This window comes from Solanum dulcamara, chromosome 10 (genome assembly GCF_947179165.1).
Source record: "Solanum dulcamara chromosome 10, daSolDulc1.2, whole genome shotgun sequence".
Lineage (NCBI taxonomy): Eukaryota > Viridiplantae > Streptophyta > Magnoliopsida > Solanales > Solanaceae > Solanum > Solanum dulcamara.
The window spans coordinates 60,352,955-60,419,503 of NC_077246.1; the positions used below are offsets into that span (position 1 = coordinate 60,352,955).

At 33.3% G+C, this 66,549-nt stretch overlaps 2 protein-coding genes and 2 pseudogenes across 2 annotated transcripts; 1 reads left to right on the forward strand and 3 right to left on the reverse strand.

The window, feature by feature from the left end:
* Positions 1-5,901: 5,901 nt before the first annotated feature.
* LOC129871459 (transmembrane emp24 domain-containing protein p24delta9) lies at positions 5,902-10,195 on the reverse strand. Its single transcript, XM_055946369.1, has 4 exons — positions 9,855-10,195; positions 7,507-7,716; positions 6,308-6,384; positions 5,902-6,219 (listed from the first exon to the last, which is right to left on the reverse strand). Exons 1-4 carry the CDS (start codon positions 10,065-10,067, stop codon positions 6,075-6,077), a joined length of 645 nt encoding a protein of 214 aa, XP_055802344.1. The 5' UTR covers positions 10,068-10,195; the 3' UTR covers positions 5,902-6,074.
* A 13,097-nt stretch (positions 10,196-23,292) lies between these two features.
* On the forward strand, positions 23,293-26,238 carry LOC129869839 (uncharacterized; annotated as a pseudogene).
* A 361-nt stretch (positions 26,239-26,599) lies between these two features.
* Positions 26,600-27,756, reverse strand: LOC129869840 (uncharacterized; annotated as a pseudogene).
* A 1,857-nt stretch (positions 27,757-29,613) lies between these two features.
* Positions 29,614-33,988, reverse strand: LOC129871618 (uncharacterized). Its single transcript, XM_055946576.1, has 3 exons — positions 33,650-33,988; positions 31,555-31,628; positions 29,614-29,907 (listed from the first exon to the last, which is right to left on the reverse strand). Exons 1-3 carry the CDS (start codon positions 33,884-33,886, stop codon positions 29,820-29,822), a joined length of 399 nt encoding a protein of 132 aa, XP_055802551.1. The 5' UTR covers positions 33,887-33,988; the 3' UTR covers positions 29,614-29,819.
* Positions 33,989-66,549: the final 32,561 nt, after the last annotated feature.

Consider the following 66,549-nt stretch of genomic DNA (forward strand, 5'->3'; position numbering starts at 1 on the left):
TTGACCACAGGTGAGTATGTTTCTATGTAATCCACTCCAGCTTATTGAGTGTATCCCTTCACTATCAATCTGTCTTTGAATCTCTCTATGCTTCCATTTGCTTTGTGTTTAACTTTATACACCCATCTACAACCAATGGCTTGTTTACCTATTGGCAATTCTACAAGATCCTAGGTGTTGTTAGAATATAGTGCATCAAATTCTTGTATCATTGCCTTCTGCCAAGCAAGATTCAAGGCTGCCTCTTCATAAGATGATGGCTCACTATCATGGCGAATGTTTTCAACAACAGCCTGACTATTAGATGCAATGACATCAGGAGACATGTGATGTTGTTTAGTGAACAAGGCACTTAAGGAAAGGTTCTCATTGGGGTTCAAATGTGTGGTGGTAGCAAGGGTTTTTAGAGTAGGTATGGAGAAATGATAATCCTTCAAGTGTTGAGGAATTCTATTCTCCCTAAGGGATCTTCTCTGTACAGGAGGAATGGGATGAAGTGAGGTGGTAGATGATGAAGATGGTGGATGAAGTATGGTGGGAGGTATTGGTGGATAATTAAAGTTAGGTGACAAATGTGTGTCAGTATCAGCCACATCTACATGATCATTCATCAAATTGTTATAAGGTCTTGGTTCAGTATAATCATCAAAATCAGCAGTAGGAAGTGACTTAAGAACAGAAGGAAAAGTACATTTTTCTGAGGATAGAGTAAAAGGAAATGCATCCTCATGAAAGACTACATCTCTAGACACGTGTATTATTTTTTGTGGCAAGACTAATTACCTTGTAAGTTCCAAATGGATATCCCACAAACACATGTGGAGTGGTTCTAGGTTCAAACTTGTCTCTGTGTGCTTTAGGTACAGTTGGATAACAAAGACATCCAAAGAATTTGAGCTACCTATAGTTTGGTTTTCTTTTGTACAGGATTTCATAGGGACATTTGTTTTTGAGGTAACTTGAAGGGAGTCTATTTATGAGGTGTGTGTCTGTAAGAATGCATTCACCCCAATATTTCATAGGGAGTTTTGATTGAAACAGTAGATCTCTTGCTGTTTCCAGCAGGTATTTATGTTTTCTCTCCACTATACTGTTCTGTTGGGGTGTATAGGGACAACTCTTCTAATGTATAATTCTTTTTGTTTGGAAAAATTTGTTTGTTTAAGAGTTGTTGAACTCTAGACCATTATCTGATCTAATACTTTTAACAATATTTTGGAATTGATTTTCCACCATGGTTATGAAAGTTTTGAGGACTTGTAGAGCATTACTCTTGGTACTGAAGAGGTGTGTCCAGGTAGATTTGCTATAGTCATCTACCAAGGTGATGAAACATTTATAATTATCATATGTGTGCATATGATAAGGAACCAATAGATCAACATGAAGGCGATCAAATTTGTTTTTGGTTTGACTGGTACTTTGGCTAAATGGTAGCCTAGCTTGTCTTGCCATAGGACAAATGGTACAGAGGAAAGGTTGTTTTTGGGAAAAAATGGTTGGAAGTGTGGTGATGTTTCTCATTTTTGTAAAAAGGAACATGGCCAAGTCTATTATGCCATAACAAGTCTGCATTGTGTATAAGAGTCACAGAACAATCAATATTAGACAAGACTTGCTTATTGGAGGTAGAAGTACACACAAGAATACTAGAAGAATTATCAGAATGAAGCTTTTCCTTGCTCTCAGTGATCAAATTACATTTATCTTTAAAATAAGTGTTATTGATGATAGAAGTAGATTCAACATTGACATCTTTGCTACTAACTGAAGTAGGAAAAGAAGGATTGTTAGGACAAGAACACATGAAAGCCATAGTGGTACCAGCAGTGTTCCTCAGACATCTTGAACATAGAAAATAAATCTCATCCTTGCTATTACCAATCACCTGAGACCTTTTCACTGAAGGGGCCTGCAACAGACACAATGCATCAGTGAACAATACTACGCATTTCAAGAAAAAGGACAATGAATGAATTGAAATGAGATTATACTTGAAAGAAGGCTGCCTTCTTGTGCCACAGCTCTAATCCTAATGGATTGTTCTTCCACTATTCACACTATGCATTTCAAGGAAAAGGACAATGAATGAACTGAAATGAGATTATACTTGAAAGAAGGCACATATAACACATTGTGCCGGATAATGTTAGATGTGATTACTGCATCACCAAACTGAGTAACTTTAACTTTGTATCCATTGGGGAGTGAAACTGGTATAGGATATGGTAATGTTTTAATATTGGTTAGGAAAGTTTTATTGAAGGTCATGTGGTTTGATTCCCCCGAATCAATGATCCATAGATCAGCATGTGATTCAAAACACTTACATGAAGATTTGTCAAAATCAATAGAGGAAGAGCAGATTACAATATCTGCAAAGTTTATAGAATCAGGATTGACGTTTGAGTTTGAAGCTTCTTCTATGTTGTCAATCTGGAAATGTTGCAGCAAACTCGTGATCTGGCCATATTGTTCCTTTGTGATGCTGGTATCTAGATAGTTTTGCTTTGGGAATTCTCTTCTATAGATGGCATGTCATTTGTGACTCCATGTACATTAACCACAACTCTTTTTCCTTTGAAGTTTTGATTATTGTTCTGTCTAAATTGATGTCCATTGTTGTAGGTATTTGACCTATGATTTTTGTTTCCTTGTGGATATCCATGTAACTTGTAACATTTTTCTTTGATGTGACCTGGCATTTTATAAAAATCACAAACCACTATATTCTTGTTACTACTGCTTCCTAAGTAATAGTTGTTTCCTGCATAGTTGATATTTGGGAAGTTTCTTTTGTAGATCCTTCCCATTGGACCCTTGCCATTATTGTTGATGGTATTCACATTTAAGGAGGTTGATTCCATTGGCATGCGACTAGTAGGTCTAAATTCTGTTTGCTTTTCTTCCTGAATCAGTAAAGAGAAAGCTTGTGCCATGGAAGGGAGTGGATTCATCATGAGGATATTGCCTCTTACCACACACTTCATTCAATCCCATGAGGAATTGGATTAAACGTCTGTCTTGTTTTTCTTTGTGCATGCCATCTTTGGCACCACAAGTGCACACACAATTACACTGATTTCTTAGATTCAAGGTGCTTAATTCTTCCCATAATTTCTTCATCTTTGTGTAATATACAGTGATATCTAGGATTCCTTGTGTGAGATCGTTGATTTCCTTCTGTATTTGGTACAATTTTGCTCCATTGGTTTGATCATACCTATCCTCCAATTCTTTCCAAAGTTCCACTGAATCACTAACATACTCCACACTGTCTGAGATCTCTTTAGTCAGAGAATTTAGTATCCATGATGTTACCATATCATCACACCTCCGCCATTGCCAAAACTGAGGTGAATATGCAGCTGGTTTTCCACAACTCCCGTCATTGAAGCCTAATTTGTTTTTCACTGACAAAGCTCGCATAACACCTCTCCTTCATGATCGATATTCTGCTCCATCGAACTGAGCTGGAACCAGCATCATCCCAGGACTATCCGAAGGATGTACATAGAGAGCACTACTTGTGTCGATACCAGTATTATTTCCTCCAGTAGGAAGAACATTGTCATCACCCGTCATGGACACAGAATTAAAACTTGAACAAAAGATCTGTCAAATGGAAGAAACAGAAACTGAACTGAAGAAGTAACTGATTGAGCTAATTGAACTAAATTCAGGGGGAATCCGCACTAGATCTTACTTGCTCTGATATCATATTGGAGATTCATTTTAATGGTGAATATTGAACTAAAGAGAAGAAGACATAGCTGGTAGCTTGAAGAAATGAGATTTTTGTTTTGAGAAAATGTGAACTCTCACCTGCTCCTTTGATTATCACGGATATTTATATACAGAGCTGTAATCCACTAATAACAAACTAACTACTCATCCTAACTAACTTGACAAGAAGTGCTAACAAACTAACGACTAACTAACTAACCAAACTAACAACTAACTAATTAATCAGCTGATTACAGAACTATTACATAATAATTAGATACAATTTTGTTTATTTGTCAATAAAGGAGATGGGATCATGCTTAAATTTTTCATGTCCCAATTATTTTTTTTGCTTTTTCAGTTTGATTAGCTTAAATATTTTAGGAAAATATCTTTCTGACATTCTAATTTTTGAAAAATAACTAACCTACTAAGGGAAGGAAAATCATTTTCGAGGATTCTCCCAATGCCATTTCCAACTATGGTTTCCACACTCCCACTCCTAATTCTCCCTGCCACCCCCAAAAGTTAGTTAATTTGTTATGTTATACTTTATGAAAAATATTTTTGCTTACTTAACAAACAATAAAAAATATAAAAAAATTACTTATATTCTCGTAGAAAACATTTTCACATTTTTTTTTATAGCAAACACACCCTAAATGTTGATCAAGCTCTCTATGATTTGTTGTCTAGAGTGGTGGATGGACATGCAATATATATGGTAAAAGTCACTCTTCTCAACATTCTAATTTTTCAACTCCAGGAGTGAAGACTTATTGCTTCTGTCCAGAGCCGTCAATACAGGCTAACCCTATTAGACATGCCCAACCTAATTCGTGATTTGTTAGAATTAGACTATGACTTTTGAGCTCATTTAAGAACGAGACTTTTTAATCTGATCCGAGTAAGCCCGTTGGCCCGTGAGACTTGAGCGAAGTGGATCGTCCCGTTCCATGAACCAAATAAATTATTAGTTGAAAAGAATAGAGTACTAAAAGTAACAAAAAGAATCCAAACTCAAAGTTTACTTAAACCACTATTTTGATTTTTGATGAATAGAAAATTTTATTTTTTTGTATTTTATTGTGATCTATTGGAACAAAACTAGGTTAATATTTCTATTTAATTAGTTGTATTATTACTCACTAACTGTGTATACTGTGCAGTTTGATTATTAATATCTCTATTTGGTTTGATGGTATCATGTCAAAAGTTATTCAGTTTCACAGAAGTTTTATGTTTAACAAGATTGTTTGCTTGTATGACTCTACCTAAGATATTTGCATAGAATGACACTGATTTCAAATTGAAGTCATAAAACAAAATCTTTACTTGAAGTCAAACTTAATAAGTGCTATTAGAATTATTTTGTTTGTGGATTTGAGACTTGATTATCAAGTAGTAATACCATGTAATATTATGTTGTAAATATTTATGTTAACATTTTTAAATTTTAAAAAATCATATATATATATATATATATATTTAAAAGTGGACTGCCCAGGAGGGCCCGTAAACCACATAGTGATGGATTGAGCTGACTATTTTAAGGCCCACCAAAATGATGGGTAAACCTGACTTGGCAAATTCCAAAAACCGCCAATATTAACAACTCTACATTTGTCTGCTCCTAGCTTCGTCCCACAACTAACTTAATTTTAGAAATATCATTTTTGTTCAATATTTTTTCCTTTGGGTTGAGCTAACTATTTTAAGGCCTGCCAAATTCCAAAGCCCGTTTGAACTGAACCAGCCATTATTGACAACTCTCCTGGCTCCATCCCACAATCGACTTAATTTTAGAAATATTATTTTCTCTAGAAGTAAGGAAGGTATGAGGAGCCAATGAAGATTCCACGAGTGGTAAGGAGATCAATGTGATTTTGATCTTCCTCTTAACACATCAAGCCCCTTCAACTTCAAAGCAACTTCTTTTGTATATCCTTTCATTGGGCATATAGGAAAAAGAAAGAGATTAGATAATTATAGAGCATATAGTCTTCTACTTCTCTTTGTATATAAGAAATCCAAACACAGACTTCCTTCTATTCGTCCAGGATTTAAGTTACATACATTGATTGATATGTAAAATATTTTTACGTTATCAGTACAATTTAACCAGCTTTAATAGGTTATTTAGTGTACTTTATATTCTACGGTACCATATAAGGCTTGCTATGGAAAGTAACCTGTCAACTAGAACTGACGGTGGAGGGGTTAAGAGTTTTCAAAATACAATTTTCGATCACATTGTACATGAAACACAACTTTCCTTCTAACTATTGTGTTGGTCTATAAAAAATTCTACCGCGAACATAAGAGCAGTGAAAAATTTGAGAATAACATTAGATTAGCTTCTTCTTTTCGAAAAAGGTTTTCAAATGCCACAACTGCAATCCTGCTACAGATAAGCATACAAAGATTGACAGTCCAGTCATCCAAGCCATTTTGGAGTTTGTTGATCTGTTAAGTTCTTGCATTTCTTCCTCCCTGTAATATGTCGAAAAATTTCAACCTCTATTTCATTAGCTTAGATTCATGAGGATGAGATTGATAACAAGAATTAACGTTAACTTACCTTTCACGTAGATAAAACATCTCATCATGGATGTTTTTAACATGTTCATACATCTTTTTCAGTTCTAATTCCATAAGCTGACAAGAGGACAGATGAAAAAGCAATTACAAATCTAGCAGTCGGTGAAATCTGAGGCAATCGAAAGAATACCTCTCTTAACATTCTTTTTTTTCAGGCACAAGGGGGAAGGTCATTAAAATATTGAATGAGCTATGTGCACATATAGGAATAAGAAAATGGAAAAAAGCATGGAGAGACTACTTGATATGAGTTCAAGGTCAAAAATCACACCGCAAATCAAACGTAACTTCCAAGTTAAGAACTTGGTTATTTCAAACAGGAATAGAATAAAGTGCAGTATATTCTGCTTTAATTGAATTATTCAACTAAAATTCATATGATTGTATAGCTCACCTCCTGTACCTCTTCGCATTGAAAGCAGTTATATCAAGAATAAAGCATATCAATTTACAAGAGGCCCCCCAAATTCTGATACCTTGCCAATTAAAAAAACAAAAAACGAAAGGCCCCAAACTGCTCAATCCAATCATTTCTTTGTTGTTTCTTCTTCTAAGAAGTCAAGTTCATGAAAAGTATTTGTATATAACAGCCAAATGGTCAACCTGAGCCAAAAAGCTGCAGTCTTTGAGGCTGCTTAAGTGCAATTAGATGCTTCTTTAAGCTAGAGAACAGATCAGACGTTCATGAACATTTAAAAGTTATTCAATGAATGTTTCTTTTGTATTGTTAAAGTGAAATGCTCCAAGAGCTATGCACTCTCATCTGAACATTAGTAGTTTTGATGAAACAAAAGAAAGTCATGGAGGCACAAATAGGAAGTTAAATGTCCCTCTGTCCCAATTTATGAGCCACGCTTTCCTTTTTAGTTGTTACAAAAAGAATGTCACCTTTTAATAATTGGAAACTACTTAACTTTATAATTCTCATTTTAACTTAATGAAATGATTTATAGCCCCACAAATAGTCAACGAGTGTTTTAGACCATAATTTCAAGTCTTTTTTTCTTTCATCAACTTTGTGCCAAGTCAAACAGTGTCACATAAATTGGAACCGAGGGAGTACAAAAATACATGAGTCAATATCTGTGAAACTGCCAGTGTGGCTCAAGACGAATAGATAGGGACACCCATATACATGTGAATTGACATAAGCAAGAATGAAGAAGAAAGAAGGCTTACGTCAACAGAGCCTTTCTTGGCAACATTGGTCCAGTCCTTAGCAGCTACACCACTCTTCCAGTCAAAATCGATAGTCATACTAATGGGAGGCTTGTGATCAGCAGCATAGAAGCAAGCCATATAATCCCCAGCTTCTGCTGTCTCAAATGCAAAATGCCCCTCAGGAACATTATCCGCATAATGAAAGGTATTCCCATGCGTAGATGTCACCTAAATCACACAATCCATATAAAACTTCATCTTTTGACCAGAGGAAACTGATTAGTCTGATCAAAGTAACACATGATCCACAAAAAAGCTCCCGTTTTCTGCACGAGAGAGAAGCATAACTCTTCGTTTATGAACCTAAGGGAATCACTCTCTTTTAAGGAAACCTATGAAAATCCTTAGATCACACGTATCCTTATTACTCATGTGTCCAAATAGCTTAAGAGAAAAGAAAACTCCTATTAAAAATCAGAATTTTGTGGTTCATCCGGACAAAATGCAAAAGAATCAAACAGGTTTTCTCTAGTCAAAATATCCGATCTCAAGTTTTAGAAGCTAACTCCGCCCGATTGAGTTTCATATCATGTGTAAGCTCACATTGCCAATCCCAATACCAAATAAATAAACAGGGTAAGGTTGATACATAGTATTTCGGAAACAGCTTTTCTACCTACACGAGATAGTGGCAAGGTCTGCGTACACTCTACCCTCCCCAGACCCCACTTAGTGTGATTTCACTAAGTATGTTGTTGTTGTTGTAAGGTTGATACATAATTTTGAGGTTGATACAGACAAAACGTAAATCAATCAAGCAGATATTGACTAACCAAAAGTTCCAACTGAAGGGTTTAGAAGCTAACCCTGTCTGCTCACATTTTTTGCCACAATATCGATAAAGGGAAGGGAGAAAGCTGACTTCCAGTGTAAAACTAGCAAACACACTCAGATACACGCTACATCAGTACTATTAGAATGAAACAAGTCCATATGGAGCAAACAAAATACGCCCCCCCGTCCCATATTATTTGTCCACTTTCCCCTTTACATGCCCCTTATAAAAATCATAAATAAGAAAGTATTTTTACTAATTCACCCTTTAACTCTTTTTAATACACTCTATTTATATCCTTATCTATCAATACCCCAAGTATGACTCAAACTTACAAACTCGAGTTAATGAAGTATCAAGATCATTTATGGAAAAGTCGGTTCAAGATAATATTTTGAATTTTTCATTGCACTGTTCAAAAACATTTCATGGTGAAAAATTTTTGGAGCCAAAAATTTCTACATGAAATTTGCTTGAATCCTATATGAAAATGAAACATTTCCCATCTAAAATTTCCTATAACAAGAAAGATTGACCTGCTAAAAGATGCAAATGGGTGGGAGTTAAGAATTTAGGCAATTAATGCACTCTTTTGAGTAAAGTGTACATGAAAAAGATTTAACAATGGAAGAACTATACAATATTTATGTAGGCAATCAATACTGTTTACACTTTCAAAAACAATTAATTTTAAGGGCAAAATGGAAAGTAACTAATTCTATCCTGGTTTTGTAGATTGACAAGTAAATTGGGAGAAATATGTTTAGTAATGTGACATGTGATATGGGACAGAAGGAGTACAACATATTCACATAGCCTATCCCAACTAATTTGGAATTAAGGCATATTAATATAGTTGTTGTAGAAAGTTTCGCCAGAAAGGCCCACATTGGGGGTAAAATGCTCCCTAACAAAGGCTATTCCGTATCCAATAAGAGTCTAAAGTGCTCCCAAACAAAAGCAATTCCATATACAATAAGAGTCTAAAGTGCTCACAAACAAAGGCAATTCCATATACAATAAGAGTCTAATGTGCTCCCAAACAAAGGCAATTCCGTATCCAATAAGAGTCTACAGTTCTCCAAAACAAAGGCCATTCTATATACAATAAGAGTCTAATGTGCTCCAGAACAAAGGCAATTCCATATCCAATAAGAGTCTGTTTGGATGGACTTATAGTTTGTAACTTATATGCCAAAAGTCATGAGCTAGGATTTCTACCTTATGCCTTTTAAAGCATATTTTTGTTATTTTGACTTTAAAAAAAGTGCTTTAAAAGCAATTTTCAATCTTACCCAAAACACTACAAAAGTATTTAAAAGATATTTTGGCTTAAAAACACCTAAATCAATCCCGAACTTCACCACATCATTGAAATGCGTAATGGGTAAAGCTTATGCAGGCTTAACCAGAAATTCAAAAACTCATAAATTTTAACAATAAATAGATCAAATTGAACAGATCCAATTGCTTCAAAGCCCAAAAAAATCAATCAAAATCAGACGAAAATCGAAAAATAAAATAAAATTACCCTGATGGTGACTTTGTGAGTATCAGGTAAAGGATGTGGTTCATTGGGATTGACAATATGATACTTGCCAACAGTCATGGAATGACTCTTGATATCTTCAGCTATGCATTTTGTGCGACCCGATAACACTTCGAATTGCAGTGAATGTATTTTCCTCGAAAGAAAAATCAAGATTAGAAACATAAGGAGTGATTTACTTGTTGGGATCATCATTTTTAAGAGTAATAATTGCTAGATTTTTGAAGAAATATAGTCAATTTTGATTTGGTAATGTCTTCTCCAACAATGGGGAGGGAGGATTTCTTGTATGCTATTAGCCTACAACTACTTTTTTGGAAGTTATTTACACACAAGTTTAGCTAAATTTCATAGTGGAAAATTTCAATATATTTCTTATTTTTCTTAAATTATTCGATTTTTTTTTTCCATATTTCTAATACATTACTTATTTTGCTGATACATTAGGTTTTGAGTGTAGAATAATTAATGTTGTTGAGTTATTTATAGATAGTAACGTAATTTAAGTTATGATTGGTTGTTTCAATCAATTACCATGCTAATTAAGGGAAATAATCCTTAAAAAATATAACAGTTATGAAGAGGAATAAAAACTCAAAAAACAGAACTGCGAACAAAAAATTCAATTCAAATTTTGATTTTCATCAAGCGAATCGAGATGAATATTGTGATACTACTGAGACATTCTGAAGTTTGGCAATTCGAGGTGAGTTATGAACGATACAAAAGTGATGAAATCGTAGTGGGCGACAATGTATCTTACTCAAATCTAAAAGCAGCAATCGCTATTGAATTGACCATAGATGAATCAGTGAAAAATATTGAAATCCGATACATCGTTCAGGTAACTCGTCGCTAATGATTATTCATAATGATATGAGTGTTAATTTTTACATAGAGTTGAAGAAGAACGAGCTTGATATGGGTGTTAATCTCATGTATCAGAAGCACTAAAGCTTGATACATGAGATTCTGATACATAAACAATATGTATCAGAATTATTAAATCTTGATACATGAGAATCTGATACATAAACAAGATGTATTAGAAGCACTAAAGCTTGATACATGATATTCTGATACATACACATGTATCAGAAGCAATAAAGCTTGGTACATGAGAAACTGATACATAAACAGAATGTATCAGAATTATTACATCTTGATACATGAGAATCTGATACATAAACAGAATGTATCAAAAACAGCAAAGCTTGATACATGAGATTCAAGCATTAAAGAATGATACATGAGAATCTGATACAAAAACAAGATGTATCAGAAGCAGTAAGACTTGATAAATGAGAATCTGATACATAAACAAGATGTATCAAAAGCATTCAAGTTTGATACATGAAAATATGATACATAGACTTTCATCTTATATTCGAGTTTGATACATGAGAAAAACTTAAAAATTTGTTAAATTGTTGAATAGCCAAAAAAATCTGTATAGCTTCTTCACCTATAATATAAATGTTAATCTTTACATAGAGTTGACACATGGACTTTGGTGTCACTATTTATGAGAGAGATAGAGATATGGTTTCAATTAATGGGACAGCCTGACACTGACACATGTCATCTCTAAACTTTCATTCACGGCCACAAACAACTCTCTACAACCTTCTTGATGTTTCTATTCCAACTATCTATTTTTTTATTTTATTAAAAGAAATAGAAAATTCCTCCGTCACTATCCTACGTGGCATCCCACCCCTTCCATTCTTTGTTCTTATATTTTCTCTTCATTTTTTTCATCTCCCCTATTTACACTACTGTGTATATCTCATAATATTTTTTTTTTTTGGGTTGCAAGAGAAGTGAAGCTAAAATACCTATCTTATTATGGTCTAACTTTAATTTTTTTTTCAAGATTTTTGCAGCAATGGTAGCAGATGCACTGGTATGTGGACTTTCTCAATATTTAAAGATATATCAGAAGCAGTAAAACTTGATAAATGAGAATTTGATACATAAACAAGATGTATCAAAAGCAGTAAAGCTTGATACATGAGAATCTAATACATAGACTTTCATTTTATATTCGAGTTTGATACATTAGAAAAACTTAAAAGTCTGCTAAATTGTTGAATAGCCAAAAAAAGTCTGTATAGCTTCTTCACCTATTGATGATTTGAAATCATCAATAAAATTACCCGTATATGCAGTGCCGAATCTCAAGGAGTGTGAAAGAATCTTCTTGATGACATACTTCATTCCTTACATTGACATGAAAAATGATTAAATACAACTTGAATTTGATACATAAACAGGATGTATCAGAAGCATTAAAGATTGATATATGAGAATCTGATACATAAACAAGATGATCAGAAGTAGTAAAGCTTGATACATAAGGATCCGATATAAAAACACGATGTATCAGAAGCATTAAAGCTTGATACATAGGAATCTGATACATAAAGTAGATGTATCAGAAGCTGTAAAGCTTGATACATGAGAATCTTATACATAAATAGGATGTATCGGAAATAGTAAAGCTTGATACATGAGAATTCGATACAAAAATATGATGTATCAGAAGCATTAAAGCTTGATACATAAGAATCTGAGACATAAACTAGATATATCAGAAACAGTGAATCTTCAGAAAAAACGACATTTAAAAAAAACACATCTTATATGAACTCATACCTTTGGGAAATTAAGGCGTGTTGTAACCCATTCAATCTTCTTTTCTGCTTCTTTGGGTGCATGTTGAACTGGAGATTTCGACTTCAATTTCTCAAGTAGCTTATCCATCACTGTTGGATTGTTACGATGTTTAGATCTAACCTTGTCGTAATCTTCTCAAGATGAACCAGAACCCGGTGAAACAAGAATTCCTTGATTTTTATTCAACTGTGTGAGACCAACACTAAAAAATGGAGCGAATCTCATATGTATCAGTGAACAATATGAGTAAAAAAAATAAAAAGTTACAGAAGAAAACAGAGAAAATCGAAGAAGGTGAGAATGAAGTGAGGTTCTAAATAAGGAAAACCTTGAATATACCTTACTTAGAAGCTTGAAATTGAGTAATAGATGGATTGAAATTGAAAAAAAACTGTCGTGGACGAAGCTATCGATTAGGCGTGAATTTAGGATATTTGATATAAGTTAAATGTGATGTATCTGTGAGAGAGTGAGAGAGTTAAAAAAAGAGGGATTTTTGATATTTTTACAAATGGTAGAGAATATTAGTAAATATAGTAATATAACATGTGTAAATGGGTATTTTCCCCTTATTTATATACCATGTGATATTAGTTTTTCATAAATAATTATTAATATTTTATATCTTTTAATCATTTAATTTTATTCTATTTATTTTCACATATAGAAATTGAATATGTAGTTATTTTTCTTTTGAATTGCTTGTTTAACTTAACTTATTTTAATCAGCATATATTTTGTTTTCAGCTTATAAGTTGCTTAAAATAAGTTAAGTTAAACAGACTCAATTATTTTTAGGATTTATTTTAAGTACAAAATGACTTTAAGTTAACTAGCTAGATAATCAAAAAAGCTGAAAACACCTTATAAGCAATTTATAAGCCAATTCAAACGAGCTCTTAGTCCCCTAACACAATTTTGGAGATTTTTTTTGAACATATTCCTTCTAGTGCTCCTAGATTATGATATTTGGCTTTGATGTGTACTGCTTTTCAATATAACGAATTCATATATAACTTAAAACTTCTCTTAAATTGGTTAATAACAGTTATTCTGTAGTCATTACTAGAAAAACACTTAAAATCAACGGTTAATATTGATCATGTCCGTCGATTTATTGGCCTAAATTGATGTCAAAGAGATATTGATTTTTGGCTTGTCGCTTTCGAATCAACGGACAAAGTCGAAAAGTGTGAGGGCTATTTGTTGGTTCCTTTAAGTCTATTAGGTCGAATTTTTTATTGAATACCCAACGTAAAAAATTATATCCGGCAGACAGTGCCATTTTTTCCAAAATTAATTTGTTTTTACAATTATTTTTTAATAAATAAATTAATTTAAAAATCATAAAATACTGGCATCCCCCGATTTTTTGTATAGATTTTTTCTTTATGACGTAAAGTGAGAGTTTCCCTTATTTATGCTTTTCTAGTCTCTTTGTATCAAGAAGAGTCTTCTCATTTAGGTCAATAGTTTCTAGGTTTCATTTGCTAGTGTCGGGGATGAGTCGGCTGCCCTTAGTAGGACTAGGGGTGTTCATGGTTCGGTTTGGATCGGTTATTGATTAAAATCATAACCAAACCAATTTAATCGATTATTAAATGTCTAAAACCATAATCAAACCAAGTAAAATAATAACCACGGGTTTGGTTATTGTCGGTTTGGTTCGGTTATTCGGTTTATGACTAGCCGAGACAATTCAAATATTCTCTCTCTACATTCTTCAAATTCTTACGAAGCTCTTTTTTCCTCATGGCCCACAGAGATTCGAAACAGAAAAGGAAACAACTTAAACATTCTAAACAAAAAGGAAAACAACTTAAAATCAATTTAAAATTTGAAAAACTTCTTATAAACCTTCTCAAAATTTGATAATCTTGTACTTGGGGTTGAGAAGTTGAGGTTGCTTTTGAGCCTTCACTGTTAGTCTATGACTGTGGGTCTGTGACTTTGTGAGAAACCAACGTGAGAGGAACAGAAATGTAAAAGAAAAATAGATACTAGGGTTTTAAAGTTTTAACTTTTACCTTATGTTGCTGTCTGCTGCTTAAGTGCTTAGTGCTTATTAGGAATTTAGAATTTAGAATTGGGCTTGAGAGTTGGGCTTGGATTGTTGGGCCTTAAAAATAAGTAGATTAATATTAAATTAATAATTAAAAGGTATAAAATATCTTTAATTATTTATGAAAAACTAATATTATACATATAAATAATTATAAATTTTATGTATATAATTATCGGTTTAGTTCGGTTATTTATTCGGTTATTTTTTCCTATAACCATAACCAAACCAAATATTATCGGTTATTCAAATTTAAAACCAAACCAAACCAAATGTCGGTTTTTTTATTCGGTCTGGTTAAATTTTCGGTTTGGTTTTGGTTTTAACCAAAACTGTGAACAACCCTAAGTAGGACGGTCCACTTATGAACTACCATAGGATCGGAGGTTAAGTTTATGTCCCCCTCCTTGTATTTTTCTGTTTTATTTATGATAAGGCTTGGAGGTATGTGACTCAACCCCTGACTACCACGAGGGGCGGGATTCTTGTGTAGGGTTCCAAATCTTTCAAAAGTGATAGGTATGTGTTCTTTCTTGACACTCTCTTAGATTGTCTATCCCTTTATATCTGGGACCGTTTAAAAAATAAATAAAAAATAAAATAAAATACTGATATTGTCAGTCGGTGTGCTCTTAAATATCAAGAGCAAACTGACGTATAGTGTCGATTTTTTCATAAAATCGATAGAGTAACTAATTTTGTCCGTCGATTTTCTACAAAAAAAAAATCAAATCTAGAAATCTGTAATTTCTATATTCCATCTGACAATTCAAAATGCAATTCAATATCAACTACAATCCAACACTATTTGATATCAAATCAATTCTAAATAAGTTACAACATCAACAACGTCAGTTTTCTGCAAAAAAAAAAAAAATCAAATCTAGAAATCTGTAATTTCTGTATTCCATCTGGAAATCAAAATGCAATTCAATATCAACTACAATCCAACACTATTTGATATCAAATCAATTCTAAATAAGCTACAACATCAACAACGTCAGTTTTCTGCAAAAAAAAAAAAAAACAATCAAATCTAGAAATCTGCAATTTCTACATTCCATCTGCCAATTCAAAATGCAATTCAATATCAACTGCAATCCAACATTAATTGATGTCAAATCAATTCTAAATAAGCTACAACATAGCAATTATCAATAAAAAAAACATCAAATTCAATATAAAAGATCCATTAAAAGGATCCATAGAGTCTACCAAACTTCAAACCAACAAATTTTCAAATTGTTTTTAAAGTTGGTTAACAATCCTAAGAAGGAAGAAACTTGATCAATATAGTCGCCACCATCCAAAGAGCCAATTTAATCAACCGAGGTGAGAGGAGAATGATCTCGTCCAATCGGACTATTCACATGTGCTTTGAGTGTCTCGACGGTACTGCACATGCTTTGATGAGGTATACAACCCAGCCTCAAAACGTTTGAAGAATGTAAAGATGCATCAAACGACTCAAGGTAAAAATTATCATTCGCCGGAAGAATAAAATTTAGTACAGGTTATTTGGAAGCAAAACGACTCAACATTTTGGGTCATCATTGCGACAGTTTGCTAAAATTGAACTACCCTCAAAGACTGATTGCACGCTGACACATGCCTCGAAAAAGACTCGATTGAATGACCTACATTTGAAGTATTAAATAGAGGAGTAGCTTCATTCTAATGGAAGATACGATGCAGAAGAAAAACAAAAATTCAAAATCCACAAAGAAAGGAGAAGGAAATGCATCGTCATTCTCCGAACAAAAGGAAAGCTTAAATTTGGATAACGTGGGCACCATCTGTATACGATTAAAAAATAAATAACCAAAACGTGTGGCCTAGTTAAATTATGACACGTGGAGGACACTAGCAATTACGTAAGGCATAGTCAGATGAAACGTGGGGTTGAATCAAGCAAGGACTTAGTTGTTATAAAATTGTCCCATGAGTGAAGTCGGACGTTACTCTTTACTCTTAAATTCATTAATTATGTTATTTATCATGAGATTTAGGGATTAATTATAGATAATCAACTTCTGAGAAGACACCTCTATAAAAATTGTGAAATCATCACCTCTTAAACAATGGAATTCTACTTTACAAAACATTAAAACTTCTTTGACAATTTCGTTACTTAACCCATTGGCTTATTGCCTTATTTGAGCTTGTCCGGGGATATCTACAGCATTAACATCGATATCACTGAAATCAAGCCGACTTAGGCTATTCTAATTCCTTATTTGCTTAATATATTTAATTTGCCATTAGCTTATTTCGTACTTGCTTAGTAAATTATTTGTTTCGATCAAAATAATACCTCTTCTCCTTTGTATAAATTCAATTATAACTTGTTGGTGAAATTATAAGATTACAAATTACAATTGAAAAATAAAATGAAGAAATTAACTTCACTTCTTGGCTGAGGCGCGGATATCTCGCTCTCTTTAAGGAGATTCAAGCCCACTGCAGTAAATCGTTTCACTGGTCCAGCAGTAATCCTCTTGACTTGTCCCCTCCAGGATACAACAGCCTTATCACAAAAATGTAACTCAACAAACTCTGGACAAGAGTTGAGTTTAAAGCTCTACACAAAGAACACCTCCCTTCAACTAATAAGAACTCTCTTTTTTATATAAACTTAACTCTCTCAATTTTTTCTTCTCTTATTCTTCCTTCAAAACAAAGAAGACCTCTCTATTTATAGGAGAGAAAATCATACAAAGATGAAAAAATAATAGAATGCCATCATTATCATCATTTAGTGTACCATTATGATTTAGTGCACCATTATGATTTAGTGCACCACTTATTAGTGATAATTAAATTAAAAATACATAATAATATGAATTAGTGCACCACTTATTAGTGATAATTAAATTAAAAATACATAATGGAATGATTTAGTCTTGCACTAAATAAAGATGATAATGAAAGACATTTTTATGCACTAAAGAAAGAATAATAAAGATGACATTAAATGTCATCAATGGACAATTGCTAAAATTGCAATATAATAAAATGTTAAAATGTTCACACACTAACAATCCCCCACTCATTTTAATATTGTATAAGAGAGTTTATCAGCTGAAGGAAGATTACTATACATAATGAAGGTGTGCTCTGCATTGAACCTCCACTTAGTGAAACAATAACTTTTACTCCAGAGTCGTAGTGGTCTCAGACTTGAACTATGACTGCTTAAGGGACATAAAATATTACTGCTCACACATAGTAATCAAGGTATTGTCACGAGCTTTATAAGCCAGCACATTACGGCCTTGTGCTATCCCGGTTTTATGAGTGCTTTTGAGAATAAGCCTAATTCTCATAGGAAGCGGCCTACTTCCATACTCACATAGGTGAAATCTGTCGAGAGTGCTCCTGTAAATTTAACACTCCACCCATACGGGCTACAGATTTTCATTAAGAGTTTTTTAAACTCAACCTCCACAATTCACTACAGGAAACAATGCACTCACATCATAGGGAGAGAATAAAAATAGTGCATTTTTTTCACAACAAGTCATCATATGATTCGTTTTTCCCATTGAACCTGGTTATAGGATCTCTAGTCTCCAAGTTGGGTTTCCTCATATATGACTCATGTATTTATAGGCTTCAATCCCATCCCCCTCGATGTGCTCCAGACCTTTTCTCTTGTTAAGGCCTTAGTAAGAGGATCTGCAAGATTTTCACAAGATTTGACATAATCAACATTAATGGTACCACTTGTCAAATATGATCTTACATTACTGTGTTTCCTCCTTATAGGTCTGGATTTACCGTTGTAATAACGATTTTGAACTCTACCAATTGCTGCAGTGCTATCACAATGAATTAAAATTGGAGGAATTGGTTTTTCAAAATAAGGTATTTGAAATAATAAATCTCTTAACCAATTCGCTTCCTCACTAGCTGAAGCTAAAGCAATTAGTTCAGCTTCCATGGTAGAGTTAGCAATTATAGTTTGTTTTTTTGATTTTCAACAAACAGCACCACCACCCAATGTAAAAATGTAACCAGTGGTAGAACAGGAATCACCTGCTAAAGTGTTCCAATCTGCATCAGAAAAGCCTTCAAGTACAGCAGGATATTTTTTATAGAACAAACCACAAGTTTTTGTTCCAATTAAATATCTCATAACTCTTGTTATAGCATGCCAATGTTCATTACCTGGCTTGCTAGTAAACCTGCTAAGTACTCCTACTGCATATGCAATATCAGGCCTAGTGCAATCAGTCACATATCTCAAACTTCCAATTACGCTAGCATATTCCTTTTGATTTATCACATCAATTTCACTTTGAACAGGAAACAAGTGTACACTTGAATCAAAAGGAGTTAAAACATGCTTGCAATCAAGAAAGTTATATTTTTTTAAAATTTTCTCAACATAATGTGACTGGTCAAGGAAAATTCCATCACATGTTCTAGTAATTTTTATTCCTAGAATAAAATTTGCCTCACCAAGATCTTTCATATCAAAATGGCTTCTAAGAATGTTCTTACTATCATCAATAACATTCATATTCGAGCCAAAGATCAATAAATCATCAACATATAGGCAAATAATAACATGTGTATTATTCCAAGACTTATGATATATGCACTTATCACACTCATTTGTTTTAAAATCATTTTCAATCATGCAGGAATCAAACTTTTCATGCCATTGCTTTGGTGCCTGTTTCAAGCCATATAGGGATTTAGTAAGTTTACATACTTTGCTTTCTTGGCCTGCTTCAACAAAACCTTCAGGTTGTTCCATATAAATTTCTTCATTAAGTTCTCCATTTAAAAAAGCAGTTTTTACATCCATTTGATGAATATGCAAATCAAAAATTGCAGCCATAGCAATTAAAAGTCTAATGGATGTAATTCTTGTTACCGGAGAAAAAGTATCAAAAAACTCTAGGCCTTCTAGTTGCTTAAACCCTTTAGCAACTAGTCTAGCCTTATATTTATCGATTGATCCATCTGGTTTTATCTTTTTTCGTAAGACCCATTTGCAACCAATTGTTTTACAACCTGGTGGTAAATCAACTAACTTCCAAGTTTTATTAGAAATTAGTGATTCCATTTCATCATTTACAGCCTCTTTCCAAAAAATAGAATCATACGAAGATAAAGCTTCTTGTAAAGTGAAAGGGTCATCTCCAACATTAAAAACATAAAAATCAGGCCCAAAATCTTTTTCTACTCTAGCTCTTTTACTTCTTCTTACCTCAAAATCATCAATTTCTTTATTTTTTAAAATGGAAGAAGAAGAACTAGGTAGTGATAAAATATTTTGTTCAATTCTTTGACCCCCACTATTTTTAGAATCAAAAGGAAATTTATTTTCATGAAAAATAGCATCACCTGATTCTATTACAATTTTATCTTCAAGATTAAAAAATCTATAGGCTGTACTATTTGAAGCATAACCAAGAAAAACACAAGTAGTAACTTTCTTACCCAATTTTGTAACTTTGGGATCCATTAGCCTCACAAATGCTAGACAACCCCAAACTCTTAGATATCCCAAATTTGGCTTATGACCTTTCCACAACTCAAAAGGTGTTAGTTTAGTCTTTTTATGAGGCACTCGATTTAACACATAACATGCAGTCAAAATAGCTTCACCCCAAAAATTCAAAGGTGCATTTGACTCAATAAGCATGGCATTAGTCAATTCAACCAAAGTTCTATTTTTCCGTTCCGCTACACCATTAGATGAAGGAGAATAAGGAGGAGTAGTTTCATGAATTATTCCCAATGATCTAACAAAAGAATTAAACTCATTTGACTCATATTCACGGCCTCTATCACTTCTAATTCTTTTTATTTTCTTCCCAAACTGATTTTCAACCTCATGGAGAAAAAATTTAAAATTTTCAAAAGCATCACTTTTATTTTTCATTAAGTAAACATATGTAAACTTAGAAAAATCATCAATGAAAGTGATAAAATATCTATTTCCTCCACGAGTTAAAATTCCTCCAAGTTCACAAATATCAGTGTGAACTAATTCTAATAAATCAGTTTTTCTTTCAACTTTAAAATGAGGCCTTTTAGTGATTTTTGCTTTACTACAAGCTTCACACTTTTCAAAATTCTTTTTAATCACTGGGATTAATCCTAAATTACTCATGATTCCAACATAACGATCATTAATATGACACAAACGAGCATGCCAAAAATTAGTAGAAGAAAACATGTAAACAAAAGTAGAAATTTTATTCATTTCAACATTCAGTTTAAACATCCCATCACAAGCATACCCCTTTCCCACAAAAATACCTTTTTTCACAATTACATATTGATCAGATTCAATAATTTGTTTAAAGCCTGCTTTATTAAGAAGAAAACTAGACATCAAGTTTTTTCTCATGGAAGGAGTATAAAGTACATCTTTCAAAGTTAATATCCTTCCAGAGGTAAAACACAATTCGACATCTCCCATTCCAAGCACTTGAGTAGTATGAGAATCACCGAGCATGATGGTTTTGGGCTCTCCAAAAGGAGTATATTTTTTAAACCAATCTTTGTCATAACAGACATGACGGTTTGCACCAGAATCAGCCCACCATCCATCAACATTCTCAACCATGTTTATGTCTGTAATCATTGCCACAAAAGGCTCTTCGGTAACGTTTGCCTGAGGTATAGGACCACGTTTCCGGTATCTGCAAAATCGAGCAATATGCCCACTCTTGCCACAGACAAAGCACGGTCCTTTATCATAAACTTGTTGATTTTGTGCTTGGCTATTTTCACCATTATTTTTCTTGGAAAGTCTACCATTATTTTTCTTGAACTTTTTCTTCTTAGGCTTCAAAGAGGTATTTTTGTTAGATTCAGGAGTAATATATTTTGAAGTAACTAAATTTACCTTCGTTGTGATGTTGCTCTCTTCATTTTGTAAAAGTGCATCTTGGCCCCTTGCCTCCTCTTCCATGCGGATTTTCATGATCAAAGTCTCAAGAGAGGTTTCCTTTTGTTTGTGGCGCATAGTTTTTTGAAACTCCTTCCATGAAGGTGGAAGTTTGTCTATTATGCCACAAACAATAAGATTGTCTCCAATTTTGACTTCCTCAGACCTGAGCTCTCCAACGATCATTATAAAATCTTGAGCTTGGTCTATCACTGATTTATCATCCACCATTTGGAAACGAAAAAATCGACTAGCAGCATATTTTTTCGCTCCAGCTTCTTCGGTATCATATTTACTCTGCAATGCTTTCCATATTTTCTTTGCACTAGAGTAAGTTCTATCATAATAATCATAAAAATTATCAGATAGACAATTAAGAATATAATACCGACACTTGTAGGAATCATTATTGTACTTTTCCACTTTCTCTTGATGAGAAATTAGTTCATCGTTATCCATGGAGAGGATGTCAACTTTATTAGGATTTTTTTGTGTCAACACATATGAAACATTGAGAAGACTTAAGTAGAAAAGTACTTTACCCTTCCATCTCTTGAAATGATTACCATTAAACCGAAATGGTTTGTTTAGATCTCCCATCTTGATATCCGCGGATTTTTCAATTGTAGCCATATTGAATCTCCTTAAAATTGTTGGTGAAATTATAAGATTACAAATTACAATTGAAAAATAAAATGAAGAAATTAACTTCACTTCTTGGCTGAGGCGCGGATATCTCGCTCTCTTTAAGGAGATTCAAGCCCACTGCAGTAAATCGTTTCACTGGTCCAGCAGTAATCCTCTTGACTTGTCCCCTCCAGGATACAACAGCCTTATCACAAAAATGTAACTCAACAAACTCTGGACAAGAGTTGAGTTTAAAGCTCTACACAAAGAACACCTCCCTTCAACTAATAAGAACTCTCTTTTTTATATAAACTTAACTCTCTCAATTTTTTCTTCTCTTATTCTTCCTTCAAAACAAAGAAGACCTCTCTATTTATAGGAGAGAAAATCATACAAAGATGAAAAAATAATAGAATGCCATCATTATCATCATTTAGTGTACCATTATGATTTAGTGCACCATTATGATTTAGTGCACCACTTATTAGTGATAATTAAATTAAAAATACATAATAATATGAATTAGTGCACCACTTATTAGTGATAATTAAATTAAAAATACATAATGGAATGATTTAGTCTTGCACTAAATAAAGATGATAATGAAAGACATTTTTATGCACTAAAGAAAGAATAATAAAGATGACATTAAATGTCATCAATGGACAATTGCTAAAATTGCAATTTAATAAAATGTTAAAATGTTCACACACTAACATAACTTTTCTGGATAAACATAAATTGTGTGCACCATCTCAATTTGTGAGGGGCATTAAAAAAATGTTCTAAATGTTGTTATCCGTCCCCAAATCCTTATTATAATAATTCTCATAATGCTTGTGCTTTTAATAGTATGGATCTTTATGAAATTTTATTAGAAATATATGGGGATATATGTGAGAAAATTTAAATGAGATGAGACACTTAATAGAAGGAATACGTGAGTTTGCACAAGAGATCACACAATTTGGCGTTATGTTATTCATACTTGAAAGCTAAATTAAGTGCAAAAGTTGATGTGTATAATGCTTAAGTCTCAACAAATTAGTTATGAGTTATGTGAAGCTAAAAAAGAATTAATAAGTCAAGTCGAGAAGCTAAAAATAAAGAGACAATATTTAACTATACTTTAATTGAAGATGTCAGAGGTCAAGAAAGTGTACAATGTTGAAAATGTCAAAAATAGCACTTTTGGACAGGGTTGTGAAAGGCAAGTGCCTTATCTCCTTTGGCGAAAAGCGAGGCTAGGCAAGGCCTTGTCATCTATTCCTTGGCAACGCGGCAAGGCGAGGCGACAAATGTGTCGCCTTTTATTTTTTTGTTTTTAAAAAGAACTAATTTAATAATTAAAAGGCAATATTAGGATTTATTTGGTGTTTTGGGGAACCTGCGACTCTCTTCTGGCAGTATTAGAGTTTATTTGGTGTTTCGGTGAACCTGTGACTCTCTTCTCCTACGGGACTCTTATTCTTTCTTCTTCAGTTCTTCAGTTCTTCAGTTCAAGACCTCAGTTGCTCAGAAGGTACGTTTTCTACTCCTTTTTTTTTCTTCTTTATTCTCTTCTTCTGTTCTTTTCTTCTTTCATATGCATTCAGCACAGCAGTGTGCAGTCTCTGATTTTTTATTTCTAAAGATACTGACTGCAATCTGCCTATATTTTTTTTTTTAAAAATAATTAATCCTTCTACGTTTATTTTTGTCCTTCTCAATTTAGTTTTATACTAATTTGATAATCTTGAAGAAGAGTAGACTTTTAGAGTTCTAGTTTTGCTAGTTAATTGTCTTATGAATTATTGTGTCATTAGGATCTAGATTTTTAGTATCTACTATTAGTTTTTGAATTGAAATATTTGCTAATATATATTGTTGCTATTGAGAATGAATATTTATATATGCTATTAAATATTTTAAGTTTTTGGTGGCGCCTAAAATCAAAAAGGTGAGGTAAACCTTTATCACCTTTCGCCATTCAAAACACTGCTTTTGGAGTTGAAGTGTGTTGGACCTCATTCTAAACACTTTTCGTTTTCGACATTATGTTTGATTGACGACACAAAAATTGAGTCTTCCAAACCTATGAAGAAGTATGTAGACAAAGAACAAGACCCTTCTGTCATGCCGAAGAGACAAAACGACATACCTCGTTTAGATATCAAGAGGCGAAAGATATGACATCTATTGTTTACTCTCTCTCTCTATATATATAAAATACTAAACTATGAACAATTTGGCGAGACAACAGTCTTTTTTTCTTTTTCCTTGAGAGGAACATATAACCAATATCGGGTTGAATTCTCGGATGATTATTTAATTAATATTTATTATTTTAGGGAGAATTTTTTTTATTTCAATTTTCTTCAATAAAAAAATAATTTTCTAAGATGATAAATACTATTAGTTAAGTAATCATCCAACAAATCTAACTCAACTAATATCAAAAGAGACCCATTTCATGCTCTCCTTTCATATATATATATATATATATATGTTGGCCAGCCATTCATATATCTCCTGCTGCGCATACAGAAAGAGAAAAGAAATTATCAAGAATTCATATCAACAGTCTACATTCCAGCCTACCTTCTCCTTTCAGAGTCTATCCGAAGAGAATCCAATTAATCTTGATCGTTAATATCTAAATTGATTGTTTTTTGTTTAAAAATTCTTGTTTAGGCAATTCATATCATCCATAGTGTTTTGATTTAAGATTTCAATTCTTCTGTATTTCAACAATAATATAGTGCACTAATTTAGTGTTCTATAAGGAGTCCATAGGCCTTAACGGTCGTTAAGCCTTAGACCGTTTATGTAGGTGATATATCCCACTAAATTAGTGTGGTATATGTATAAAATAGAAAGTTTGTTTTTGCATATTACTGTCAATGTTTTCCTTTCCCATGCCATTTAAGTTTCAGAATTTTTTTTACGATGAGTATTAAATTTGTAAGAAATTTTATTTAGACACATAAACTATAATATATTCTGATTAAATACATGAATATATGATAATCACTTTTTATTCAAAATTTTGATTTTTTTATATGTATTTTCAAACATTCATTACATAAATAAGTTACAACAATAACAACATACCTAATATTCGGAGAGAATAGAATATATGTCAATCTTATACTACCTTACATAAATAAGTTAATTATTTAAAATATATTATTTCTTTTAATTATATTTCAGACATTATCAATTGATATTAATGTGTATAATTAAAACACAAGACATATTTTATGTAATTAACTTATTTGAAATGCATATAAACCGAAAATGTCTAATTAAAATATGTCATAATTCAAATATATATTTCTAAAATTATTATAAATAAAATCAATGACAAAAAAAAAGGTTTATTTTTAATCTTTTTTTTTACCTCCCATTTTGGAGAATTTATAGTGTTTCCACACTTCCCCTCCAATATGACTCGAACCCAGAATCTACCGGTCGTGGGTGGAGTTGCTTAACCAACTGAGCAAGCTTCACTTGTCTTTTTTTAATCTTTGAGAAAAAGGGCTTTAGGGGTTTAAGCCATTTCCTTCCTTCCGCCTGCAGTCTCAAACCCTAGCTGTACCAATTCCACCACTATGTCTTCTTCAAATTCCCCACAAAACCCACGAACCAAATCCCCACTCCGATACCAATCTAGAAACCCAACAAGAAATTCTCGAAAAAGACACCATTTTGGAGGAAAGACAAGATGAGGAGGAAGAAGAATGTGGGTTCTGTTTATTCATGAAAGAAGGTGGATGTAGAGACCCTTTTACCGATTGGGAAAAATGCGTTGATCAAGGTGAAAAGAACAATGAAGACATTGTAGAAAAGTGTTTTCAAGTTACTTCTGCTTTGCAGAAATGTATGGAAGCTCATTCCGATTACTACGCATCAATATTACAGGTAGAGAAAGATGTAGAGGCAAAAGTTATTGCTGAATTCGAGAAGAACAGGGAATCAGTTGAGCTGAAGGAGGGATTGTAGTTTTGAAGATATTGGGTATGATTTCTTGTTATACATTTGATTTTTTTTAACAGTTGAAAGAGAAGAATTTAGGAGTTTTTTTTTTTTTTTTGAAAATTGAAAAGAGGAAATGGAAATATTTTAATGTTGTGAGCAAAAATATTTTTTCACTATATATATAAAATTTGGGTCCTCTTTTCAATTTAGGAGTTTTTTTAACAGTTGAAAGAGAAGAATTTAGGAGTTTTTTTTTTTTTTTTGAAAATTGAAAAGAGGAAATGGAAATATTTTAATGTTGTGAGCAAAAATATTTTTTCACTATATATGATTTCTTGTTATACATTTGATTTTTTTTAACAGTTGAAAGAGAAGAATTTAGGAGTTTTTTTTTTTTTTTTGAAAATTGAAAAGAGGACCCAAATTTTATATATATAGTGAAAAAATATTTTTGCTCACAACATTAAAATATTTCCATTTCCTCTTTTCAATTTTCAAAAAAAAAAAAAAACTCCTAAATTCTTCTCTTTCAACTGTTAAAAAAAATCAAATGTATAACAAGAAATCATACCCAATATCTTCAAAACTACAATCCCTCCTTCAGCTCAACTGATTCCCTGTTCTTCTCGAATTCAGCAATAACTTTTGCCTCTACATCTTTCTCTACCTGTAATATTGATGCGTAGTAATCGGAATGAGCTTCCATACATTTCTGCAAAGCAGAAGTAACTTGAAAACACTTTTCTACAATGTCTTCATTGTTCTTTTCACCTTGATCAACGCATTTTTCCCAATCGGTAAAAGGGTCTCTACATCCACCTTCTTTCATGAATAAACAGAACCCACATTCTTCTTCCTCCTCATCTTGTCTTTCCTCCAAAATGGTGTCTTTTTCGAGAATTTCTTGTTGGGTTTCTAGATTGGTATCGGAGTGGGGATTTGGTTCGTGGGTTTTGTGGGGAATTTGAAGAAGACATAGTGGTGGAATTGGTACAGCTAGGGTTTGAGACTGCAGGCGGAAGGAAGGAAATGGCTTAAACCCCTAAAGCCCTTTTTCTCAAAGATTAAAAAAAGACAAGTGAAGCTTGCTCAGTTGGTTAAGCAACTCCACCCACGACCGGTAGATTCTGGGTTCGAGTCATATTGGAGGGGAAGTGTGGAAACATTATAAATTCTCCAAAATGGGAGGTAAAAAAAAAAGATTAAAAATAAACCCTTTTTTTTGTCATTGATTTTATTTATAATAATTTTAGAAATATATATTTGAATTATGACATATTTTAATTAGACATTTTCGGTTTATATGCATTTCAAATAAGTTAATTACATAAAATATGTCTTGTGTTTTAATTATACACATTAATATCAATTGATAATGTCTGAAATATAATTAAAAGAAATAATATATTTTAAATAATTAACTTATTTATGTAAGGTAGTATAAGATTGACATATATTCTATTCTCTCCGAATATTAGGTATGTTGTTATTGTTGTAACTTATTTATGTAATGAATGTTTGAAAATACATATAAAAAAATCAAAATTTTGAATAAAAAGTGATTATCATATATTCATGTATTTAATCAGAATATATTATAGTTTATGTGTCTAAATAAAATTTCTTACAAATTTAATACTCATCGTAAAAAAAATTCTGAAACTTAAATGGCATGGGAAAGGAAAACATTGACAGTAATATGCAAAAACAAACTTTCTATTTTATACATATACCACACTAATTTAGTGGGATATATCACCTACATAAACGGTCTAAGGCTTAACGACCGTTAAGGCCTATGGACTCCTTATAGAACACTAAATTAGTGCACTATATAAGTCATTAAAACTAGGACATCAACCATTTTTGCCCTAGTTCACACCTCCTTTATCTTTAAATTTTTTCCTCTTCCTGCATACTTTGTTGAAAGATTAGCCATGTCTAAAGAGTTCGGACGTCAAAATTACCTATACAACCTAATATTTGTTTGTGTGGAGATTATTGTAGGATGAATACATCAAGGACCCCTGGAGTTATGAGTCGTATATTTTTAAGTTGTAAAGTGTCGGAAATAAGGTTGTGTTACTTCTTTAGAGCAAAAAAGAAAAGTAGATTACATATTTACATTTTGTTTGTTAGTTTTTGTAGGCAAATGGTGGGTTAAGTGTGATAATTTTCGACAAAGAGAAGGCCTCGATTGATAGAGATACAATTACTTCACATAACAATGTGAGGTCTAATATGCCGTCTAACATGAATGAAGTTAGAGAAGATAAGGATCTACTCAAGTCCTTGCTAAGGAATACTCTACATAAGAGAGATGTTTTGAGAGGAAAATTGAACCAACATGAAAAAACAATCAACGATTTGAGACTGATTTGTGGTTACTTGTTGTTATTTTTATTTTGAAATATTGCATAGTTGGTTAGGTCTATAAGATTTTATGTAATGTTGTTTTTTTGTTTATTGTAGTTGCACTTTTTATGTATTATTATTTTCTACATATCGTTCTAATGTATTGTATAATCAACCTTTTGAATTCTAATGTAATTTCTGACAATGAAATGTTATTTTTATTTTTTATGTATATAATGCCTGTCTATTCTAATATGTTTAAACAAACAAATAATATAAGAATAAAATTAAATTACGCCATTAATTCTCTTTGTTAATTAGAAATACAAATACAATCATCAAATTTTTATTCATAAAAATAGAAGTCCTTAATTTCATCCTCAGATAAATATTTTGGGGTTTTTAAGATGTGTTTATTCCATTTATGTTAGTTTCTTAGCGGTTGATTATACTTGTTCCTCAGTTAACTTGAGCATGTAAAATCTACCATGTCTAGCAATTCAATTGTTTTCTTTTCTAGTCCTCTTTACCGCCAACTCGCAAGACTTTTGATTAGTTCAAGGCATGGTCATAGAGAACCTTATTCGAATTGGAGCTTAGAAAAATTTTAGGTCATTAATTATGTTGTGATTCAATGTAGCGATGTGCCCATTCACGACGTAAACAACAATAATATTCACATTGATCTGAAAATTTTGCCTCACAAAAAATCGTATGAATATAATGTGTTATCCATGTCAGAGCAAGTGAAAACACACAATGACAATAAAAAGGGCAGCCCGGTGCACTAAAGCTCTCGCTATGCGCGGGGTCCGAGAAAGGGCCTGACCACAAGGGTCTATTGTACGCAGCCTTGCGTTGCATTTCTGACACAATGACAATGGGGCTTAAAATTCCTATTTTGAACGAATTCAAGTTAGAGTCTAACTGAAACTTAGTGACATCAAATTTGAGCCAAGTATAAGAATGTTTCAGGTCATTGTCTCTCTATTCCTTCAAATTATGCCGGCATTGTAGGACTATTGAGTTTACTTTATTCCAAAGTACTAATTATAGCCAAAAAGCTATCTGTGTTATGGCATGAACTTCCTCTAGTATGCTTTCTAGTCTCCAATTCTTATTTTTCTGCAATTGGCTAGATTTACTTGTCAACAATTCAAAAGAACATAAAAAATAAAGCAACTAATATAGTGCTTCTTAACATGGATTTGAGTACATGCTGCAATGACTACACTATTGTTACACAATGCGGCATGATATAGCGTAAGCTTCCTAGTTCTAACTGAAGATTCTACTACAAAGAAAGGGATTTGAAAATGAAGAAATCTGCCAGATGATCCCTTCAATTTGATCAACCGGTAGAACTGTTCTCTTCACCAGGGTTCTGCTTAATACCACTGCAACAAAAGAAATGTGGCAATTTGACTCGACCACAAGACCTGCAAGTTTGTTTGCATCAATAAGATATGTCAAAGAGTGTAATTATGCAACAGGAGTTGCATTTGAAATGAAGAAAGTATAAGTAGAAGACAAAAAGAGCAGAGAGAATAGAGAGCAGATACTGATATTTTACATTTTCCAGTCACAAATAAAGCTGACAGATAATGTAAGAAAATGTTTATCGTCATTATGAACTACTATAGAGAAGCATCATGATCAATATTAACTCCAAGTCACCCGCAAAAACGAGTACCAGCTTTAAAAGTTTCTTTGCTGGTGGAATTTGTACTATTGCAAAACAAGGAACACATGAAGAGGTCATACTTACAATATATTGTATGGTTAATTGAGCAAGATAACACCTTGGACCACATTATCATTTAACATTCTATTTACAAAATCAATTAAAAGAAGGAATGTCCTGCTCATGACTTTTAACTTTTAAGCAAGGATTACAGACCGCATGACAAATCTCAGAGACTTAACATGTTCAATATATACCCCTCATTCAGTCACTTAAAAGATATTCAAATCATTTTCTGAACCAAATTATGCTAAAATCTTAGATCCTCTTGAAAGTTTGGTCTATGTTACTCCATATATGAGCACTGGCACGAAAACGAGCCATCAGATGTTTTTCAGCGAAATTAAGAACACAAAACTGGAGCAAGGCAAGATTGGATTAAACAATGCACAAGAAGGGGGCCTATCGAGGAAGAGAGTAGCCCATAGTAACAGAAGATAAACGATATTCAGAAAATGTTGATAGCAGATAAAATCTTCCTGACATTCTGAAACACAAATCATACATTTTCTGACAGCATGTCTATATCTTTCCTGAGTAGATGAACAATCTTTTGCCTTTTAATCACAGTTATCATCAATTAATTCTGTTTTCTATGAATAAAGAAAAACATTTAACTGTCATCTGCTTCTAAACACAGTTGAAACCAATGCATGTCAACAATTGCCACTTCAATAATAAGGCGAGACACTGCTACCACCAACCCCCAAGTTGAAGCAAAATTTTAAAACTGAAATGCTTCAACTAAAATCAAACCAACTTTAGTAATAGTATGCAATTAGAGAACCTAGTAGAGATATTAATCAACAAAGGCACAACTGAAAGTTTCCAAGCAGTTAATTTTTCAATTAGACATTTCTGACTTGGTCTAAGTTCTCAGACTGAATACTTCCATTCATTTATCACTAGACGAAAAAGAAAAAAGAAAAACAAAAGCACTTTGAACTTCCAAAAAGAAGGTTTACAAAATGCTGAGCAAATAATGGCGAATAAGCTAAGCAACCCAATGCAAACTCAATACATGGAGTTATTTTCTAAATAATCATTTCCTTCTTATTTGATTTTCTTTTACTCAAAAATTGTACAGCTCCTCTTTTACTCTTTTTACTCCCTCCGTTTCAGTTTGTTTGTATGGTTTTGGCTAGGCATGGAGTTTAAGAAAGTAAAGTAAACTTAAGTAAAAAAAATGTCCTTTAACCTTGCAGGTAAAGCCGTATTTTTTTCCCAATAAACCCAAACCAGCACTTCTAAATTAGTATACAGGCTAAATGATCCTGAGGATTTTGCTTATTAGTTAAACTTTTCAAATCCAACTTGTATACTTTGCTGGAAAAGCTCTTACTTGCAACGAATAATTACTGGAACGGGTTTAAGAGCCTTGGGTCCATTCCTTATGCCTCTCTTGTGAGGAGAAACCTGCATTATTAACCACAACCCATACCAAAAAAAAAAAGCAGTTAGATGTAATTTCTGTAACTCACTCTCTCTTTCAGAGAGCACCAGCCCACACCCAAGCTACCAACACACATTACTTCAAAATATGTACGTATTTTATGCATACATGTGATGGAATAGGAAAATCTAAACAAGCGTTAAGCCAACATGCACAACCTAGTGTTATCAAAAGCAAAAAGCGCAAAAAAGCTCTAAGGTCCATTGGGGCTTTAAGCGCAAACCACAAATAAAGCGTGGTTTTTAATGAAAAAAGGCGCAAAGGGAGAAAAAAAATCAAATATTTATGTTTAGTCCAAGACTAATAATTTATAAGCATGAATGAGAATACATGAACATAGAAATAGAAAAATAATTACGATAAAGTGAAATATCAACGGTTTAGTGTCGTCTCTTCGAGGGTCATTGGCAAGGATAAGTATGTCTTAGAACCTTGATGATGGCACTGAAGCGCACACTAAGCAAGGTGAAGCGCTCAACACGTTTTGAGCCTCCCTTCAAGGCTTAAGCGCGCCTTTGACAACACTGGCACAACCAAATGAAAAGGCATTCTAAAAGGTTATTGCAGTTTAAAACAACGACCTATGTTGCTCAATAGGTGCGGTTATCCGACACAAGTGTGAATGTATAGGTAGGATTTCTCATAACATAATTTTAGGACTTGGGAGTATAGATCAACACTCTTTTTAGTTGAAAAATAACAGTTTTTCAAACAACAATGTTTAACTTGATTACATTTTATGTTAAAAGATTAATAATTATTGTGTAATTATGGCTTCATTACAACATCAACAACATACCTAGTGTAATCCCACAGGTCGGATTAGCCGATTAGGGGAGAGTAGAGTATACACAGACCTTAATCCTACCTCGTGGAGGTAGAAAGACTACCCTATGCCCAAGTAACGCATATCAAAGCAGTTTGAAAAGGAAAGTACATAAGTAATGAGGACATATCAAATAATAGCAAAACATTACATAGCATTCAGACAACAAGCAAAAGTAACAACCAAATAATGCGATAACCAAAGCGTTGGACACAACAGGTAGTAAAAGAAATCGTACGATAAGAAACTACAAGAGTACTGTTACTACTATTGGTACTACTACTATTGGTATGAAAGGAGAAACAGGTACGGTGCACCAAACTACCACCAAGCCTTTGTAAGAAAGCGAGACTACTCACTACCTACTAACCTTCTATCCTTATTCGTGATCTCCATATTCTCCTATCTAAGGTCATATCCTCAGGAAGCTAAAGATGCATCATGTACTATTTAATCACCTCTCCCTAACACTTATTCGGTCTACCTCCATTTCTCCTTAAACCCACCGTAGCCAACTTCTCACACCTCGTTACAGAGGCATCAATGCATCTCCTTTTCACATGTTCAAACTATCTCAATCTCGTTTCTCTTATCTTGTCCACCACGAAGGACACTCCCACTTTGTCCCAGATATCTCATTCTAAATCTTATCTCTACTAGTATGTCCACACATCCACATCAGCATTTTCGAATCATGGCTTCATTATTTATTTTTAATTAACCAAATGTTTAAGGTTTATTAGTTACTATTCAACTCCATTGATGGGTGCGAGGATATGACTTGCATTTTTAGAGGATCCAACCCCGGTGTGGCTTCATTTTAGAGGATCCGAGTGACAGAGACAATGGCTTTGCTTTTGTAGAACAAGGATCATATTCCAATCAAACACCTATCCTCAAGGGGAAAGATATGTTCACATTGATCCTAAGCGGCAACTAACTTCAGAATATTCCTTGAGTCATCTAGCTTGTATTGCCTCTAATTGCCATGCACAGGCAAATATGCAATAATTCCTTTAAATTCAGTGCTATATGTCTATCATATTAAAGGATATATTTAAGGGATTTAATGGATTAAGATTAAATTTAACTTGAACTGAACTGAGACCGGCAACACTTCTAAAAAGAAGGATCTTTGAGGGGGAAAAGAAATCAAACCTTCTTCTTAGGAACAGCCATAACCTCCATGGACCCCCAAATGAAAGGTGAATTTGGAAGCATGTTGCTGTTATTCTCATTTTCAGGTAAAACCAACGACGGTATTGTAGCCATCGGCCGATTAACCACACTATCTAGAGGCGCCGGACGGGCGGTTATGTGGACAGATCGTCGAAGACTGGAGTTCACGCCGGCGAACTTCCCGGCGGTTCGTAGCATCGTTGCTCTTAACGCCATTTTTGCTGGTTTTTTGACCGTGCTGACAGTAAGCAGAAGAAAGAGGGTGAAACACTGACGGTTCGGAAGTCGTATGGGCCGAATATTATTGGCCGTCTCGCATTTACTATGGCTCAATTACTTAAAAGGAATTTTTACTTTAACTAATATAATTTAGGGAAAATTATCCTTTTACACATAATATGATGCTACATTTATTTTTATTTTCTTTTATACCAAATTTTTTTAAAATTCTCTCTTTTTCCTTTCTCTCTCTATACCTCACTGATACATCCGCCTCTTCCTTCATCCTTGCCCTAATTTGCTCTAGTTAATTTGATACTCTTCAACCGTTAATCAATTTCAAGATTCCAACTAAGGTATATTTTAATCTTTCCTTATATGGAATTTCACTTCATCTTCATTCAATCTGATTTCTCCTAAAATTTGTATATTTTGATTTCTTCTGAAAATCTTTGAAAAATCTTCTAAATTTTTATCATTTGCTTTCTTCTGTAAATCTTTCTATTTTTGTTTCTCATACCTTCAATGATACATATGGAATCCGTTCATGATCTCAAACAGTCCAATAAAAATCAAGGAATTCTTGTTTCTCCTGGTTTTGATTCGTCTTGGGAAGATTACGACGAAGTTAGATCCAAACATCGTAACGATCCAGCAGTGATGAATAAGCTACGTGAGAAATTGAAGTCGAAAGCTACAGTTAAACATGCACCCAAAGAAATAGACAACAAGATTGAAGGGGTTACAACACGCCCTAATCTCCCAAAGGTATGAGTTCAATTAAGTTTTTTGTTTTAGAATGAAAATTTTGTGAAGGTTTTAATGATTCACATACATATCATTTATGTATCAGATACATAATATCTTTTTAAAAGGAATTTTTTTTGGAGATTTACTATTTCTGATACATCATGTTTAAGTGTCAGTTTCTGTTGTTTTAAGTTTTAATGATTCTGAAACATATACATTTATGTATCAGATACATAATGTCTTTTTCAAATGCAATTTTTTGGAGATTTACTATGTCTGATACATCATGTTTAAGTGTCATTTTATGTTGTTTCAAGTTTTAATGAAGCTGATACATATCATTTATGTATCAGATACATAATGTCTTTTTCAAATGCAATTTTTTGAGATTTACTATTTCTGATACATCATGTTTAAGTCTCAGTTTCTGTTATTTCAAGTTTTAATGATTCTGATACATCTACATTTATGTATCAGATACATAATGCCTGTTTCAAGTATAATTTTTTGAGATTTACTATTTCTTATACATCATCTTTAAGTCTCAGTATCTGTTATTTCAAGTTTTAATAATTTTGATACATCTACATTTATGTATCAGATACATAATGTCTTTTTCAAATGCAATTTTTTTGGAGATTTACTATTTCTGATACATCATGTGTAAGTGTCATTTTTTGATGTTTCAAGTTTTAATGATTCTGATACATCTACATTTATGTATCAGAATATAATATATAACTGTTTCTGATACATCTTCTGTATGTATCAGAATCTCATCTCATGCATCAGATATTTTAATGCATATAATACATCGTATTTATGTATAAAGTTCAAGTTGTATTTAACCATTTTCATGTCAATGCAGGGAATGAAATACGTCATCAAGAATATCCCGTCCCACCCATTGAGATTCGAAACAACATATAAGGCTAATTTTCTTGATGATTTTGAATCATCAATAGGTGAAGAAGGTATAAAGTTATTTAGGCAATCTATATTTGATCACTACTTAGATATGTCAAACTGCAATTTTCAAGGGCAAATCATCAAATGCCTCTTACTTCTTGAGGTAGACCAAAAAAAACAAAGAAGAATTGCACATTCGTCATGTGCAGGGTAATTTACTACGATTTACAATAAATGATTTTACCATCATTACTGGTTTGCGATGTACCGGTAATATCAATGACTTTCGGTATTCTGATGACCAAACAAGTAGATTATTGTCTTTATATTTTCCTGGTGCCAAAAATGGGGTCAACAAAGCTCCTTTCGTTGAGCGTTTTCTAGTTGGAGGATGAAAAACAAACGAAAACGCTATTCAAATGGCCATTCTCTATTTCATCCACACTTTTGTTTTTTCTCAACTAGGTGATGCACCTATATCAGTTGATGATTTTAAGATGGTAGAAGATGGTAGGTATGAGCAATATCCATGGGGGAAAATAACATTTTCAAAATTGATAAAAGGAATGCGTCAGGAGTTTTCAAATGCCAAACAAATATATCGTCTAGGCGGCATGCCATACGCTCTGAATGTTTGAATATATGAATGTGCATCTCAAGTTCCCTCTGAAATTGCTGTAAGAGTGGGTAATAAAATTCCCAGAATTCTTAACTGGCGTGTTGTCGCCGTGAAGCCAATATTTGAGACCTTCATGTCTACCATCTTCAATGAGGTACATGCTTTGAATATTATTCATTTATGCACTGATTTATTATACATAACATCTAAGATACATTATATATTCATAACCTTGATACAGTATAATTTGATTCATAAAGTAGATGTATCAGCTCATATATTTATGTATCAGGATATGATTGTATCAAGATATAATGTATCCGATACATATACTTTATATAACCTTTCTGATACATATAATTGTATGTACTAGAAACTCATTTATCCGTATTTACAGCTCATGAAAACTCTATCTTATGTATAAAATTATAATGTATCAAGAATTACATCTAATGATACATTTGCATTTATGTATCAGATAATGTTGTTTTTCTATCAGTTTCTCATGTATGAAGGATTAATGTTTCTGATACATCATGTTTTTGTATCAACATTAACATGTATCAATTATTCAATTATTTTTTGACAATCAATTAATATTTTTTGCAGTATCCATGCTCCAACATTGTCCAATCTCAACATGAAATGGAATTTATTGTCATTCATGGCAGCCAACAGAAACCTGAAGCTTCAACATCGGCTACCAAGGTCAATTTTAGAAAATCTCATGAAGTCCCCGGATTTGAGGACTTTTCAACAACAACACCCACAAAATTATTAAAAAGATTCAGTCATGTCGCTGATACATCTTCTCCACCTCCTTCCAAAAGAATGAAGACTTCCCCTGCTAAAAAGCCAGTTCAAGTAGAAACAGCCAACATGCACAAAAATTTCATACCACCAAATGAATCAGAAAAGCCTGTTTCTCCTGACAATGTATCAGGGGCGAAGTCAGCTGTAGGAGGTGAATCTTCCGGTCATTCGGATCAAATTATTCATATGCAATTCAAAGCTTTGAAGAAGTCCATAAAGAAGTCTCCAAAGAGATACGTAAGTTATTACTTTAAGATGTATCATATATAATATACTTTTAATTAGGTGATACATTCTGATTTTTCATATACATGTATCAAGGTTGACCGGAAGTTTAAGCTTTTGGAGAATAAAATTGATTCAAATCACATTGATCTTTTGAAAGCCATCGACAGTATGGCGAACCGAATGACTGACACATCATCTCAAGTTAAAACAGATGATTTTGATCAAACATTCCATGTGGTTGAACAACAAGAAGCACCTACTGGATTGGAGGTGCACAATTTTGCAAATAAATCTGACCCACCCCAATAAAATGACCAATCTAATGTCCAGGAAGATATTAAGGTACATATATCATGTAATATTTGATATTTATGCTTTTAAACTTCTGAATACTTTTCATTGTCATGTATCAAATGTAAATGTTATTATGTTTTCAGGGACCTGAACCATCCACCATGATAAATTAGGTGGACAATATATCAGAACAAAATATTTCAGCAGATGTTCCAGAATTATTTGATCAGCAGGTTTATTCTGATACATTAAAGGTAATGTATCAAAAACAAATTGATGAACAATTTGATGCTATATATATATATATATTGTATAAGCTCAACCTCTTTAAATATATATATATATATATATCTATATATATATATATATATATATATATATATATCTATATATATATATATATATATATATATCTAGACATTTAGTACATATATATCATAAGTAAATGTTATTATGTTTCCAGGAAGATGAACCATCCGTCAAGATACAAAAGGTGGATGATGTATCACAACATAACATTGTAGCAGATGATGTATGATATCAACAGATTTTTTATTAAGTAATTGGTTTTTTTAAGATAATGTATGATATCCGTAGTTTTTTATTAAGTAATTATTTTTTTAACATTTGTAGGAACCGAAAATATTAATTTTTACACCACAATTGAAGGATGTATCAGCACACCAAATGGAACCACAAAGAGCAAATACTGATCAGCTTATTGCTGATTCTGATACATTACAGGTAATGTATCAGATACATTACTGATATAAAGTCAACATTATTAAGTTTTTTAATGACGTTATACATTACATGTAGACCACTGGAAAGAAAGATGGAAGAGTAGCCGATGATAAAACTGACAAAGTAGAAGAGCAAGTTGAGGAGATTGAAAAAGAAAAAATCAAACCAAGCACATCGGAATCCAATACTTCAGCACCATTTTCGACCGAAACTCTGGATGTGATAGATGCTCTAATATACAGACTTCCATTACCAGTTATGCCATTGACAGCTGTTAGTCATGAGCAAGTTCAGGATGAATGTCTATTACGCGATAGCCAGCTACCAACCACTCTTCCATCAAAAGCCAATGTATTGTCTGACGATGCGAAGACACCATTTCGAAGAAGCAGGATTCCTTCGAAGATCTTACAGTCGCCGTATCTTTCAAACTTTGGTCGAGTGAAAAGGGAAAGGAAAATTTGTCAGCTGTTATGCATCAGACACACCCTTTTGAAGGTTTTGGTATATGCTATCATCCCCCATCCGAGCTTGTCACAGACTACTCTCAATAAATAGATAAATGACTACTAAAATCGCATGGCAACAAGTAAGTATGATATATTCAACTTATACCCATACAAGTTGTGTATTATATTTGTTATGTTATTAAACTACAATCTTCCATTTAGGAATTCGAAGGAGGATCATTACAGATCTAAGTGCTCTTTATTCGGCTTTGAAAAAATGGACTTTGTAGTGGCATTTTCTAAAGATAAGAACTGGTTCTACCTAATGTCACAGCCGAACAGATGCTGGAACGATGAGGTAAAAATTTTATCATAAATAATATGATATAACTCATACTTACTACCTGATACATACAGATTAATGTATCTGATACATACATAGATTAATGTATCTGATACATACATAATCTGATACATGATACTAGTTGTTATATAACTAATACTTTCTTAAAATGTGCAGCATATCGATGTAATATTTTACTACCTTCGGAAGAAATCAAAGATGCAGTTGAGCAATCAGTATCGATACACAACGACAAACTGCATTTTCAAAATTTACATCTAATATGCATACACACGCTACTATCATCTTCCACTTAACATTTATACACAAGAAGATATGGCAAGGGCCACTGTTACAGCTCATCACGAGAGATCCGTGAAGAACATAATAAGAGGTTTCTCAATACCAGCCGGTTTGCCCTAGCATTTGGTAGATGAGGTATACATTCTAGTAAACTGCGACAGGGATTTTCATTGGGTTCTTGCGGTAGTTGTGTTGAAAGAGAGGTTGATACGTGTGTATGATTCATCGCCTAGACGAAGAAGTAGCAACCATTCCCTAGAGATCCAAAAGATAACAGCAATGCTACCAACATACCTGCAAGACAGTGGTTTCTTTGACAATAACGAACGTACTGATTGGTCGTCTTTTGATTCATACAAGGACAAATCAACCAGTAACATGATTGAACCACATCACCCATTTGTAGTTGAGTATGTTGAAGGAATTGCGCAACAGGGAAGTGACAGCTTGTGAGTATTAACAATTATGTATACCTAAATCATTCATATGTCAATTTTACTTTTTTTAAACTTGTGTATTCCTTTCTTTGCAGGGATTGTGGAGTTTTTCTGGCCATTTTTGCTGAATATCTTAATGATGGAATTTCTATTCTAAATACTGGACTAAACGCTGAATTCTTCCGTTCAAGATATACCGCACTCTTATGGAGATATGGTTGTCAGAAGGCCATGGATGGTTATGTTAGCGATAACAACAATCCAAAAAAACCTAGGAGAGACATCTCTCCAAGCCAAGGAGAACTGATTGATGTCCAATAGTTTTTTTTATAGTAAACATTTTAAGTGTTTCTGTTACTTTTAATTTATCTGATACATAAACTGTAATGTATCAGATTTAGTATGTTTTAATATTTCCATATATCAGATTTAGTATGTTTTTCTCTAGTGTCAAACTCGAATATAAAATCAAAGTTTATGTTTTATATTCTACTGTATCAAACTTGTATCGAGTATAATATTCATAAGTGTCACATTTTGTGAATTCTGATACATATTATATGTGTGTGAGATTTTCATGAATCAAGATTTATTTATTATGATACATCATGCACATGTATCAGATTCTCATTTCTCAACATTTAATGATTCCGATACATTAATTTTTTGCATAAGAATTCCATGTCTCAAGATTTAACTGTCACGATCCAACCCCGTAGGCCGCAACTGGGGTCCGACCTGGACCCTCTTATGCGTATTTATCAACTACACTTAAGTTGAACCGTGTGTGATGTGATACTATAGACAAAACCCCCAATAGTTTAAAACTTTTTCATGTACATGTAGCCTCTTTCATTTGTATCATATCATGAAAGGGCACGCGAGCCGACAAGGCTGCTATAACAAAAACATTCACAACATATCAAATAGGCAACATGAAACTAACTTACAAACAACCCACGTATACATATGTCTACAGACCTCTAAGAATAGTAACAACAACATATGGCGGAACAAGGCCCCCGCCGTACCCCTGAATGTACAAATATATACATTAAGTGACCAGCATCAAAATTTAGGCTCCAGAACAGTGAAGCACTTCCGACACAGCTGAGAGGAACTCCTATGCTGATGGATCTCCAGAATAAACATCTGTACCTGCGGGTATGAAACGCAGCCCCCCGAGAAAAGAAGGGTCAGTACGATATATGTACTGAGTATGTAAAGCATAACACATCGTAACTGAGATCATAACTGAAATAGGGATGCAGGGGACAAGTATAATAACTAAATGAATTACTGTACCTGCACCTTAGGACACGTAAATTATACACACCATCATATGCTGTGCCCGGCCCTCTAGTGAACTTGGTGTTATAATCACTTCTTCATAATCACATATCATCATATCATAATGCATTTCATTTCATCATATCATCGTATACGGTATCATACCATCGTATACGGTATCATCTTATCATGTATATCATCGTATCACACCCGGTTCACTGCGGGGCTCAGGGTCACAATGTATTGCTTTAATCTCATATGCATGCCTACATAAAGTATCCGGCCTTTAGTGAGGGACTCGGTGAATAGAGTAGTGTACGTCTATAGTGTACCATCATAATATACATATGTACCCGGCCCTCTAAGGAGAGACTCGGTGTTCCTTCCTTATTTCACCACATGTACTATCATATTACTGTCGGCCCGGGACTCGGTGAATAATCGTATCGTCATAACATATTACATATATCACACCTCACGTACGACATCGTCTCCTCGTGCGTGGAACTATACACATTCGGCCCCGGATACGGTGAAAGAAGTAGTAACACTGTGCACGATAACATATCCCGGCCCATCGTGGGACTCGAGGAAGGATGGGTTATAGTATGTATGAGTAGAGTAGTGAGAAACCATATGCAACTAAGTCATTATCTAAGACTCAATGAAACAGTCAAGTGAACCATCACGTGAAGACTGGGGGAGTAATTATCCGAGGTATCCCTTTAGATGTCATTAGGGCTTACATCAGTTGGGCCCTCAAGAATCACAGACATGCATCCAGACAATACCATATAGCTTATGCAATCAGAAACATGGTTTATGCAATCAAAGACACGATTATGCAATCAGAGACACAGTTATGCAATCAGAGACACAGTTATCTAGTCAAAGACTCAACTTATGCAATCAGACGCATTTACTATTTTAGAGCCTTTAAAAAGAGAGGAGCTGGTACTTCCACTTACTATTCGTTATATAGAAGGCTCGAGAATAGTAGTTTGACTACTTTCAGACTCTTAATGTTCAGGAGTGACTACAAGTCACGAGTTACAATCAGAGATCATAAATGGAATTACCTCTAAACCTATATCATATACCATTTCACTTAAAGGTAAGCCATTCCAAAGGAAAGAAGAAATAGGCTTTACATGTACTAGTTTTCATCACATAGAAGACAAAAAGGCAATGACTCAGCTATTACAGAAGTTCTAATACCAAGAAGTAAACAAGAGTCTCAACTCATACTCAGGGCTTTACGAATGGATTGAATCCCAAATATCGTATACATATCATTCATAACTTATAGCTAAGACATGCCAAAAGAAAAGAAGAATAATTCTACATATCTGTTCCAAAAAAACGCCAAAGGAAAGCTTCACATACCTTGTATGGACTTCTCTTAATCACGTCCATATCGTTGTCCTCGAAACCTATTTAACATGGAAGTAATGTAAGTATTAACAACCTTGGACTTTTCAGCAACTTAGACTACCCACGAGTATTCATAACATTCATCCCTTCGCTCGCCTTCTCGGCTAGTTCCTTAACTAGTTAGGATGTTAACGAAAATCGGACAGCACCTCCCCTATAAGGTGCCCTATCCGAAATCCCAACCATGTCCTTAGAACCTGCAGCCAACCAACAATGCAACCAGCAGCCCATACATATACATATAATATGACAAAATTACTCAATATGAACCCCCAATAATTCACTCGAAACTAAGATACCAAAACTAGAGTTTTTAATCTTTCTTTCGTGAATTCTTTAATTGCAAAGCGGAGGGTCATGTGGCTGCAACCAGCAGCTACCAAACCTCATTTAGATAACTTTTAGACCCTGCAACACACCAAAACACAACCAGCAGCAGCCTCCAAACACACCACGCCTCACTTTGACTACAATTTAACTACGGCGACTTCAATTTAGATTGTTTCTTTCGCTGAGCATCCCCATGATTTTTTTCATACTTCCAGCAGTATAAAAGTTACATAATACACTCCATAACAACCTTATAGAGTCCTAATTTAAAGGAGAAACCTTACCTTACCCGAAATTGGCCAAAACTAGCCAAAATCGCGCCTCGGAAGTTTCTTAACATGCTGAACCTTTAGCGGACTGTTTGTATCTTTTTGGTGCTGCTACGAATCGTAACTTTACGTTAATAACACCTCCATAGCATGTATAAACTCTCACAAAAATGTGGGAGAAGAGAATCCAACCATACCTTAACAAACGGCTCTTCAAACGTGCTGAAAATTAACTTCGGAACTCCTCGACGCGGCTGAAACTAAGGGGCTGTTTGCGTGGCTTCTTGCTGCCCCAAATCCGAAATTTTCATTATTAAACACCGCTATATCACCATAGGATACCTTAAATTATTAATTCACGAAACGAAATCGGGCCTTACCTTTTGTTTTGCTCAAACCCGTGGCTGCCCTCACTTGTTCTTCACGTTTTTCTCTTGTTGCTGCAGTTTGAAGACCCAATTCTTAAGTATATCCATAATATACATACATACATGTGGTCCCAAGGGGTGACACGTGTCAGCCCCTAAGGATGACATGTGTCAAGCCATGATTGGCCACCGTGTCATGCTGCCAATTAGGGGCTGCCACGTGGCAGCGGGGTCCACCTCCCACAAGCAGCTGCATCACCTACTTGACCCTAAGTAGGTGCATCACCTGCTTGCTTGAGGTGCTGCTACGTGTCGCTCCTCCATTGGCTTCCACGCGTCGTCTTTTTCCCTTCCTCGCGGGTTTGTAATTTCGTCTCACTTTAAGAGCCTATGTAATCTGTACTTACGTAAGCTTGGTATATCCTTAAGCAACTTAAGTGTATAAGACTCTTAACGTAGTGGCTTACGTAGGTAAATTGAGTCCTACGACTCGTTTCTTAGCCTCCCACTCTTTCCGGATTCTTATGACTCTATCTCCAACCTCCCTTCTCGCGAGGTATCACAATCTTCTTTCCTTAGAGTTGTTTGATAGTGTCGTTGCTTATCCGTCTCACATGATAGTGTCTAAGGAACTTAAGAAGACGTTCCGAGCTCAAGAGTGCGGGGTGTAACATTAACGTTTATGATACATCTTGCTTATGTATCAGATTCACATTTATTAAGATTTACTGCATATGATAATCTACAACCTATATCAAATAAGATCTTATGTATCACCCACAACTCTTGTGTAATTATGGTTGTCGAAAAGACAAGAATGTTTATGTTTGAGAAAATAATGATCCAAAAAATAAACCATGTGAGATTTTATTAATCCAAGTCAAGGAGAACCGATGGACATTCTATATTTTATTTTAAAAAAAATTGTAGCAATAAAATGTACTAATCTTGATACATATCGACTGAAAAAAGATTTTTATATTTATGTCACGTGTCAAACTCAAATATAAAATATAAAAATAGATGTTATTATATGATTCAAATAGAATGTATACCGAGATACCACAAACATCATATCTATTTAGGAATGAAATTACAAGTCTTTCTGTTGTGGCCTTCGTGGCCACAACGTCCACAAGAATTTGTGCTACTTGTTATCTTCTCACTAGCAAACTTTTTTCTCCCTTTCTTTGGTCTTCCTGGCATCCTTTTGTATATTGGCAGCAAGACAAATTCTTCCAAAATTTCCTTCAGAGCAGTCCAGTCTTTCTTATCTGGCATTGGAACCATTGGTAATTCATAAGTATTTGACAACGCCTTTGGTTTGTAGTAATCAGAACAGTATGGGTGCAGGTCAGTAATGTTCTTGCTCTTCAACACTGCAATTGCACGTGGACATGATATCTCATCTAGTTGAAATCTACCACAAGTGCATGTTTTTCTCTCTAGACACACAATGTATCTTATACCTAATTCGTAAACAGAATAAAGATAGTCTGATGAAGCAACAACCTGCAGGAATTATATTTCAAATATATGTATCAGTACTCCTTCCTCACATATACAACTATGTATCAGAACTGGAACTGATGTAAAAGGGTAATAATTATCACAGGATATACATAACAGATGAATCAACAGCCAGCAAGAAATAAATTTCACATATATGTATCAGAAAGTATGTATCAATTACAGAAATGATGTATCAGAACTGATGTATCAGTATATATTTAAAACATGTTTTGTTTATATATATCAGTACTTATGTATCAACTACACATTTGATGTATCCAAATTGATATATTAGTGTATAATGAGCACAGGCTATACCTGAATGACGAAGCAACAAATTGATATAATTAAACTTCACATATATCTATTAGTACTTATGTATCATCTACACAACTAATATATCTACACTGATGTATCAGTATATGTTTTGAACATGTTATGCATAACTGATTAATCAATAGCCTGAAGGAAAATAATCTTTACATATATGTATCAGAACTTATGTATCAAATGTAGAACTTATGTATCATAATTGATGTTTCATTATTTAATTAGCACATGTTATACATAACTGATGAATCATCAGCCACCAAGAAATAAATTTCACATATATGTATCAGAAAGTATGTATCAATTACAGAAATGATGTATCAGAACTGATGTATCAGTATATATGTATCAAAAAGTATGTATCGTGTACCAGAACTGATGTATCAGTATATATGTATTAGAAAGTATGTATCGTGTACCTTCATTCTCAAACACTTGATCGTGTTTGAAACTAGGATATCTTCAAATTTTCTACCCAAAGTATGTTTTGTATAAGATGCTATTTCCCTATTTTTGTAGTTCCAAGAACTAAATAACATTCTCGTTTGCTCCAAAAAGTCAATTATAGGTAGCTCTCGTGCTTCAACAAGACATCCATTGATACATTCTGCGATGTTAGAAGTCATCATTCTACCCCTGTTGATAGTGGCATGAACCCTTGACCACTTTTCGTATCCTGCATTTTTTAAATATTGTGCCACCCGTTGATCGATTCTTTCAACTTTGACCATTAATTTATCGACTTCATCTTTTTGGTATGCCTTGGCCATTGAATAGAAGATGTCACTTAGTACAGCTTTGCTCCTTATGTATTTAGTACATACATTTTTCTATATATGTCATATGCATGCAAAATGAGGAACATTGGGAAATACCATGCTTACACTCTTGATTATGCTTTCGTTCCTATCTGATACAACACATATATTGTCCCTCTCACCAAATGCATTCTTGAAATTCTGAAAAAACCATGTCCATGATGCATCATTTTACGTATCAACAATACCATACGCCAACGGCAATATGCAACCTAATAAATCAATAATAGCGATACAATAGTTATTAGAATTCATCAGAATCACAACAAACGTGAAAAATGAGATGACACACTGTTATTCAATAAGAAACAATATAAGAAAGTAATACCTTTCCCATCAAGTGTGCTAGCTGATACAAACGTCCCTTTATAAGGTCCATCAAGATGCGCACCGTCAACAACAACTACTGGTCGACAAAACTGAAACCCCCTTATCAAGGGCCTTAACGCTATGAACAAATACATGAACTCATCAGTTGATGACTTGTGCATACTTATGTACGAATTTGGATATACGGTTTTTAGAATATGTATATATACAGGCAGCTGTCTATATCCATCAGCATGTTTTCCCCTTAACATCTCCAAAGCATGCTCTTTTGAACGCCATGCCTGTTGATAGGTAATATCAATTCCATACGCTGATTTAATATCCTCTCGTATATCATTAGGGGTGAGAATTCTCTTATGATTAACCAATTTAGGTGTTGTGAATGCACTAACAAAAGCCTTTGTAGCATGAACTTTGTTGAAAATCCTATCTCTCAGTGCACATGAATGTTCACTATTGAAATATCTATCTTTGAATATATCGAATTTTTTCCAACATGAAGCTTTCATTCTCCAACAACAGCCGTCTGAAAGGCATACTAACACATAACTGTATTTGTATAAAAAAATGACATGTATCATACCAATATTTTTTCATATATAATATCAACAAATAAAGTGACATACTGATAGGAAGTGTGTCAACGCATGTACTTGATACATGCTTCTTTGTATGTATTATGAAAAAAAAGCATCTGATACATAGAGTCATATAAATCTGATACATACTGACATCATTATTATCATTTTTTAACTGAGTTGCAGAAATGGAGTTTTGATGTATCATGACAGGAAAAAATAATTTTTTTTAAGAATGTATTAGATATACACATTCATATGTATCTGATATATACTGTTGGATAATATCCAACATCAAAATTTCCAAATGCAGAATATGCGCATACCTTTTACTGTCGGATCTTTTAACCTTGAAATTAAATTCATTAGTGATTTTGTATTTGGCCATTACATCAACTAGAGTTGCTTTATCCTTACAGAATTGATTCTCCTTCACTTCCGCACCATTTGTATCAGCTATGTAGTTTGTCAAATCCAATTCTTCTATATAACAATTTGCGACATTACCAGATTTTTCTAAACAAAAAATGTGGGACTCATTCACGTTTGATTCGGCACAAACGATTGCTCCAGATGTACTGTCGAATGATTTTATCTCACATCTTTTTATATCAGAGCTTGATATGCACAGGAGATAATTTACGAAACCAGGCTCTTTCTTCTTCAACTCTATGTAAAGATTAACACCCATATCATTACGAATATATATTGGCGACGAGTTACCTTCAACTATGTATCAGATTTCAATATTTTTCTCTGATTCATCCACACTCAATTCAGCAGCGATTGCTGCTTTTAGATTTGAGTAAGATACATTATCACCGACAACGATTGCATCATTTTTGTATTGTTCATAAGTAATATCAGATTGTCAAACTCCAGAATATCTCAGTAGTATTGGGATATTCATATCGATTAATTGATGAAACGCGAAGTTTGCTTTGAATTGATGCTCTATTGTTTTCTTTGGAGTCGATGCTCTGACTTTTGGCTTCAAAATTCATGTACATAACTGTCGCCTTCTTTAACCAATTAATCTCATTAATTATATCAGTAATTGATATAAAGAGCCAATCATACCTTATCTCAATCTTCTATCCATAAATAGTTGATGTGCATTAACTATTCTATAGCTAAAGTTATGTATCAGATACATAACTTATGTATCAGCAAAAGTGAAAAAATAATTAAAATCAACTTCGGTATGAATTGATGCTCTGTTTTTTCCATTCGAGACGACGCTCTATTTTTTGGCTTGAATCTTCATGGACATAACAATTGCTTTTTTTAATAATTGATGTATCAGATATATAACTTATGTATCATCAAAACAGAAAAAAAATTAAAATCGAAATTGGTTTGAATTTATGCTTTGTTTTTTGGCTTGAATCTTCAAGTACACAACCGTTATTTTTTAACCAAATTAATCCCATTAATTAGATCAGTAATTGATTTAAAGAACCAATCATCCCTTATATTAAGATACTATCCATAAATAGATGATCTTCATTAATTACTCATTAGATAATTGATGTATCAGATACATCATTAATGTATCAGAAAGGTTGAAAAAAGGGGATATCGGATAATTTTGATACAATGAGGGATGTATAGTAATTAGACTTTTCCATTATGGGATTTAGGTAAAGTTTTCTATAATTTATTTAGTTAATTATGCTTATTAATATTATTTTAAAATTATTATCGATATAACTTTAGTTTTAATAGTTGTAATAGGTTTTTTGTATTAATAGTGTAGTGTCTGTACTTATCCAAATACATTTGGTACTCTCTCTCTCTCTCTGTTCTTCATCCTTTTCTCTTTTTTTCTGTATTTTTTTCTCTCTTTTCTTTTTCTCTCTCTTTCTCTTTTTCTTTCTCAGTCTTTCTATGTCCCTTCCTTTAGGGTTGAGCATTTGATAATTCGGTTTGATTTCAATTTTTTTATTTTGGTTTTTTTTATTTTTAATTTATGTATCTGTTGTACCGAACACCGAAACAAATCAATTTGATTCGGTTAGTTTTTTTGTAATTTAGTTCGATTTATTAAATTCGATTTTTTGTGTTATGAGCCTGTTTAATGGGCTTTTTTAGATTTTATATTATATAGTTTTTTACAAGTATTATGGCTACTAAATTATATATAGGTAGCTCAGATCATAAATAAAAACTCTTAAAAATTATTTTTTTTAACTTTGACTATATTTTATTATGTAATATTAATTAGTTGGTCCCCACAAGTTAATTAACTGATCCTCATGTTGATATTTAATAATTAAAATATCTAATGACTAATAGTCTACACTTAATATAGTATGTATATTGTACAATGTACAGTAATGTGTAATATAGTATATAAGTATGTATATTGTACAATGTACAATAGTGCCTAAATTTTGGTTAATCCAAAAAATCAAAATACAAAAATTGTGTTACCGAAAATCGAACAGAAAAATTGAAGTTACAAAAAATATGGACCAAAAATTGAAATATCAAAATCGAAAAACAGAAAAAATCCAGTTCGGTCTGGTATTTCGGTTTATCGATATATATGCCCAGCCCTACCTTCCTCTTCCTTTTTATGTCCTTTATTTGTCCATTACTTTCTTTCTCTTTCTCCCTCTTTTAAAAATAATAATTAATTATCCTAATGTCACGCTCCGAGAGGGTATCCTAGGTATGATCGGGACTCAAAAACCATTTCTTCTCTTCGATAGAACCACTTGGTCTCATCACTTATCCGTTCATTAGCGGAAGATTTAACTGAAAACAAGAATACTTATGTGGGCTCTCCATCATCAACATCAAAGGAAAGAAATAATCCTTAGAATAAGTAGTTTTAAAAGAAAACTACTCCAATTATATCATCAAATTCTATCTATAAAGCCTCTAACACTATTAGACGGTGTCAATAACATGTCCAGGCTACCTCAAACGAAATATAATACTCAACAATAATGAAAGGATAAAGAGTTCCTTCGAATACAAGAAGGACTTACCAAATAGCTGGAACGTAATGAATGATCTTCAACGATGTGCCTGTTGAGGATTTCTAACACTTGTATCTGTACCATAAAATGATGCAGGTCGAATGACGTCAGTACATAAAATGTACGAGTATGTAAAATGGAAAGAAAGTAAGGACAAATGTGAAGCTACTCCTCTCAAGAAGACTTAACTCAAAACTCAACATCATCTTAACATCAATAAGCAATGCAAGTTTTAAAAAGTAATAATAAGAAATTCTTACTCAGTTGGGAGTTTCTCTAACCGACAACCATCACTTATGAGCTAGTGATGATACAACGAAGCGATGTCGTTGCTACATCCATCTAATACCTTGCTAGGATAAAGAACATCACCATCTTCGATCCAATCATCAAAGTCCTCTTTTTGGGACTTAAGAGGCATAGCCTCTATCCTACGCTGGCTACGTAGTTCTGAGGTTTGAGTCAATTAAACTCTTACCCAACTCAGTGCTCAATACTACTCCCAAAACATATTCTCATATTAACCTCATCATCTAATCTCATTGGACTTTAATTTAAAACATCAAACTCATCTCAACGCATCATCATCATCATTACCTCTTCATCGATCATTACACTTCAAAACATCATTTATATCTCATCAAACATCTTGCTCAAAACATCATTTAACCCAAAGAATCAAATTCATTTAAACTCGATGTTTTTTCTCTTTCAAAACTCAATAAAATACATATATAGTATTAATTCAAATCACTCTTTTTGTCAATGCATTATAAGCCAACATCTTTACTAAAAACACGCATGATATGAGAGATGGGAAAGTAGCTATGAACAACAATTCCAATAATATGAGAGATAATAATATTAACAATAATTTCAATGCATAAATATATCTAATTTAATAAAAGAAGAATTGACTCATTTAGAATTCAAGAATTAGGATAAAACTCAATTATAACTCAATTATGATAAATTTAAATATTTGGCACGTGGACGAACTCAATCCAATTCTATGAATAACCTTACATACCTGAAATTCAAAGTTTTACTCAGAATCAAAAAACTCAATAAATACTCTTGAGCCATAGCCTTTTCTCCTCGCCAGAGAGTTTTGTGAATTACCCATAGTATATGAATCATCAAAATAATATTTCTACACTAATAAAAACTAAAACTATATTTGAGAATGAGTAAAGAAGTGTATAGAGAGAAGAGTTGCTTAAGAAAGCTTGATGAACAAAATAAGGAAATAAGGTCGGTATTTATCAGTGTGAAGGAGGGACCTGACAATAAATAAAATAATTACAAAGAATGATCTTAAAAATTTAATAGGTGATTGTGATGTCATGAGTTATGTCATGTCATGTCATGGGTGATGTCATGGTCTAGATCTACCATGGTTGGTGATACTTTTTTTTGGAGCTACGTTTGAACAAGATAACTTTTTAACTAGAATTTGATATCTTCATATGAATTGTAGATCTAGAAGTCTCCTTTCATGTCGTTTAAGAATCAACTGAATTGGATCATTCTATAATGAGATATAATTTTTCTTCTACAAATACTATATTTCAATCACAACACCAGGTCTTGCAAAAATTAATTTATTTAACCTACTTAGCCTACAGATCGTAAGCTATGGTCTTCACAAAAGCTGTAGAGAATGATGTCAAGGTTTTTCAGCACTTGAATCACCTAATTTGGACCTTCTTACGAAGATTTATTCTCAAAATACAAAAGAAGTATTATTTTCGTCGAGAATTGAAACACCATATACAATGTTTTAGGGGGTGTTACAATATCTCCTCCTTGGGATCATTCGTCCTTGAATGAAGATGTAACTAGGAGACATCAATTACTCAAAAACTTTGATACTCAAATGCTCAAATAATACATACTCAAATAGTCACTAATTCAAACTCAAGAATACACATCGACTCAAAGGTAGAAGTAAGGAATATTACCTTGAACATCATTATCGAAAGGCACGAACATGAGGATATTTATCCTTCATATCCTCTTTAGATTTCTATGTAGCTTTCTGAACAAATTGATTTTTTCACAAGACTTTGACTGATGCAACCTCTTTGGTTCTAAGCTTGCGAACATGACGATCAAGGATTTAGACAGGAATATCCTCATAGGACGAACTATCTTTTACTCCAATACTCTTAATAGGGACAACCAATGAAGGATCTTCCAAACACTTCTTAAGCATAAAAATATGAAACATGGGATGAATAGATGCTAACTCTGGTGGTAGCTCTAACTCATAAGCTATATTAACTACTTTTTTCACAATCTGGTAAGGACCAATATATCGAGGACTTAACTTCCCTTTCTTTCCAAATCTCATCACACCTTTCATGGGTGAAACCTTTAAGTAAACCCAATTATTCAATTCAAACTCCAAATATCTTCTCCTAACATCGATGTAGGATTTCTGGCAACTCTTAGCTATCCTCAACCTCTCTTGGATGATCTTCACTTTCTCCATGGCTTGGTGAACTAAGTATGGTCCAATCAACTCAGCCTCACCAACTTCAAACCAAACAATTGGTGATCTATATCTGCTCCCATAAAGGGCCTCATAAGGAGCCATTTGAATCCTTGAATGGAAATTGTTATTGTAAGCAAACTCAATAAGGGGTAAGTGATCATCCTAATTACCTTTGAAATAAATGATACATACTATCAGTATGTCCTCCAAAGCCTGAATAGTGCGCTCTGCTTGGTCATCAGTTTGAGGATGAAATGCAGTGCTAAGGTTCACTCTCGAACCCACCCCTTTTTGAAAGAACTTCCAAAACTGAGCAGTGAACTAGGCTCCTCTATCTGAGATGATATACAAAGGGACTCCATGAAGTCTGACAATCTCTCAAATATACAGTCGGGCATAGTCCTATGTAGTGTTAGTAGTCTTAACGGGCAAGAAGTGGGTTGATTTGGTCATCCTATCCACAATCACCCAAATCGAATCATGCTGTCTGCGAGACCCTGGTAAGCCTGTAACGAAGTCCATATTGATCATCTCCCACTTCTATTTTTGAATTTCTATATTCTGAGCTACATCACATGGCCTTTGGTTCTCAGCCTTGACTTGTTGGCAATTTGGACATTTAGAAACATAGTATGCAATGTCCCTCTTTATGCTATTTCACGAGTAGACTTTCCTTAAATCATGATACATCTTAGTAAAACCTGGATGGATATAATACCTGGAGCTATGAGCCTCTGCCATGATCCTATCTCGGATACTATCAACACTCGGAACACACAATCTGCCTTGGTACCTCAACACACCATCTCCCCTTTTGGCAAATACCATCACCTTCTGTTTATGTACATCTTCTTTTAACTGAAGTAAAATAGGATCTTGATCTTTTTTTTCCTTCACCTCTGCTACAATAGATGACATAGATCCATTCTAAACCATGAATCCTCCTTCACTAGAGCCAACACGTTGGACTCCCAATTGCGCAAGTCTATGCACTCTCTTTGCCAATACCTTTTTTCTCTCTTCCACATGGTTTGTACTTCCCATGGATAACCTGAAAAGAGCATTGGCAACTATGTTTGCTTTACCTAGGTGGTAGAGAATGTTCATATCATAATCCTTGAGCAACTCTAGCCATCTCCTCTATCTCAAGTTCATCTCCTTCTGACTAAATATATACTGCAAGCTCTTGTGGTCCGTGAATACATCCACATGTACACCATAAAGATAGTGATGCCAGATCTTAAGAGCAAATACCACAGCTACTAACTCAAAGTCATGAGTGGGGTAGTTCCTCTCATGGATCTTAAGTTGTCTAGAGGCATAAGCAATGACCTTACCTTTCTGTATCAACACACATCCCAACCCAACTCTGGAAGCATGACAATAGATTACAAAACCATCTGTTCCCTCAGGTAAGGACAACATTAGAGCAGTAGTCAATCTAGCTTTCAACTCTTGAAAGCTTTTCTCACAAGCATCAGACCATTAAAACTTTGCCTTTTTCTAAGTCAGCTTAGTGAATAGTGAGTAGATGGATGACAATCTCTCAAAATATCTCCTGTAGTAACCAGGCAAACCCAAGAAACTCTTTTTGTCAGTTTGAGAGGTGGGTTTGGGCCAGTTCTTAACTGCCTCAATCTTTTGAATATCAACTTGAATACCATCACCAAATATAATATGGCCTAGAAAGTCTACAGACACAAGCCAAAACTCACACTTCAAAAACTTAGCATACAACTCCTTTTTCTTGAGAGTTTGAAGGACAATCCTAAGGTGGTTAGCATTCTCACCCTTACTTCTAGAGTAGACCAAAATATCATTGATAAAGACAATCACAAACATATCTAGGTATGACTTGAATACCTGATTCATGAGGTCCATGAAAGCTACAGAAGCATTAGTCAATCCTAAGGACATAAAAAGAAACTCAAAATGACCATAGCAGGTTCGGAAAGCCATTTTTGGGATGTCACATTCTCTCATTTTCAACTAATGATAGCCTGATCTGAGGTCTATCTTAGAGAAGCATGTGGCACTCTAAAGTTGATCAAACAAATCATCTATCCTGGGGAAAGGTTACTTATTCTTTATAATGACTTTATTAAGCTTACCGTAGTCAATACACATCCTCAAACAACCATCCTTATTTTCCACGAATAGGACCAGAGTGCCCTACGGTGAGATACTCGATCGAATAAATCCTTTATCTAGGAGATCTTTCAATTACTCCTTCAACTTTTTTAGCTCACTTGGAGCTATTCTATAAGGCAGAATAAAGAGAGGTTGTGTATCATGGAAAACATCAATCCCAAAGTCAATCTCCCATTCATGAGAGACTCTAGGTAGATCCTCAGGAAAGACTTTAGGAAACTTATTCACAACAGAAACTAACTCGAGAGATGAAGCCTCTTCATTAACATTTTTGACTCGGACTATATGATAGATACATCCCTTAGAGATTAAATTTCTGGCCTTAAGGTAGGAAATAAATTTACCCCTAGGCACTACAGAAATCCCCTCTACTCTAAGATAGGCTCATTTAGAAATTGAAACTTGACAATCGGGTTCTATAATTAATTGAGGTATAATAAGTATAAAGTTAGTCCATACCTAGAATAAGATCAAAATATACCATATCTAACTCAACTAACTCAATGATGGTATCTCTATGATAAATGGACACAGTACAATCTCTATAGACTCTCTTAGTTAGGGTGGACTCACCAACATGAGTAAATACGCTGAAAGGATCAAGAAGACAATCAAGAAAGATCTCAAACTTACTAGCCAAGTAAGGTATTACAAAGGATAACTTCACACCTGGATCAAGTAATGCATACACATAAAAAAAGGACTCGGAGCATACTAGTAACAACATCGAGTGCATTTTCTTAGTCTTGGCGACTACCCCTAGCATATAGACAGTTTCTTCCCTCTCCCGCACCTGAAGCTGCACATCTCTGATTACCTTTATTTTATGATGTTGCAGAAGAAAACTGAGCTCTACTACGTGTATCTGCCTGTCTCTTCGAAGGACACTCATTCTAAAAGTAACCTATCTGTACACATCCATAGAAAGCAAAGGTGCCCTCACAAAACTCTCCCAAATGGAGCTTCTCACATCTAGCACATGGTAGCTTTTCTCTAGGACCTTGAGCCACACTTCCTTGGGACTAAGAACCCTAAGCTCAAAAGTTCTAGTGACTCAACGACCTCTGATCATACCTAGTATTAGGTATAAGTACACCTGTTGATAAAAGTGCATATTTAGAAGACCTCTTCTGAAAAAAGGACTTGTTACCCTGCTCTCGCTTCTGCTCATTCTCATGTCCAATAAACTTAGCCTTCTTGTTTAAGTGCTCTTCATAGTTTTTCTTGTTTTCATCCTCAACATGTTGAGCATAAATCATCAATTTGGAAAAATCCATGTCGGAAATCATTAACATTGCCTTACACTCTTTCTTCACTCGTTTTCCTAGGCTAGAGAAAAACTTCCTCATCTTAACCCTCATATTTGGAGCCATCTCTGGAGCATATTTGGACAATTGTATGAACTTTAAGCTATACTCATTCATAGTCATGCCCTCCTTTTTGAGATTCACAAACTCCTCAACCTTTGCTTCCCTCAATTCTTGAGGAAAAAAGTGATCAAGGAAGGCACCCTCGAATTCATCCCTCACTGTAGGCTCAGCATCCTCACTATGCTCTCTTCCCACTGATTGTACCAAATATTTACCACATTCTTCAACAGATAAAAAGTAAGTTCCATTCCCCCAATGTCATTTGCATGCATAGTTTTTAGAATCTTCCACATTTCATTGATGAAGTTTGGAGGTCTTCCTCAACCTTAGAACCTGTGAAGATTGGTGGGTTGATCCTTAAGAAATCGCAGATTCTCACCAAAGATGACGACTCTTGAGAGCTAGAGCTAGGAGTTGGCAAAATATAGTTACCTATCTAGGCAACTACTAGTTGAGTGAGCATGACAATAGATCCTCTGAATTCTACCTTTGAATTTAGAGGAGGTAGAGTTGAGTGAGCATGGCAATAGCTCCTTTGAACTTCCTCATCTTGGCCCTCATATTTGGAGCCATCTCTGGAGCATATTTGGATGACTGAATGAACTTTAAGCTATACTCCTTCATAGTCATGCCCTCTTTCTTGAGATTCACAAACTCCTCAACCTTTGCTTCCCTCAATTCTTGAGGAAAAAAGTGATCAAGGAAGACACCCTCGAATTTATCCTACACTATAGGCTCAACATCCTTACCACGCTCTCTTTCCACGGATTGTACCAAATATTCGCCACATCCTTCAACTAATAGGAAGCAAGTTCCACTTCCTCAATGTCATTCACATGCATAGTTTTTTCAGAATCTTCCATATTTCATCAATGAAGTTCTGGGGGTCCTCTTTAACCTTAGAACCTGTGAAGACTGGTGGGTTGATCCTTAAGAAATCGCGGATTCTCACCAAAGATGACGACTCTTGAGAGTTAGAGCTAGGAGTTGGCGAACTATGGTTACCTATCTGGGCAGCTACTAGTTTAGTGAGCATGACAATAGCTCCTCTGAATTCTGCCTCCAAAGTAGGAGCAGTCTGAATATTAGGCATTTGGGGTGACTCAGTAGATTTTTTAGGTCAGCCTCTAGTTCTCGGTGAGGACATCTCCTCAGTGCTGGTAGCATTCCTCTAACTAGTTGTACATTTATGAGGCATGATCTGCAATGCACGAATTACAAAGGAAGTTTTATAGAGTTAAACTTTATCGCATGAACTTAAATTGTGAAAGAAATAAGACAATTTCCTAATATCATATAACCTCCTCATTATAAGTGTGGTTCTCAACACATCCATAATCAAGAGTCTACTAGACACGGCTTCATAGACTCTTTAGGACTCTTGAACTTTGTACTCTGATGCCAAATTTGTCATTCCTCGAAAGGGTACCCTAGGCATGGCCGACACTCAGAAACCATTCCCTGTATCCGAGAGAACCACTTGGTCTCATCACTTATCCGTTCATCAGCGAAAGACTTAAGTGAAACAAGAATACTTATGTGGGCTCTCCATCATCAAAATCAAAGGAAAGAAATAATTCTTAGGAGAAGTAGTTTTAAAGAAAAACTACTCCAATTACATAATCAAACTCTATATACGAAGCCTCTAACATTATAAGATGGTGCCAATGACATGTCCATGACTATCTCAAAAGGAACATAATACTCAACAATAATGAAAGGATAAAGAGTTCCTCTGAATATAAAAAATACTCACCAAATAGTTGGAAAGTAATGATCTTCAACGATGCACCTATTGAGGATCTCTAACACCTACATTTGCATCATAAAATGATGCAAGTCGAATAACGTTAGTAAATGGAATGTACGGGTATGTAAAATAGCAGGAAAGTAAGGACAAATATCAAGAGACTCCTCTCAAGAAGACACAACTTAGAACTCAACATCATCTCAACATCAATATGCAATGCAAGTTTAAAAAAATAATAATAGACAATGCTTACTTAGTTAGAAGTTTCTCTAATCGACAATCATCACTTATAATCTAGTGATGATACAAAGAAGTGATGTCGTTGCCACATCGATCCAATACCTTACCAAGGTAAATGATATTACCATCTTGAATCCAATCATCAAAGTCCTCTTTTTGGAACTTAAGAGGCATAACCTCCATTCTACGCTGGCTACATAGTTTTGGGGTTTGAGTCAATTAAACTCTTATCTAACTCAGTGCTCAATACTATTCCCAAAACATGTTCTTATATTAACCTCATCTCTAGTCTCATTGAACTTTAATTTAAAACATCAAACTCATCTCAACACATCATCATCATCATTACCTCTTCATCAATCGTTACACTTTAAAACATCATTTATATCTCATCAAAACATCTTGTTTAAAACATAATTTAACCCAAAGAATCAAATTTATTTAAACTCAATGCTTTTGGTTTTTCAAAATTCAATAAAATACATATATATAGTATTAATTCAAATCACTATTTTTGTCAATGCATTAAAAGTCAATATTTTTACTCAAAACACGCATAAAAAAATATCATAAATATCAAATCAATTAGGGTTCATGAGAAGTAGCTATGAACAACAATTCAAATAATATGAGAGATAAAAATAATAATAATGTCAATGCGTAAATATATCTAACTTAATAGAAAGAAGAATTATCTCATTTAGAATTTAAAAATTAGGGTAAAATTCAACTATAACTCAATTACGATGAATTTAAATAGTGGGCGCGTGGAGAAATCAATCCTATGCTATGAATAGCCTTACATACCTAAAATTCGAAGCTTTACTTAGAATTGAAGAACTCAATGAACACTCTTGAACCCCCTTTTCTCATCGTCGGAGCATTTTGTGAACTACCCGGAGTATATGAATCACCGAAATAGTATTTCTACACTAATAAAAACTAAAACTATATTTGAGAATGAGTAAAAAAAATACAGAGAGAAGAGTTGCTTGAGAAAGCTTGATGAACAAAATGAGAAAATAAGGTTGGTATTTATAGGTGTGAAGGAGGGACCTAACAATAAATAAAATAATTATAAAGAATGATCTTAAAAATTTAATAGAGGATTGTCATATAATGGGTGATGTCATGTCATGTTATGGTTATGTCATGGGTCTAGATCCTTCATGGTTGGTGAGATGAATCTTCTTTTTCCTAAATATCCTTTTTCGGAGTTACATTTGTACAAGATAACTTCTTAATTAAGATTTGATGTCTTCATATGAATTGTATCTCTATAATTATTCTTTCATGTTGTTTAAGAATCATTTGAATTGGATTATTCTACAGTGAGATATGGTTTTTTCTTCTACAAATACTTTATTTCGTCACAGCACCAAATCTTACAAAAATTAATTTATTTGATTTACCTAACCTTTGAATCTTAAGCTATGGTCTTACAAAAGTTGTAGAGAATGATGTAGGGGTTCTTTAGCAACTTGAATCACCTAATTTGGACTTTCTATAAAGAGTTTATGCCCAAAATATAGAAATAGTATCATTTCCATCAAGAATTAGAACACCATATACAATGTTTTAGGGGTGTTTCACCTAATTTAAAACTAATTTAAATTGTACCAAAATATTTTAAATTCACAAATAATACTTATAATACATTTGTATTAAAAATATTTTAATTATATATTCACCACATTTTAATTATAATATATAGAATTCAAAATCTATTATAATATATTGAATTCAAAATCTATTATAATTATTTTTTATTTTTCTCTTATTAACATAATATATTATTGAATTAATAATATTTTAGTTATATATTTATCATGTGCATTGAAACATGCCTATAATATTTATAATATATTGAATTCAAAATTTATTACAATTTGAATTCAATATTATACATTGTTATGAATTCGATTGTTGTTATTTCAACAAATATAATACATTTCTAACAATGTAAATTAATTGAAATAGTTCTGGAATATTTGAAATTCACATATAATAATTATATTACATTTTTATGAAAAATATTTTAGTTATTTATTCACCATGTGTATTAAAATATGCCTATAATATGTATAATATATTGAATTTAAAATATATTATAATTTTTTAAATTTTTTTATTTTTAACGGTGCTAAAATATATTATTGTATTAAAAAATGTTTTTTGTTATATATTCATCATGTGCATTGAAACATGCCTATAATATAATGTATTGAATTCAAAATCTGTTATAATTATTTTTTATTTTTTCTCTTTTTAACGAAATATTTTATTATATTAAAAATATTTTAGTTATGTATTCACCATGTGCGTTGAAATATGCTATAATATGTGTAATATATTGAATTCAAAATGTTTTACAATTATCGTTTATATTTTTTTTATTGGGTTAGAAATGCATTATATATGTACTTACATAAAAATATTATTTAATTTAAAAAGTAGTAAAATCATCATTTTCGTAATATTCAATTCAAAATTAAATTTTAAATTAGAATAATTAATTATTATTTTTAAAAGAGAGATAAAGAGAAAGAGAAAAAAAGCGACCAAAAAAAGAAAAGATAGAAGAAGGGGAGAGAGAGAGAGAGAGAAAAAGACAGAAGAAAAGAGAAGAAGGAGAGAGAGAAAATGCTCGGAAAAAAATTGAAGGAGAGAGAGAAGGGTATATTTATTATCTTTTGCTAATTCGGGTAATAAAACTAAATGTTATTTTTTGTAAGAGTATATCTTATTCCATAATTCGTAATTAATATAATATAATATATTATTTATGTAATTGAGCCAATTACTTGCTCGGATAATTTTCAAAAGTGAAAATTTTCAAAATAATAATATTTTAGTAATTAATAGAACTCTTTGGCTATATTTTAATATTTATTGAAAATGACAATATTTTGACTTGCTATTTCGTCCTTTTTGTATTTTATTTATTTTTACTTAATAAAATACAACTAATAAAACATAAATTGGAGAAAATTGTGGGAGAGGATCTTTCAAATATGGTAATGTTTCCCTGAAAAATATTCTGCTCCTTACGTTATGTATTAGGAGATCCAAATAGTCGACTTGAATTCTCAGTTTTCTCTCTTCCTCCATTAACGACCTTCAATCTTCATCCTCATCCTCCATTAACGATCTTCAATTCTTGTGTAAATGCTATTCGTTTGATAAAGTTTGTGGCTAGAAAAAGAAGATCGATCCGGACAATTCTTGTGCTAATATCAATCAAGTATTTCGAATTCAATTTTGTTTTAAATTCAAAATACGATTTGAATGTTGTATTCCGAATTCAATTCATTTAGAATGCATCATATCGAAGAGTTTTTCTGGATACATTTTTACTTTAAAACGAATTGTGTATGCATTGTATGTTGAAATCTTATTTGATACAAAATTTCGTTTGTTATGTGGTTTTGAGTACAAATCAGTAGTGTAAAAAATACAAGTTGGATACAATTTACTTGTTCTGTGATTTTTTAGAATTCACTATTTTGATTGTTTTTGGAATACAAAGTTGAGTTATATAACTTTTGGAATACAATGTAATATAGATATATTTTGGTGTGCATCTTAAAATCTGATTTTTTTCTAGATACAAAATTTGTAGCCTGATTTGAATGTGAATATTTTATAGTCGTGGAGTACAAATGCTTTTGTAATACAATTATTATTGGATTTTATTATGATACTAAATTTTATATTTTTTTAATGATTGAAATATATTCTTTTTTTAAGAATACAATTGGTAATATAGTTTGTATTTATTTTTGGAATAGGGTTTATATTTTTTTTTGGGAATATAAATTGTATGCTATCTGTTTTGAATACATAATTGCACCTAAAAAATACAATTTTGAGGATATAATGGTTGGATGATTTGTATTTTTTAATGATTTAAATACAATTGTTTTTTGGAATACAGTACAAGTATGGGGAACATTAGATTTTTGATCATGCATTCTGCAAGATGCAATGATGATAATTGTTATGTTGGTTACACGATAAAGACTATTATAATGCAAGATTATGAAACATTTAGAGATTTAACGAAGGAGGTTGCAAAATAAATTGATGTTGATTTGTGACACAATAGTATGAAGCTGAAGTATAAGATGGAAGGTAGCAATGCACCTTTGGAAATTGGTGTGGTTGTAAGGGTCACAATAGGAGGTCATGTAGAAATGGTGAACTTTGTATTTTTTTAAAGTAATTCTGAATTTTTTTAGTAATTTGAATTTCTTTGGTATTATTTCGTTGTAACAAATTACTATGGTTGATCCGTATTTCTTCTATATTGTTTTTTCAATAATATCCTCAATTTTATGTATTTTGTAAGCCATTAATTTTTTTAAAAGAAGTGTAGTATAATTTGACTCACTTATAAAAAGGTACTATATGAATATAATAGTAAGAATTAAATAAACAATAGGATACATACATAGAAAAACTGTATAATATTATGCAAAAGTCAGAATGAAAGAGAAGTTATTTGTGTCATGCAAACAGGAATGAATACAGATTTAGGAATGGTACTACTTTCTGAATACAGGTTAAGTAGGATACAAATAGAAACAATATAATTTATTGCTTATAACGAATACGAAGAATACAAGTTATCACCTATAATGACTACAAGTTGTTTGTATCATATAAATATGAATGAATACATATTTAGGAAGGATTTAACTTTCTGAAAAAGATTATGGATATACATAATGGAATGAATATAAACCAAGAAAAAGATACAAGAATCTGGAAAAAAAACTATAGATTTTCTTTAAAAAATATTAAATAATAATGAAAAAAGGGAGGAAAAGAATACTTATACATATACATAGGCAAGAGAGGGTTATCATTTGTTTTGAAATAGATACAATTATTCTTGGTATACTACCATGTTTACTTGTATTCAAATTTGAAATATTTGTAATTAATCATTGTTGAAATGCGGTATTCATAAATAAAAATTGAAAAAATAATTTCAAAGAAGTAAAGAAAAACCACTAAACCACAAAACCACAAATAATACAAATTAACAACAACAAAAACAACAAACTAGTGGCATCCACAAGTGGGGTTTGGGGAGGATAGGATGTACATAGACCTTACCACTACCTCATGCAGATAGAGAGGCTGTTTCCGAAAGACCACCAGCTCAAAAGACACAGTCCTAAGTAAGATATATATATAAATGAAAAGTGATGTAAATTTTACAAGATAAGAACAATAGCGATAAAAATGTAATGTGATAGTCAAAACACCACAACTATAATGGCACGCCTAGACCTACGACCACCCTAAACCGACACATTGCAAAACCCCATTCTAACCCTACTAGCCTTCTACCCTAATTCGCGACCTCCACTCTTTTTCTATCTAAAGTCATGTCCTAGATGATATGGAGTAGCGCCATATCTTGTCTAATCATATTTCCCCAATACTTTTTCGATCTACCCTTATCCCTCCGCATAACCCCAAATCCAACCGCTCACACCTCCTAACCGGGGCGTCAAAACCCCTCCTCTGCACCTTCCCACAAATAATACAAATTAAAAAGCTAAAATCCAAAAAAATCACACATGATATATGATGAAGATTTGGTTACCTAAATCAATGTGACTTTGATGGGAAGAAATTTTGGGATTTCTGGAAAAAAAAGATCGTGAAGAACGAAGAGCGAGAAGCGGGATGGTGAACAATGAAGAGAAAAAAGTGGAATAGGGAAAATAACGTGGGTATAGTTTTCTAATTTTTTTATTTTAGTTTTTTTAAAATTAAATAAAAAGGTGGGTATTGGTTGAGAAAAAATAGGAATTAGATTAGGATACCTTTAATTTGCTATTTAAATATAATATAGCTGATTTTAATAATTTTTTAAGTTGTAGTCATTTTCACTAAATAAGTTGGGAATTTTGATTAGTTCACTAATTTTAATTTTTTGAAACAACAACATTATAACATTTAATAGGACCCCTTAGCTACACTTTCAATATTTATAAAAAATAATTATACTTAGTTTGCTATTAAGCCATTTATATATTTTTTAAAATCTTTCAATTAACAGAATATAAATAAAATTTAATCAACTAGAGAAAATCAGGGAAGAGAATCTTTTAAAATAGGTAAAAGTGCTTAAATTTCTCAATATGTACATTACAAATTAGGAGTCTCAAAATAGGACATTCCCCTTATTTTTCATGAAACACAATAATAGATCGAAAATTTGTATTGGATTGAATTCTGCATTAATAATCATCCTTCTTCCTTGAATTCAAGTTAATCAAATATTGTTGTTGGAATAATAAAGATCATCATGGATCTTGTCACGACACATCCCAAACTCCATCCTGATGTGTAAACCTAAAATATAAAAACCATATGAGACACCCAAAGGGACGTCAGACCATGAATAAACACGCAATAAAGGACAACAAAAAAAATACTCCAAAACCTGATGTCATAAGTTTAAGACATCTAAATACAAATCTGAGTCTGAATACATAGTTTAAGTCTCTGAATATAGAAAAGACTGTAATGAAGGATAGACTAGCGGCGATCTTGATCCCAAGATCTCACCACTAATCCGATAATAATGTAACCACTAGGATCAACTACCACGCTGGACACCCTTACTAGTATATGTATCACAAATGAACACAAAAGTAGGGATGAGTACTATCCATATGTACTCAGTAGGTTTAACCGACTGAGTATAAGGAATTAATCAAGAACTATGAAATAAACTAAAGAACGCTTCCACCTGCACGTAGAAAAGTTCCACTCTAGCTATGCTGCCGTCAATTTATAATGGTGCGAAATAAAGTAAACACATATTTACAATTCAATATCATAATTAAATAGACAGTGCAAATATCACAGGTATCAATGCAATGCAATGCATTATAATGACACAATGATATGATGGTACGGTGGGATCAAGGTTGTTGCACAATCTATCGTATACACCTGCCGAGCTCTGCTATCAAGCAGGACCCATGTTAGTCTCGCAGACCATATATCTCATCACAATCTCAATGTATCAACTACCTCACCACCCAGCTCATGACCAAGGACTCATGATACTAATATCTCATTTGCTTGCCACCTACTCATGGTCAAGGATACAAAAAATATCACATTTTCTTTCTCAAAAGGATTTTTACGGTTCTTAACTTCCCAATGATCAATGATAGTATGAATGGAGATGAATGAAATCATAATATATAAGGCATGGAGGTAATATTCAACTCAACATGTAGTACATGGTTCAAAGTTCTCACAACTTAACCTAAGCATGATATTCACCCTCAATAGACAGTATTGGGAATAAAGTACATCAATTTAAGCATTTACCCCTTTCTCGACAATATCTCAATACTCAGGTGTAACACCCCTCAAATGTTTTTCCTAAGATTTGGGCCTTCTTTATACATGTGTAGGGCCCATCGTATTTATTTTGAAGTACGTGCTTGAGTTACGATGAGTCCCTGAGGAGTTTAAGAGCGTTGGGGGTGATGTGGGGTCATTGAGGACCCCTAGGACCGAGCTAAGTCCAAAAGATCCATCGTGGCTAAGTTTAGGATGAGTTCACGTAAGGGTCGACTTTCAATGACCTTATCGTTTGAAAGACGTCAATCCGGGTGGCCCATGACCTATCAAATTAAAGGTCATCGGGTCTTCTTTCCAACGCCACCAAGAACGTAGATTTTGGAGTTCGGGGCCAAAAGATATGACGATCCGAAGACGAACTAGCACGACAGAGATTTCATTTTGGCCTGGGTTACCACTGTTGGGAAATGGCCCTGGCGCCGTAAGGGCGCGACGCGCCACTATCGCGCCAGGAACATGCCTCAGTAGTTTGGTCCCTGGCGCGATGCGCCACTAAAAGTTATGCAGGTTTTAGGCGAAATTAGCCTTGGCGCTGTAAGGGCGCGATGCGCCACTATCGCGCCAATGGCGTTTTAGCCTATTTTCAGAACATTTTGAGGAGGGGCAATTTGGGAACTTACCAAATTATATATATGTAGCCCTTGGCCTTTTGGGAACTCATTTTGGCAACCCTCACTCTCTCTCTAAAAAGCCCTAAGAGCTCCTCTCCCTTCTCTCTACTCTTCTTCTCCAATTCCAACAAAGGAGTCCAAGAAGCTTCAAGATTAGAGTCCTCCATTAAAGACCCAACCTCAAGGTTTTCTTCAAGTCTTCTCTAAGGTATGTAAGGCTAATCAAAACATGGGTTGAGTCCACCCATGTGCCCTATTCCATGAAAATGGAGTTTCTTGGTATGGTACATGTTTGAATGAGTATTGTCCCATTTCATTTAATTATTGATGTGTTAATGTTGTTGAGCTAAGAGGTTCCTAAAATGAGCCCTTATATGAGTATGAGATGATGAAGGAATGAGTTGATAAATATGTTTGTTGGTCTTATTAATTATGTAGATTTGATAGAGTATACTATCTTTTTAAGCATGTTGCCTATTATAAGAATGTTGATTTG

Coding starts and splice junctions, on each gene's coding strand:
- LOC129871459 (XM_055946369.1), bottom strand. CDS start 10,067: ATGATGATCCCAACAAGTAAATCACTCCTTATGTTTCTAATCTTGATT. Junction 6,385..7,506: donor CCAAGAAAGGCTCTGTTGAC/GTAAGCCTTCTT, acceptor TCCTCTTGTCAG/CTTATGGAATTAGAACTGAA. Junction 6,220..6,307: donor ATGTTTTATCTACGTGAAAG/GTAAGTTAACGT, acceptor GACATATTACAG/GGAGGAAGAAATGCAAGAAC.
- LOC129871618 (XM_055946576.1), bottom strand. CDS start 33,886: ATGGCGTTAAGAGCAACGATGCTACGAACCGCCGGGAAGTTCGCCGGC. Junction 31,629..33,649: donor TGGCTGTTCCTAAGAAGAAG/GTTTGATTTCTT, acceptor TTAATAATGCAG/GTTTCTCCTCACAAGAGAGG. Junction 29,908..31,554: donor CCAGTAATTATTCGTTGCAA/GTAAGAGCTTTT, acceptor ACAAACTTGCAG/GTCTTGTGGTCGAGTCAAAT.